Source organism: Photinus pyralis, unplaced genomic scaffold (assembly GCF_008802855.1).
Source record: "Photinus pyralis isolate 1611_PpyrPB1 unplaced genomic scaffold, Ppyr1.3 Ppyr1.4_LG2, whole genome shotgun sequence".
Lineage (NCBI taxonomy): Eukaryota > Metazoa > Arthropoda > Insecta > Coleoptera > Lampyridae > Photinus > Photinus pyralis.
In genome coordinates, this window is record NW_022170403.1 from 30,786,552 (window position 1) to 30,858,138 (window position 71,587).

The 71,587-nt window shown below is 34.7% G+C and overlaps 6 protein-coding genes and 1 long non-coding RNA gene across 12 annotated transcripts in view; 4 read left to right on the forward strand and 3 right to left on the reverse strand.

Annotated features, from left to right (window-relative positions):
- Positions 1-11,515: 11,515 nt before the first annotated feature.
- On the forward strand, positions 11,516-15,446 carry LOC116164653 (GA-binding protein subunit beta-1-like). The gene is made up of 9 exons (XM_031478854.1): positions 11,516-11,643; positions 11,893-11,994; positions 12,048-12,185; positions 12,239-12,436; positions 13,789-14,086; positions 14,137-14,196; positions 14,408-14,608; positions 14,652-14,923; positions 14,975-15,446. The coding sequence occupies exons 2-9, from the start codon at positions 11,908-11,910 to the stop codon at positions 15,149-15,151; spliced, it is 1,431 nt and encodes a 476-aa protein (XP_031334714.1). The 5' UTR covers positions 11,516-11,643; positions 11,893-11,907; the 3' UTR covers positions 15,152-15,446.
- A 1,351-nt stretch (positions 15,447-16,797) lies between these two features.
- Positions 16,798-27,022, forward strand: LOC116164652 (coronin-2B-like). Of its 5 annotated transcripts, none has more exons than XM_031478849.1 (10): positions 16,874-17,012; positions 18,940-19,022; positions 20,111-20,308; positions 20,360-20,476; positions 20,525-20,674; positions 23,889-24,053; positions 24,839-25,147; positions 25,196-25,436; positions 25,483-25,775; positions 26,133-27,022. In XM_031478849.1, the coding sequence occupies exons 2-10, from the start codon at positions 19,008-19,010 to the stop codon at positions 26,259-26,261; spliced, it is 1,617 nt and encodes a 538-aa protein (XP_031334709.1). In that variant the 5' UTR covers positions 16,874-17,012; positions 18,940-19,007; the 3' UTR covers positions 26,262-27,022. The 5 variants fall into 5 exon arrangements, with proteins under 5 accessions (XP_031334708.1, XP_031334709.1, XP_031334712.1 ...); XM_031478852.1 differs by lacking the exon at positions 16,874-17,012 and adding an exon at positions 18,419-18,584; XM_031478850.1 differs by lacking the exon at positions 16,874-17,012 and adding an exon at positions 18,673-18,883.
- LOC116164655 lies at positions 17,323-18,400 on the reverse strand. 2 transcript variants are annotated; one of them, XR_004143961.1, is made up of 3 exons: positions 18,271-18,400; positions 17,627-17,848; positions 17,323-17,477 (listed from the first exon to the last, which is right to left on the reverse strand). It is a non-coding gene; the product is annotated as an uncharacterized LOC116164655 (long non-coding RNA). The 2 variants fall into 2 exon arrangements; XR_004143962.1 differs by having other exon boundaries at positions 17,627-17,753; positions 18,271-18,396.
- A 2,464-nt stretch (positions 27,023-29,486) lies between the features above and the next one.
- LOC116164555 lies at positions 29,487-33,796 on the reverse strand. Its single transcript, XM_031478749.1, has 3 exons — positions 33,552-33,796; positions 30,862-31,017; positions 29,487-29,910 (listed from the first exon to the last, which is right to left on the reverse strand). The coding sequence occupies exons 1-3, from the start codon at positions 33,607-33,609 to the stop codon at positions 29,693-29,695; spliced, it is 432 nt and encodes a 143-aa protein (XP_031334609.1). The 5' UTR covers positions 33,610-33,796; the 3' UTR covers positions 29,487-29,692.
- Positions 33,797-34,843: 1,047 nt separating this feature from the next.
- LOC116162956 (cytosolic carboxypeptidase-like protein 5) lies at positions 34,844-47,174 on the reverse strand. Its single transcript, XM_031476750.1, has 9 exons — positions 46,993-47,174; positions 46,708-46,876; positions 46,533-46,661; positions 46,331-46,476; positions 45,938-46,270; positions 42,310-43,142; positions 42,056-42,260; positions 41,812-42,006; positions 34,844-35,893 (listed from the first exon to the last, which is right to left on the reverse strand). The coding sequence occupies exons 2-9, from the start codon at positions 46,799-46,801 to the stop codon at positions 35,141-35,143; spliced, it is 2,688 nt and encodes an 895-aa protein (XP_031332610.1). The 5' UTR covers positions 46,802-46,876; positions 46,993-47,174; the 3' UTR covers positions 34,844-35,140.
- A 575-nt stretch (positions 47,175-47,749) lies between these two features.
- Positions 47,750-49,398, forward strand: LOC116164551 (NEDD8-activating enzyme E1 catalytic subunit). The gene is made up of 3 exons (XM_031478744.1): positions 47,750-48,470; positions 48,518-48,888; positions 48,937-49,398. The coding sequence occupies exons 1-3, from the start codon at positions 47,945-47,947 to the stop codon at positions 49,366-49,368; spliced, it is 1,329 nt and encodes a 442-aa protein (XP_031334604.1). The 5' UTR covers positions 47,750-47,944; the 3' UTR covers positions 49,369-49,398.
- A 14,145-nt stretch (positions 49,399-63,543) lies between these two features.
- Positions 63,544-71,587, forward strand: part of LOC116163117 (acetylcholine receptor subunit alpha-like) — a 27,294-nt gene continuing 19,250 nt past the window's right edge. Inside the window, exon 1 of the mRNA XM_031476966.1 lies at positions 63,544-63,752. The gene's annotated coding sequence lies outside the window, so the exon portion shown is untranslated. The remainder of the gene's footprint in view (positions 63,753-71,587) is intronic.

A 71,587-nucleotide genomic window follows, 5' to 3' on the forward strand; every position in this document is an offset into this window, starting at 1 on the left:
ATGGGCTTTCTAACAAAAAACTCAGGCTCAGGCGAGACCGCATTTCCGCATTGCTCATGGGAATTGTATGGACGATTGCAAACCAAACAAACCCTTTCTGGGCTCCTCGTCCGGGGGGACCAACAGGTCAAGTCCTCAAAAGGGGTCCGATAACGGAGCAGGCTCCTCGAAAAAAGGGACGGCTCCAATGCAGGGCCGTATTTAAGGACAAGCATGGCGCTTAAGTTCCACGTTCGTGTTCTTACTACATATCTATTTTTCTTTGTGCTTTTTGTGTTTCCGTATATTATTTTCCATTTCATTAACGGAGTAGGGACAATGTGACAATGTGTGCCTAAGTGCTTCCTGGTCGGGCTCCCCTTATGGATAGACAGATACGAGCATAGACAGACAGTGGTATATTTTTGAAAATTTAATATGCTATACAGGGTAGTTATTTCATTTAAAAAAATTAGGTGCGGTCCGATAACTTTTTTACATGACCCCGTATGCTTCTTTTGAAAACGGTAGATCATTCAGCAATTACTATAAACCAATTTTGTAACAAGTAACCATTTTCTGTGTTCGTTTTAACTAATAAAATATAGGGTCATCCTGAAATTGACAATTTTGGATTTCCCCCCGTATCTCTTAAGCGAGTGAATATTTTCAAATTTCAATTGTACCACTTTCAATTGGAGGGAAGGGGTCCTAGAATCATACGGAGTCGGGTAGAAAAAGTTATCGGATCTAACTTCATTTTTAAATGGAATACCCTATAAATTTTAATCTGCAAAATAGCATACCGAATTGTCTTTTCAAAAATATAACGCAATAGAGGGATTCAAGTGGATAAAAAACTACAACACATTTCTGAATTTTCTAAATTTTTTTAAAATCTTTTTTTAATACTTTTGAACTCGATTTTTGAACCAATATTGAATTTTTTAAATATTATAAAATATACAGGGTCTTCGATAAAAAAATGTGGTTAGGACCAATAACTTTTTTACCTGACCACTTAACAGTCAATGTAAAGAAACTTTTGTAATAAACACTTTTCTGTATCTGTTTTAGCCTCGGTTTTAGCCAAGAAAATGTAGGGTCATTTTGAAATTGACAATTTCTTGATTTTCCCCCGTATCTCTTAAGCGAGCGAATACATATTTTCAAATTTAGATTTTTATTACTTATATTATTTTTTGATGACTATTACGGAGATACCCTATAAAAGTGTTGACAATGAGACACCCTGTACATTAATTTGAAGATGCTAACTTTATCATCTTCTGTTTATTTGCTATAAAAATGCAAGTTTTAACAGAAAAATTGGCCGATCGTTATGGATGCAAATTTAATCCAATACAGCAGACCAAATGCTTCAATCACCTGTTCCGAATTATTTTTTTCGTTCGTTGCAAATTTTGGATACCTTCGTTATGGACCTCACATTGACTTCTCTAGTCAACTTAATAGCTCCAATAATAAGAAAGTTGGCCGATTTTATTTGAAACCCCTGTATTGTTGGTAATGTGGTTTAGAGAAATTGAGAAAATTATCATACATTAACATAGAAAATACGTTTCAGATAAGATATAACTTGTCCTTCTTAATGTCTTTAATTATGGAAAATAAACAGGTGTTTAAATGATAACAACATGTGTTGCTTACATGGAAAATTAATGAAATTCGTAATTGTTATATTATTGATCAAATACACATTACATTGCAAATTTACGACAACAAATACTAAATCTACAATATTCTTGCCCCCTCGCTTGCCCCTAAAAAGGCGCATTTTCCTCTTGGATTAAGATAAGATATAAACAGTACATTTGTTGATTGTTTGGATAGGTACGTGAATTACGAACAGATGCCGAGTTTATTTATTTATTTAGCTTTTGAACTACCAAATTAGGTGTAACACCCTGTATATCGATACTTGCGCTTTAACATTCCGTAAGAAACAGGAATTTCTAGTCACGACAAACAAGCACGTGTTAATTTGAGTCAAAAGTAGCAATTATATTTGAAACGGAAAAAACCGGTAATTTTAACGAATCGAACATGAAACGTGGGTGATTCAAAAAGGTGAGTCACCAAACAAATGACCTATCCCAAGTTTGGGGTGCGTGCAAAGTGCACCCCCGTGCCATTACTTCCCAACGTCAATTACCTACCTACCTACGAATGGAAAAGAACGTTTTTATAATGTAAACAAAGTCAAAGACACGGTTCACGTATTTTTTTCACTTTTACTTCCCAAGAATGTCTACGGAATTGTGAATGTAGTAGCATTGAATTAGTTATAAATTCAATGGTAGTAGTTAAGTCTAGAGCTCGTTGGTGCGATTACCTACGTGGGAAGTCATTATTTTATTACACAAATAACTCAACGAAATTATCTTCCTCTCGGAAAAAGCGAAACTAGCTCTTAACGTTCGCATTCAAAATTGCACCTGAAGATGTAGGTAAGCTAAGCGCACCTGACCGAATCACCGCACCGACAGGTTTTTGTCGAAGGTACGAATCGCGAAAGCTAAAAAACGCGAATCGTACCATCACAGCCGCCTGCTTGATTAGCAATTGGAATTAAGAACAAAGATTGCACATTTCCGATTTTCAATGAAAACTCTTCAACAAGTTCAATAATATTATTTATGTAGGTTGGGTCGTGCAAAAATAAATAACTCACCCACAACTCGGTGCCCCAACTCATCGTTGTACGTAAGAAATTAATCCAAAAATCGAAATTGGTCACAGACACATTCAATTAAAGCACTAAAACGCGAATTTTATGTGTAAAACCGTTCATTATTAATACACAACATGGCTACTCCAATAACGACTTACTTTAAAGAGCTAACTGCTTCGACTGAAATGCACAGAGCAGAAACAGTGTACGAACGTCGAGAGTAGCGCCATCTGTTGACGGCTTTACGGAGATTTTTTTTCCAAACTACATCTACTACCTACATCAATTTCAAAAACCGAAAATCAAAAAGACCAAGGCGTCTGTATACACTATGATCCAAACTACCTATGATCCAAATGTACACATAATTAAATTGAAACTTTATCAATCGACTCTTCCCCGGTTGTGGTGAGGCCACTGCGATTTCCTTCTATGTATATAACGGGCAATGAAAAAAGGATTGACGTCGAGTCGCCTTTGGAAGTTTCTAATGTAAACAAAAATTTCAAAGGTGACTAGACAACAATTCTTTTTTGATCGCACAGATTACCTGAAGTGGCGACAACACACTACTGTGACCGGAATTTCGCTTTAAGACCATGATCAATCGGCTGTGTCCACAGACTGGGTAGTGGCAGCAGACTGACTAGCTGAAGGTAGGTCATTCTTGAATGACCTACTCCAAGGCGTAAATCAGGCCTGTTTCCTACTACCCATATTAAAAGCTACATATTTTTTTAGTAGCCCTGGCGTCATTCGGATTGACGTCCCCTTGTTGGCTTGGCTGCCGAGGTAGGTGGGGAGCTAGAGGGACGAATTTACACAATTGTGGAAGGCTGCACACCTTCACAGACTCCGCAAGGCGGCCATCTGGGCCCAGGAGAACGTGACGGCCTGGTTGCGGTGAAGCGGCGCTTGGATAGGTACAGAATTCCTGGGCAAAGCTAGGCAGCTGGTGTCACTTCCAGACAGCTGTGAAGGATCAACCCCAAAGGAAGCTGATGATAGTTTTCAGCATTGAGAAAAAAGATCAGACTAACCTAATCGCCAGGGGGGAAGGTGTTGAACTACGATCATAAAGTATTTTATAAATTATAAAGTGTGTAGATGTTAAAAAAAAATATACGATGAATATTGAATGACATTTTATGAACTTCTTTATTTTCCTATTTTTGAAGCTCAAGACGTTTTATTAATGTTCTAACATTAATCTTTCAACAGATATTATGAGAATTACGCGTTAGTGTTTCGAAAATTAAATCCGGAAAACAATGTTACGTAGAATCACGTGTGTGTTACTGTAACTGGATTAAAGACGTCGTACAGGTAGTTAGCAGAGTTTACGTATCCAGACATCAAGGAGGAGTGTAGCTGTCTCATCACATTTAGAAGGAGTAATAATGACGATGAACAGTTACAATGATGGTCTCGATCGAGGACTCAAACAAATAGCATGATAAGATTAACATCCATCGATGCAACCTATGTAACTTAATACTAAGTTTTATAAATTGTTTTTGTCAAAAGAAATTTGAGGACACTACTCCCGCACTAAGTTTATAGGCCACAATTTTTTGAGTCTTTTATTGATCCTTGGTTGCAGTAACTGTTCCAATAAGGGGTTTGTGTGGGTTTCTAGGACTTCATTGTGTTTGATAGCTCTCTCCTGGATTACTTCCTGAACCATTGGTATATGTAGATCTGTATGAATTGTATGATTTGTTATATACCACAGAGCATCTACAATTTGCCGGAGTATTTTTGATTGGTTTCTTTGGATTAATAGTACATTTGTTTTAGAAGCACAGCCCAATAGCTCTACTCCATATGTCCAGATAGGTCGAATGGCTGCCTTGTATATTAGAATTTTATTTTCTGTTGATAGTGAAGATTTTCTTCCTATTAGCCAATTTAGTTCTCTTGCTTTGATGTCTATTTGTTTCTTCTTTTTTTTAATATGCTCCTTCCACGTCAGCTTGTTATCTAGATGTAATCCTAAGTATTTTGTCGTTTCCATCTGTGGTATCTGCACATTATTTATCACAACTGCTGGACATAATTGTTTACGGAGGGCAAATGTTACATGTACCGATTTGTTTTCATTTACTTTAATTTTCCATTTGTTTAGCCATTGTTGTAGTTCAAACAGGTGAGTCTGGATATAATCTGATGCTATTTGAGGGTTTTCATGACTGGATAGAATTGCAGTGTCGTCTGCAAATGTTCCTGTTGTTGTATTTTGTGTCATTGGCAGGTCTGCTGTGTACAGAATGTAGAGCAAAGGCCCTAAAACACTACCTTGGGGCACTCCAGAATTGATGGGGAAGTGGTCTGATGTTTCTTCACTTACTTTGGTTTGGAATGTTCTCTCGCTCAGGTATGATTTTAGTATATTAAAATAGGCTGTAGGGAGTGTTTGTTTGATTTTATATAGTAATCCAGGATGCCATACTTTGTCAAATGCTTGACTAACGTCAAGGAAGACCGCTGAACAGTATTGCTTGTTTTCAAATGCATTGTTAATAACTTGTGCGATTCGATGGACCTGCTGTACCGTGGAGTGAGCGCGACGAAAACCAAACTGATGTTCCGGAATCCAATGTTGGGGCTCAAGGTCCTCATTAATTCTCCGAAGTAATAGTTTTTCTAAAAGTTTGGAAATAACTGGAAGCAAGCTTATAGGACGATAGGAGGCAACATCCGTTGGATCTTTTCCTGGCTTACCAATCATTATGATTTGTGCAACTTTGAGACATTTTGGCCAATATTCAAGCCTCAGTATCGCATTATAAATATAGGTTAATAATACAATGCCCTTTCTTGGGAGTTCACTCAGCATTTTAGCTGTTATTTGATCAATACCAGGGGCCTTTTTGGGATTGAGCTTTTTTATTTCAGCAGTTATTTCCTTTGGGGTAAATGGTTTAATTTTTCGATATGGCTCTAAAGGAATGGATATATTTTCTTCAATTTCATTATCTGGTTCATTGTCTAGTGGTTGAAAAACTGTGGTGAGGTGTTCTGCGAATAGGTTAGCCTTTTCTTTGTCACTCCGCCCAAGGTTCAGCATTATTTTTCCTTATTGACCGAGCACATTTCAAAAATTCTTGATCTCAACCGAAAAATCTTATACGTTGCAGTAGGTATAACGTTTGATGAACATGCTCTCTCATTGTTTATTCTGAGGGGTCTTCCAAGGGACAAATATGAAATCTTCATTAGAACATTGGAACATCAAGAAAGTTTAAGTCGTGATGACATCATAATTGTAAATTGTTGGTGGAAGAGAAACGTCAAATCAAATTAGACGGACTGTCGACAAAAACAGACGAAGTCAAAGCTATGACAGCAGTCGCAGAACTCAGAAGCACACCAAAGTATGAAATCGAAAAACCATGGAAACAATACTCAACGAGCTAAAGGAGAAAATAAAAATGACAATCAAGTCTATCATAAAAATAATACTCAACGAGTTAAAGGAGAAAGTAGAAACGAGTCTACAAGTGCTACACCTGTGGAAATTTAGGACACAAATCTTGTGACTGTCCAGAGTTGAAGGAGTTCTTGAGACAACAACGACACAAGAAGGAAGGTATGGCAAGTAGTGCTATAAGTGAAATTGTCAATTCAGTCCACAAAGCCAAAGCGTATTGTTCAGTAGGAGTTAAAGGCAATATGAAGCGGAAATGCTGGTATTTAGACTCTTGTTTTTCAGATCACATGACACCATTGAAAGAAGAATTTGTCGAACCCGATGAAGATTACTGTGGCATCATCAAGATGGGAAATGGGGACGAAGCTCAGATAGAAGGCAAAGGCATCGTCATGATTCGTACACCTGAAGAAGACGGAGGATTCAGGATCACGTTGTCTGAGACATTTTTCGTTCCAGATCTTGAATGTGATTTGATGTCTGTTTCAAGGTTGACAGATAAAGGTTTGGACGTCATGTTCACTGGTGAAAGAGGAGTAGTTTTGGATAATGATGAGCTGATCTTTAGAGTAAAGAAGGTTCGGGTATACGTTGTAAATACTGCGGATATAAGAAATAAAAATTTTAACATTGAACAGAAGAATGGATTAGCATGTAGAGCAGTCAACAACATGCAGCTATGGCATCGAAGATTTGGACATGTGAATAAAAGGGATTTGTTGAGAATTCCTTTTCTCAAAAATTTAAAAGAAGAACCAAATAAAGATGATGAGAAATGTGAAGTTTGCATTCAAGGAAAATTCAGTCGCCTAATAGGTAAAATTTCACCACCATCTATATTGGCGGATCATTATTTATTATGACTCTTATTGACGATTACTCTCATTATATCGTTGCCAAATGTTTGAAGACGAAGGATGAGGCGTTTCTTGAATTTGTTAGATTTCATTAGGAAGCGGAAAATCAACAGAAAAAGTTACTGACCATGCAAAGTGACAATGGTGGCGAGTACATATCAAATGTTTCCGAGAAGTACTTGCATGAAAATGCGGAATAAAAGATAGGAGAAGTGCACCAGGTTGTCCGCAGCAAAATGGTCTGGCAGAACGGCAGAACCGCGCGTTCTGGTAGAAATGGCAAGATGCATATGATGTTAGAATCCGGTGTACTCATGAATTTTTGGGCAGAAGCAATTATGACATCAGTTTTTATCAGAAATCGGTGCCCCTCATCTGCAATTGACCTTACGAAATCTGGCACAGTAAGAAATTAAAGTTAGATACAGCAAATTTAATTAAGATTTTTGGTTGCCAAGCATGGGCAAAGAAATCTAAATCAACGAAATTTGAATCAAAAGCTGAAACATGTGTGCTTATTGGATTCGGCGAAAATACGAAGGACGGTTATCGATTATGGAGTTTGAAGCGAAGAAAGGTAATCATCAGGAGAGATGTAATTTTTCAGGAAGAGATTTTTCCATTTAAACAACCTGTATTGAAAGTACCAAGTGAATGTCGAAACCAAACTCAGACATTTAAGATTAACAATTTTGACTGCAATTTCCTAAGCGAGTTAAACAAAAACGAAGGATTGTTTTCTGAAATCTCTACAGATAAAAATTATTCTATTGAAATTGTACCCGAAGGAGAGATGGTTGCTCAAAATCAAGACGTGTTAGATGGAGAGCTGGAAATTCAAAATCAAAAAGCTGTAATAGCAGAAATGATTCATAACCAAGGAGAAGAGCAAACTGAAATCGATAATACTGACGATAAGGACCTGTACAATTAAGAAAATCTAGTAGAGCACCAGTAACAAGAAAATGATGTAAATTGCCATGTTGTATGTTTGCTCTACGATTATGAAGAGAAGATTCCGTCCAGTTATGAGGAAGCTGTGAATGGCTCAAACGCACTTGCATGGGAGGATGCCATTATAATAACGAATTTCGGAATTTAAATTTGCAAGAAACCTGGAAAATTATAAAACGACAACCAGGTGCAAGGGTAATAGCCTGCAAGTGGGTGTTCACAATCAAAAACGGAGATGGAAACATTAAGTAAGTATAAAGCCCGACTTGTTGCACAAGGTTTTCGTCAAACTCACGGAGTAAACTATTTCGAAACTATGAGTCCTGTAGTGGAGCAGAAATCAATCAGACTTCTGACGTATCTAGCTGTACATCATGGATGGAGGTTGGATCATGTAGATATGTAGTCGGAGCGTACCTCAATAGCAGTTTGGATGAGGAAGTATTGATGGAAGTACCTGATGGATTAGAACTCGATAAAGGTACATTCGTTTGTAAACTTAAAAAAAGTCTGTACGGCCTTAAGCAATCAGGTAGAAACTGGTATAATCACGTAACATCCATTATGTTAAGTTTAGATTTTGCCAAATGTATCAGTGAACCTTGCATATTTTTTAAGAAAGACATTATAGTGGCCGTTTGTGTTGACGATTTTTTGGTTTCGGGAATTGAAGAAGAAGTTTTAAAATTTAAAGAAATTATTGGAAAAATTATCAAACTTAAAGATTTAGGTCCCGTAAGATCGTTCATATCAATACAGTTTGATCGACTTAGTGAGAATGTTATAACCATAAATCAGAGTCAGTACAAAATCCATTTTAATGAGTAGTACAATATGTCAGAATCTAAAGGCACTTCTTGTCCACTTCAAGTAGGAGCGCATTTTGAAGGAAAGGCGAAGAAGAAAATTTTGACCGTGAATTGTAGCAAAAGGCGATAGGCTCTCTTCTTTACATCAGCACTTGTACTCGGCCTGACATTGCAAATGCTGTATGTAAATTGAGCCAATGCAACCAGAGACCCACTGTAAGAAATTGGAGAGGTGTTCAAAATGTGTTAAAGTATTTAAAGAAAACAATATAGGTTATAGATTAACTTATAAGAAAAATGGTGTTTTCTCATGTGATAGTGATTCAGACTGGGCTAGTGATAAAAATGATGCAAAATCAATAACTGGTTATGTTTTTAATTTTGGGAATGGAGCAGTTATTTGGAAAAGCCGAAAACAGAAATGCGTAGCCAGTTCATCAACTCATGCAGAGTATATCGCCCTTTATGAGTCAATGTGTCAATGTACAATTTTGTGAGAGAATGTATTAGTAACAGAATGATCAAAGTAGAATATATACCTTCATCAGAAAACCTTGCTGACCTCTTCACGAAGTCCCTGTCGGGGCCCAAAACAGAAATGTTTGCTAAGGCTATAGGTCTACTCTAAGAATCAAGATTTTTTTAAATATGAAATAAGGGGAGGTAATTTGTATTTTCTATTTAAAACTGTATATTTCCTATTTATTGAACTTAGAAGTAAGTTTTGATGTAGTATTCTTTATTTGAATTTATAAATATTTTTAATCGAGGGGAGGTGTTGAAATACGATCATAAAATATTTTATAAATTATAAAGTGTGTAGATGTTAAAAAAAATATATGATGAATATTGAATGACATTTTATGAACTTCTTTATTTTTCTATTTTTGAAGCTCAAGACGTTTTATTAATGTTCTAACATTACCTAATCTTTCAACAGAAGGCTCATCAGTTATGACTTTTCCTCCTCTCTAAAGGTGAGGGTTATCAGAGCTGGGAAAGTTACTTTGATAAAGTAACTAAGTTACTTTCCATAGTTACTTTCCAAAAAGTAACTTAAGTTACTTGAGTAACTAGATACTTCGAAACAAAAGTAACTTAGTTACAGTTACTAGTAACTAAGTTACTTTTAAAAAAGTTCTTTTAAAAAGATACTTTCGAGTTGCTTGCTTCGAATTTCAACAAATAATATTAAAAAACTGAATACTGAATAACCAAAAGTTTTATTTTCATATTATTTCGTTCACAAGCACAACAGTCTCACGTTTACAACTAACAAGGTAAATGGCGAGTTGCAATTTTTTTATAATAAGTATCAGATCACATGAACAAATATCTGCCGATGCGTCGCCGGGCGTCGTGCAGTTGCCGAGTCGCGAATTCGAAAAGTGTACAGATGAGAAATTTTGAGTATATAATTGTACAACGGCGATGGTAGGGTGCATAAATAATTTTATAATAAATAAAAAGTAATTTTTCGGTAGGTAACTAAGTTCTTTTTAGGTAACATAGTTACCAGAAAGTAACTTAGTTACTTTATAAGTAACTAAGTTCCTCTGAATATGGAATAGTTATAAGTTACTTTTAGAAAGTAACTAAGTTACAAGTTACTTTTAGTGTTATTTCAAAAGTAACTAAGTTACAGTAACTTAGTTACTGCAGGTAACTTAGTTACTTGAAAGTAACTTAAATTTTAGTTACTTCCCAGCTCTGCGGGTTAGTAATCGTGCCAAACCTGAGGTGGGGAGTACGTCAGTACAACCACAATATCACCAGCAACTATGCTACAGCATCATCCCCCATGCTACCAAGGTAACCTAGTGGTCAGTGCTTGCTCTAACTCCAGCGTTATAGTAGATCACTCAGGGCGATCTCACCATACCTACTACATGGGGGAGCAGTAACGTCAACCCTAGAGGTAAATCATTATTGACATCTGAAAAGTACTACCTAATCTATAGAGATTCCCAAGAGATCTAGGGACCCGAAGCCAGATTGTGATTGACCTCAGTCTGGCATAATCGAGTACCTCTGACTTATGTACATGAGAACTGCCACGACGCCCTATTAACCATCCCTGGTGGTGGATGGCGCTCGAAAAGCAGAATACTCAGTTGAGTAAACTGTTCAATAAGATAAAGAAGAGCTATAGCCGATTGGGAGGCCTATAAGATAAATCTAAGGCTATATATTGGAGGTATCTACTTTAAGTTTACTTGGAGAGACCCATCAGTTCTTATACTTGGGGATAGCCCGGATTGTGGCCTCTACTGTGCAGCTCTGGAGCATTGCTTGGAACGGGGAGCATCTCGAATTGCAGAGCCTTGGAGAAGGAGACCTGTCAAATTCTGGAGGATTGCTTGGAACAAGGGATATTACGTAGGTATAAAGAACTTTATTGACAACTGTTTGATAATACAATTGAAAAAATTTAAATAAACTCTCAACTTGTCTTCATTATCTAATATACCTATTTAACTCATTTTTGCTAGTGGGTATACTATCGTGTCATAAATCTTGTCTTTCGTTTAGTTTTTATTCATATAATTCTCGAGATAATATTCCTGGGCTTGTACTTCCAAAAATGTTCACAAGATTCTTATTTGGGCACTGATTAACTTTGCTCGTAATTTCTTTAATTTTGGTCCCTAACTCCATAGGCATATAAAATGGCCCATTTCTATATAGTTTTTAAATTCTTTACTTCGGATACGGAAAAAGTATCTACAATTGTAAAATAATGGTCGTAAAACAAAATTTAAATACTTGGACTTTCCCGCCATTTTTTGCCAACGAAAACAACCTATAAAAATAAATACGTCACCAAGAAAACACTTCAAAATGCTACTACTGTGACATGTGTCTTCGACAAATAGATTGTTTATGGTCGATTTAATAAATGTCTGTACGAGAAAAGTACGTATTAACATGATTTTACAGTACGAACTAAAAAATATCGATCTAAATGGCTACTAAAGGCTCTCACTTCCGCCGTTTACAGGAACAGGAAACGAGATACAAAACAGTCATTTTCCTGTTCATTACAGTTCAAAAACAGTTTTTCAAATATTTTATTCTGTTTTTGTTTTGTAACCTCAAACTGTTGACTCTGCTTGGCTACAGTAATGATTGAACCTATTTTAATCATAGTTATCCTTCTTTCAGAAGGTTTAACATAAAATGGATGGCGATGTTAAAAAAACGAAGCTTATACATATTCCAAAGTTTCTATTACCGGAGACTTTAACAACAACAGAAGCCATACCGGTAAGTTACAAAACAACCTACGATCTATTTTGATTTCTTTCTCGCGTGTACAGTTGGACTGCTGTCGACTGAATGTTTCGTCGGTGTCTATTAACGAACTCGGTAAACAGCTGTTACAGGCTTCAATATGTGGTGACGTCGAGGAAATTAAGTTGCTTATGAGTAAAGGGGCGCCTTTCACTGCTGATTGGGTAGTTACAATTTACAGTAAACATAAAAGGAGTTATCCGCCGTCTTATTTTAGTTAGGTACGAGCCCTTTACATTTTGCTGCGCAGAAAAATCACTTGGAAGTTTGTGAGATCTTACTACGAGCTGGGATTTCGAAAGATGCCAGAACTAAAGTTGATAGGACTCCTTTGCATATAGCGGTTTTTGAAGGAAACGTCGAAATTGTTAAATGCCTTCTAAATAGCAAAGCTGATGTTAATTGTAAAGATTTGGTAGGTATTTTTCGAGGGGTTATCCACTATTTTCAGTGTATTTTAAATACAACGGGTACTATTTGACTCGCTGTATTGTCAATAATGTTAATTATCAGTATAGCTATGCTACAGGTACAGTGTACAGCTGGCACTGTTGCCAACTTTATTATTGTTGAAGCTACAAGTTGGTTAAATTAGCATTTCGTCAGTCTCAATGACATCAGAAGAAATTCAAGGATCTTTGGTATCAGGGGATCAGGGGAAAATGAAAACAGTATAACCTTTCTTTTTTAACAAAACCTTTCCTTTTTTACCCAAAATTCAAAGGGCTGTAACTTTTGAACTAGTACCCCAATCTTGGAACTGTTTGAAATTATGGATTCTACAGGCCACATTCTATAAGAAAATTTTTTTTCCGGGTCGATCTGAGACAATTTTTTTTTCGGGGCTCAAAAAAAAGGCAGTGTATAACCTTCCTTTTTTACCAAAAATCGACTACACCAAAATGTCTCGGGAAAACACTTTTTCTTATTAATTTGGGTGCGTAGAATCCAAATCAATTCGTACTTTTTCGATCAGACTTCTCAATCAAAAGTTATAGACTAGAAACCAATTTCGAAAAAAATTCAAAAGGCTTGTAACTTTTGAACTAGTAGCCCAATCTTGGAACTGTTTGAAATTATGGATTCTACAGGCCACAGTCTATAAGAAAATTTGTTTTCCGGGTCGATGTGAGACAATTTTTTTTTCGGGGCTCAAAAAAAGGCAGTGTATAACCTTCCTTTTTTTTACCAAAAATCGACTACACCAAAATTTCTCGGGAAAACACTTTTTACTACACTTTAATGGCCCGTACCCTACGCAATTCCACCTGGCCTGTAAGTACCCAGTCCGCCCCTGATGAAAATAACTCAGTTTTTGAAAAATTGTTTCCAATATGGAAAAACAATGGAAATAGATTTAGGTTTTCATATTAAATACATATTCTTCTTGTATTTTATCCAGGTGTCCCAAGTATATAACATAAAAATTTATTCATTTTAAATGGTTGCTACATATTATTTTTAACATTTACATTCTGGATTACAATAGGGGGGTGGACAGAACTTTTAAGACGTCGCTGATTGGCTATGAGCTCACTACCTTGTCTCTGATTGGTGTGACGTCACTTCCTGGTCCAGATTGATCATCATTGATCAAAAAATTTTATTTATTTAAATATTTGATTGTGAAAGGTGCACATGTACCTATATGCCAGTAATTGCACAAGTGTAGTCTGTTAATGCCTGTAAAATGTACACCAAATGCTACAGTGGATAACCCCTTTGCATTTGCAATAAGTAAATTGCATCTACTTACAAATAATGTAGCTTAATATGACTCCGCTACACTGGGCAGCCCAAAAGTGCCATGCGGAAATAACCGAAATGTTAATTCGTCATGGTGCACAAACTGATGTCTTAAACAAGTTTGATTTAACTCCACTGGACATAGCCTTGCAATGCGATAGGCACGACATTGCGGAAATTATTAATATGACAGTGTACGATCCTGAAGTTGCCGCTCAAAATTTGACCATCGAAATGAGAGAAATGGATAATGCAGACTCGGATGCAGTTTCATTTCAAACAAATTCATTAGACTTGGATAGCGAAACTATACCATTAGGTAGGTAACTATTTTATCCACTATTTAATATCTAATATTATGCTTTTCAGAAACGGTTTTGTTAGAAGGCGATTGTGAAAATTCAACAGAACATGATGAATTACCTGATGGTAGGTTAGTTATTGTTGTCGAGCATTCTTTGAAACCGTTTATTTTTTTTTTAATAAGCATCAAACGCTAGATTCTGATCAGTGCGCTTATCTTTTTAAGGTAGACCCTTTATTGCAACTGTATATCTGCAATTATTGTCGGGAGATAACTTTGATTTTGAGAATTAAAAAAGATTTTCAACTGCAATACTGATGATCTTTTGTGTTTCAGTACCTGACTCAGCTGTATTAGATGACTACACAGAGGAATACACAAATGAAATTCCAGAAAAACAAACTGAAACAACTGAAAATACCTTTTCAGAATCGATTAAACTACTGCAACAACACGGAATTACAATGCTTCCAGCAGACGATGACTCGAACATCCTATCTTCGATATTGGAGACAGGTCATTCAGTTGTGCTGACAGGTATTACGATTCGTCCTAATCTACTTTACTTATATTTATTTAGAGGTGGGGAAAGAGGTACTAAATTCGACAAAACCCCTGACGACTGCAGGGACCGTTAATACTGGAAGTCGATTGGCACCAAAAATTAGAACAATTCCGATCAAACCAAAAAAAGTTATAACCGTAACTCCTCAGGAATTTTTAGCAATGACTTTAAACCACGGCGGTGTAATCAAGCAAGTGAACCGAAAATTGCTTACAAACAACAAAAGCAACACCAAAAGAATAGTCATGCAAAAAAGTAAAGTGGGTCCTATATTAACTAACGTGAATGTATAATTGCCACTTTTTTGATGTTTTTTTTATTTCACTGGATATTTTTAGAAATTCAAATTACAAGATGAAAATTTGTCGGACACCGAACTTTTAATGAGGCAATTAATCGACGCAAGGAAACTCGTGGAAGAATATAAACAAAAATTTCTGAAGAAGGAGGCAGAGGCTGAAAAGTACAAGCAACAGTTGCTTCTTATTGCGCAATCAAAAAGTGAATATTGTTGACTCGATGGCGTTCATTATTTTAGCTGGTTCAGATATGCAATTGACTGTGTATATAGGTTAAAATAAGCCGGTAATTGTATTAAGTCTGTAATTTTGTTTCTTTTATTTATTTTTTATAAGGACGAGTATAATATTGTGATATGGATAAGCGTAATAAATTTTAAGTTTATGCATGTGGTGGTAATGGTATGTGCAGTAGGTGAAAGAAGTTTTGCCCGTTGTGTATTAATGCTTACAACGTTGAGATAATTAATTTTTATATTTAATAAAATATAAAATTTTTTGCTGTTGGCAATTCTCTGGATTTTTAAATCTCCTATGGTAATTTTTAACTAAATGAATATTGTAGCCAATATTCTAGAAATCCAGAGGGACATCTGGTAGGCACCTGGCGCAATCAAGTCTATTGAGCTTTGATTATAAAATACATCAATATTCAAACCTATCGAGATTAGTGGATGTGACGTGTTCTTTTCGGGAAATGTGATCTGCTTATTCGGAAACTCGTCATTTTTTCTAGTACCATTCCGTTTGCTATATAAAGCAAATTGAAGTGTGTTTAATAGCAGTTCCAACATCGAAGCCTAAATGATTATTAGTGAAGTTCGCGCTAGTATGTGATAAATTTACATGATATAAATTTGTGTAAAAGACTACTTATAAATTCCGTAATAATTAATTGTAAATAAATAATCGCATAATTATATTTACGTTACGATATATTTTTTTATTATATTTCACCAGTTCCATGGAATTCGCTAATGTTGAAATCGATTTACCGACTCAACCATCTGCCAGAATACAGCCAATCACATCCCGGTATTCTCAGACTTCGTCAGCATGTGAGTACCCTTAAGAGTCTACTCGGGCGTCCAGCCGACATCAGGGCCTAATTCAAGCATATATATGATCACAATTGAGCAGCATAATCATTTTCTCGTAATAAATTTCTATTGACTTCCAAACTATGTTTATATAGAACCGAGCCACAGTATAATACATTTTACATTAAGCAGTACCTATCTTCTCAGAATTTCGCAAGAACACACAGAAAAGTGTATACGTACTCCTATACCAAAGTAGGTATATCATTTTAGCCCCAATATGGTGACCGGAACCAACGACCAATCAAACGAAATGCCCCGTTGTTGCCACTGTTTTAAATTGAGTCACTGTGGATAAATCTAGAAGGAGAAATTGCTAACTCTAAATAAGTTAAAGCATAAAAAAGAATCTACTATAGCCTTTTGTTTAGTCATTCCATTAATTAATAAACAATGCTATAGATTTCTCACACAGAATGTTACGGGGAGGGGGACTATTCTGCTCGAACCATTCAAACTAATAAGGTCCTGTGGGACTGATGGCCGTTGGCACCGACAAATTTAAGATGAACTTAGCTTAAAATCCATGACGACCGTTGTCTCAATAATCGTTGTCATAGATTTTAAGCGACGCTTGCAAACGGCCATTAATTGTGTTTTAGGAATTGAAACACGAAACACGTTTAAAAATGACATTAATTCTTAGTGCTACATTCTGTGTAGAGGTATCAATCACATGCAGCTCTTAAATTATTATCAATGCAGCGTTGCCAAAGCCTCAGAACTGAGCCTCTATGGTTTTCAGTTGTCAAACATATGTCAATCATCATATCAAATGTCAAATAACTGTGTTTATTTAACAGCCTAGAGCCAAAAAACTGTTTGTAAACTGAATAGTATTTAGGAGATCTCCTGGATTAGTTGATATGATTTGGGAGAAAGAGTTATTGCCTTCAATGACTAATAATTCTAGTTTAATTGGTGATAAAAATATTAATAGTGTTGACGCTCGTTCATGCAATAAACCCACCAGTAGGGTAAGAGCAATAATTATTTCAATTTACTTATCTATGGTTATGCTTTTGAAATGCTTTTTGTACTTCCCGTGTGAAGTGGTTGCGTCATATACTACTTTCGGGATGTGAAAACATGTATCTTCGCATAGCTACATTAATATTCCATTCACTTTATCCATTTGTCGGATTATGCGTATGGAATCGTGCTTGTATGTTTTATATATATAAATAATTATTGGTTTGTTCTTTACTTTTCTTAAATGTAGCAGTACAGCGGAAAAAAAAATGCTACTCACTACAGTATATACCTACTTTTACGGGCCACTTACCATTTTCTAGGAAATTTGTCCGATCGGTATTCTCACACGTTGTGTGCAGGTACACCATCCTGTTGAAACAGTACTGACTTAATTTGAAACAGACCTTCAAACATTGATCTTTGAAAGCTGAACATTTTTAATAAATCACACCTTTGTCTCTTCTTTTCTACAAGACAACAACAGAAAATAAATTTCCCAATTTATAAAAATAAGTAACAGTTGTAACCCTACATTGTCATCCCCTCAAAATGTGTTTATATTTACTTTTGAGTAGTCATACTGAATGCTAGAACAAGTTACGAAAGACTTTCATACCTATAGTTCAGCCAGTTTTTTATTTGTCATCGCCCAGAATACCATTTTTGCTTTGATCCACCGCGTATCACTTTTCACTTGTGAGTACTCTGGTCCGATTCTCCCTCCTTCTGCACTTCCCCCAATTCTGCAATATTTTTAAATTTTTCCAAAACGTTTCAAAAAACAGTTTTCAAATTGCTACACATTTTCGCTACAATGCCCTACATATTTCCATCATTTCTGAAAATATTCCTTCATTAAATGTTCATTAAATAATCTACCTCAAGTAAAAAAGTTATCTGACGTAACGTCTTTTTTGAATGGAACACTGTATATTTTATTCTAAAAAGATAGCATATTAAATTTCCTTTTTAAAAATATAACATAAAAAATCAATATTGGTTCAAAATATTTAAAAAAGATTTTTAATCATTTAATTAAAACATTTTAAAAATTAAAAATGTAGTTTTTGAATCATTTGAACCTTTTTTAATTTTTTTAAAATCTTTTTGAATCTTAAACTTTTTTGAATCACTTGAATCTTTTTTTAATATCATCTTTATCTCTATTGTGTTTGAAAAGAGAATTAATATGCTATTTTTTAGATTAAAATATACAGGATATTCCATTTAAAAAATGAAATGATTCGATAACTTTTTTACCTGAGTCGTATGCTTCTTTTGAAAACGGCAAATTATTCACAATCCTCATCACAATCATTATCATTATGTTGTGTTGTGCGTATAATGGAGGTTATTCAACATATATGACCAATAAAACATGTAATCTTGAATGTATATTAGTATGATTTAATGGCAATCGCATTTTTAGTAAATCATTAAATGCATGCTATTACTTACTGGGCCAAATTTGACCCTGGATTTAACTTGAGCCTCGAATAGGGGAAACATTTAATAGGCTATACAGACAGGCATTACGATCTCATAAAGTATAATCAAGCTAAACCTTTTGTAAGGTAATTTCATAAAAAATTTTTAAAATCGTATATCTAAACGTTTTTCTCGTAATAAAAACATTTTCAACTCATTTGTAGCAGATAGTGTATAAATTACTATTAATTACTTAGTCTTACTCTAGCATTCTCATAATTTCTATTGGAAAGTAAACATACATAATTATCAAGATAATTATCTCATAGAGAAAGGGAAATTCTTGCACTCTATTACTCGAAATGGATAACGTTATTTAGATTGCGTCGTCACTCATTAGTAAATCGACTTGAAAAGTTTGTGCTTATTTGTCTTATACAAATGTGTATTATGTTTTATTTATCGCACCTTTCATTTCTTTTCATTTTTGGTGTTTTGCAGTTGTAAATGTCTTCTCTGTATTGCATGAGGCTGAAGTGGTGCTTGTATAGGCAGTAATTTGGATTAAGATGAAAAATACGCAGGTAAGACATTTTTTTAAATTTTACTTTGCATATCTGGTAGTGTCTGTACATACAGGGTGTTACAAATTCGATGCATTAGGGAGTTCGTTAAATGGTTTTTTATGTAAGAAATTTAATACAAAAGTCTTTGCTAGTTTAAAGTTTTAAGTTACAAAACTAGGCATTTTTTAATTAATCACAAGAGAATTTTTTTGCTTTTTTCTTCTTTTTCGGGTATCTCCGGTAGTAACTTTTATAATTTCTTGTTCACAAATTAGTCAGCAATTCGTATACTTCGAATTTGTAACACCCTGTATATTAGTATTTTACGTTTAATTTTTTCTATTTTTTTGTTTCACTTTTATTAGTTAAGTAGGTAGTTTTGCACCCTTTGTGAGAGTAGTGCAAGGTTCATTTTCACTCTTGCGTTTACTACTTAAGTTTTTGGGAGTGATTTATACAACAACAATAATTTATCAATACTCGAGTGTAGCTATTATCCATATTTTTCAATTTTGATCTTATAATTAAAAGATCAAGAACAGTTGGGACCATTTACAATAACGAAGTGGGTGTCACCTACTGATTAAACTATACAGGGTCCTGCAACAGTGCGTCAATCTTTCCTAGCTTGGTAAAAATTATCAGAAAACCATTTGTGCAAATGTCAACCATAGATGGTTGCCCATGTATAGAAATTATTTTTGAATGTACAGGGTGTCCCATTTTTATGGTGTCAATAGACAACTGATTTTTTTAATGGAACACCCTGTATATTTGTAGTAGTTTTGATGTTATTTTTTAACTTCTGCATGGAAACCTGTTCAGTTTTTGGTTTTTTGTCAATGTTACCAAATTATTAATTTTTTCTGAATAATTGCCCATAAACAAGCCCTACTTTCATAAATCGTAGCGACCTTGATTTTAAAATTAAGAAATACAGTTGATCAATAATGAATAAAAAGGAAACAGTTTGATAATGAGAAAATTGGATTTAGTGATACAGGGCGTTCACAAAAAATAGTAAAGTTTTCAAAGTGTCAACTATTTTTTTCAAATGGAACGGAAAAAATTGAATATGATAATTGTTAAGTGTTATAATGTTTTAGTTATGGTTTCGTGGTGTACGTACATCAAAGTTTCGACATGTATATGGAGAGCCAGCAAAACGCGAAAAATGTTACGACAACATCACAATTACAAAAAACGCGCATGATTCTCAATTTTGTGCGGTAAATCCCAAATTTCTTGCTGTCGTCACAGAAGTAGCAGGCGGGGGTGCATTTGTTGTTCTTCCGATAGACAACGTACGTATCAAATTTACCGCTTAATTTATTTACTTATGTTAAACGTAACAGACGGGAAGGTTGGATTTTAATTCCTTTCGAGTAACCGGCCATCGCGGACCGGTGTTGGATATAAAATGGGACCCCTTTAATGACAACATTATTGCATCCTGTTCGGATGATGGCACTGTAAGTTTCTATTTTAGTTACATGCAACAATTTCATTTGATAAAGTAGGTGAAACTTTGGCACATTCCTGATGGAGGATTAGGGACGCATCTTACGGATTGGCTCCTGGAATTGGTTGGCCATAAACGCAGAGTTGCGTATATTGAATGGCATCCAACTGCTGAAAATATCCTTTTTAGTGTTGGCTTTGACCACTTGGTAAGCATATCAACTTTCAATTGTCACTTATCTAAAAAAAAGAAAATTTCTTGACTAAAAATTTACTAAGTACACAAAGATATGTTAATTATTAGTCCAGTCAATGAGTGCTCAAGAGAGAGGAGAATAAACCACACATCCTCAAGATAACTCTTTTTAGACTTACCATTGACAATTATTTCAATGTTGACAATGCCCTTGGTCCTTTCCGACTTGAACATACTTTTCTGGCAAAAACACCTTAGAAGGTAACCAATTACAGTTCATGGTTATGCCTTATGCGCTGCATCTGCAATCCAAACATTGAAGGAAATCGACAGATTCTCAGACTTCTACTTCTTACAGTTCCGCTTATAATGGCCTATCTGGTCACATTTGTAACATGTTGAGACAGAATTCTTTGTCTTGTCGCCACTCCCGCCTCCCTTACCGTGACCATTCCCCTACTTGGATATGTTGGACTTATTTTTACTGACAAAATTGACAGCATCCTCAGTAAAACTCATTGACTGGACTATACAGGGTGTTTTTTTGGGAGCTTTAGTTGAACGTATCTGGGAAAGTAAAATAGGTAGGTTTTTGAAAATTTGAACTTAGGAGTTAGTCTGAAGGCCGAATCGATGTAAAATATTTTCAAAATGGCCGCACTTCCGGAAACACCGGAAGTAGATAGTAACTTCGTTATTTTAAATGGCAACCCCTATTTGTTATTGCATTTTTGGATTCTACGTGAAATTTCAATTCTTTTGATACCCATATGTCGATATCTGCCATTTATGGTTTTTAAGTTATTTTGACTTTAAGAAAAAAAATGGTGGATGCAGACGGTACCTTGATAATTGATTACTTGAAAACGGTTGTAGTCATGGCAACCCATTTTTATCAGTGCATAGAGAATGAATAGGGCTTTCTTTTAGTGTACTTAAAAAAAAGTTAAGTTGCGTACAACCGCACCTATGGAGATCCAAATTTAAGAAACTTTAAAGTCTATAAACTCAATTTTTTTAAATGGAATGACCCTGTTCTTATTATTGCATGAGATAGAAAATCGAAATTGGCATATTTTGATATTACATATTCCTATAGCTATCTTTAACAGTTTCTGATTTATTCCCATTTCATTGAATTGATCTAGGAATTGATGCGATTTTTTCGCATTTTCTTTTTAGTAGTTGGCCATGATTTTATAACAATCGAATTTTAAACAAATCAAGGAATGGATTCGTTAATATCATTGATTCTAGTCTAAATAATTCATTAATAAATAAGTTTTTTGTTAAGGATATAGGACGGAAAATTTTTGAAAAATCTAGACAAGAGTCGTTCAACTGAATTTCTTAAACAACGTATAAGTCTGGAAATTAAGAGAGATAATGCGATATCTGTTCTAACAACAATTCCATACCAAAAATGTTTCAACGAAGTTTTTTATATATTTTTTTATTTTTTATTTTTATATTTTGCAATTTATTTTGTTAATCTTGCATTTGCAATTCAATTCATTTTCTTAAATATTCTCTTGTAGAGCTTTGTATCACTTGTGCTTCAACGGTTTGTAGTGCATTTGGGGGTACAGCATTTCCAAAATTCATACAATTTCGTTTCAGTGTTCGAATGAATGTACGGCAAGCACGTGCCGCGATTCTGTTCATTTCACCATAAATAACAATTATTTTCCAAAATAGGTGAAACCACTCCGAGTCATTTGCGATTTTTGAAAAACTTATGTTCACCTATAACAGTAGGTGACGGATTGGTGTCACTAGATTTGTTTAAAATTCGATTGTTATAAAATCATGGCCGACTACTAAAAACAAAATCCGAAAAAAATAGTGTCAATTCAATAAAATGGGAATAAGTCAGAAACTGTTAAAGATAGCTATAGGAACATGTAATATCAAAATATGCCAATTTCGATTCTCTATCTCATGCAATAGTAAGAACAGGGTCATTCCATTAAAAAAAACTGAGTTTATCTAAATCTTTGTTGTCCTGCTAAATCTTTGTTGTCCTTTTCTATTGCCGTATTTCACTTACCTAATGAACAGTTGCTTAAGATCCGATGCATTTCCAGTTGACTGGAAATTAGCAAATATTACACCTCTCCCTAAAAACAAGAAACCAACTACCTTCAATGATTTGAGACCAATAAGTATCCTACCTGTCTTATCGAAAGTCTTAGAAAAACTCATGAGTATGCAGATAAACGAATACTTAGTTGAAGAATCTCTTTTATCGGATACTCAGTCTGCTTTTAAAGCTGGTTACAGCTGTACTACTGCACTGTTAAATGTTACCGATGAATATTCACTAGTGTAGATCGTGGAAATCTTTTAGCGCTAGTGCTTCTTGACTTCTTTGTCTGTTTTGTTCAACCGTCATTTCCATATATATGTTAATCATACGCTTCACATCATCATTATATAGTTAGTTTCATTCCACTTTGTTGTTGAGTTAATTAAATTGGAGGGGTTAAGTGGAAGAGCAGATGTGTGGTCATGTACCCCATCTGAACTGCGCCCCATTGGATTGTGTCAAAATTATGTCTTTTCTTTTCCTTTTATTATGTTTTATATATATTTTATACACTATCCAATAAAAGACAATTTATTATTATTATTATTATAGACTTTAACGTTTCTTAAATTTGGATCTCCATAGGTGCGGTTGTACGCAACTTAACTTCTTGTTAAGTACACTAAAAGAAAGCCCTATTCATTCTCTATGCACTGATAAAAATGGGTTGCCATGACTACAACCGTTTTCAAGTAATCAATTACCAAGGCACCGTCTGCATCCGCCATTTTTTTTCTTAAAGTCAAAATAAATTAAAAACCATAAATGGCAGATATCGACATATGGGTATCAAAAGGATTGAAATTTCACGTAGAATCCAAAAATGCAATAACAAATAGGGGTTGCCATTTAAAATAATTTAAGTTACTATCTACTTCCGGTGTTTCCGGAAGTGCGGCCATTTTGAAAATATTTACATCGATTCGGCCTTCAGAGTAACTCCTAAGTTCAAATTTTCAAAAACCTACCTATTTTACTTTCCCAGAAACGTTTAACCAAAGCTCCCAAAAAACACCCTGTATGTAATCATAGAGAAAATGCCTGAACTTTAAATGATCTTATATAAAAAATGCTTTATTTGAACAAATTTTAAAAATCATTTCTGTTTAATTCTTTAATAGTTTTTTTTGTGTTTTAGATCATCGTCTGGGATATTGAAAAGGGCGAAGCTATCAACGTTTTAGATTTACATTCCGATGTAATTTATTCCATGTCAATAAACAGAGATGGCAGTTTATTAGCAACCACGTGTAAAGATAAGAAATTGCGTATTATTGAACCACGAAGTGGAATTGTAAAATTGGTTAGTATGTGCACCAGAGAGTGTCATTGTATAAGAAAAAAATATTAAGCAATTAATTCGTTTCCCTAAAACTAGCTTTCAAAAATAAAAAATTTTTTGGTTTTTGAAAAATGTTGAGAAATCGGATTTTTCGATTTTACTTACTATTTTTGTCTGGTATCAATAGTTGACCTAAAGCAAAACCAATGACACAAATATTAACACCAGAAACAATAGTTCGAAAAATCCGATTTTTTCCAAATATTTCAAAAACCAAGACATATTTCAGGGATATCTTCGTAGACCGAGGGGGAAACCACTTCCTTAAAATTTGTACACCAGATTGAAAATGGAAATAATGAGAGGATTGAAGTGTGTAATGAAAGATTGAAATAATAATGAAAGAATGAAATCGTAAGAATTGAAAATGAACTATTCGTTTTTGTAAATAATGAAACCGTTAATGAAAAATATTTATAACCGTAATAAGAAAAATGAGGAAATGAAAAATAAATGAAGAGAATTAATAGAATGAAAAAGAATTAATCTTAGAATTAATAGAATGAAAAGAGAATGAACAGATTGAAAGTAATGAAACTGATAATGATAATATTGAAAGATTGAAAATGGAATGAAACTGGAATGAAAAATTCATGTACACCAAATTGAAAGAGTGGTTTCCCCCTCGTCGTAGACCTTTCTCCCATTTAACCAAACTCTTTCTAGAATACCCATTGTGGCAATTGATTTGACAGTAAAGTACCACAGTTTTGTATATCATATTTTAATTTTTTATTTTATTGTAGGAAGGTGTATGTCATGCAGGTTCAAAAGCAAGCAAAGTCGCCTTTTTAAACGGCGGAAAACTAATAACAACTGGATTTTCCAGACATTCTGATAGACAGTACTCTATTTGGGACGAAAATGATCTATCACAACCTTTAGTAACGGATACAATTGACAGTTCATCCGGTGTAGTATTTCCATTTTATGATCCCGATACAAATATTGTTTTTCTTGCTGGAAAAGGTGACGGTAATATTAGATATTACGAGATTGTCGACGAGCATCCTTACGTGCATTTTCTAAGTCAATTTTTGTCGGGAAATCCACAAGTAACATATTACTATTCGTTAAACTGGTTGTTATAGAATATTTTCCAGAGAGGATTGGGTGTTATGCCGAAAAGGGGTTTGAATACAAGTGTTTGTGAAATTTATAAGTTTTACAAACTGCACACGAGTAGAAACATATGTGAACCTATCAGTATGATAGTTCCAAGAAAAAGCGACCACTTCCACGAAGATCTGTACCCAGACACTGCAGCTGCTAAACCAGCCTTGACCGCTCAGGAGTGGATAAACGGTCGGAACTCCATGCCCATTCTAATGTCGTTAAGATCAGGTAAGTCCGTCACAAATAGTACACTTCTTCATATCGTTGATTTTAGGTGCAAATATCGATCTTCCAACTAAACCTGTAGCACTTACGTTAAAGACAACGCCACTTCTCTCCCAGGAAAATAATAAGAAGAAGTTCGCGTTTTTATCGACAACTACCACACCAGACTATAGATCCAAAGATGAGATTTTATCTTATTTGGAAAAAAGTCAAAAAACCACCAATAACCAACATACGAGAATTCAGCAACTGCAACAGAAGATTAATAACTGTACAATTGCAAGAGACGATGACCTAATTTTAAAGCAATTAACGAATTATAACAATATTAATATAGATGAGGTAAAGTTTGTTAACATTACATTTATTGCATTGACCTGTTGCAAAAGTGGGATGTTTTTTGACAAGCTTTAGGATCCGATTCTGACTATTTTGCATAACATAGCATTGCGCTATTGCACTAGGTTAATTACTAACGTATCAAGTTGCCTTATCCTTTATGTGTTTCAATTAAATTGCTACATGCTTATCGCTTTGGACAGATAAGCCTTTTCAAATTTAATTGTCATTACCATTCAATCGAGGGTTCAGTGTAACTGCTTAGGTGAAAATTTACCTAGGGTGCCTCTTGCCATCTTAATAAGACTCCGCTATTCATTTGTCAAAAAATGCTAATTGCGCATTTTTCTTATGTTACAGTTAAGGAAAGCGTTCCTAAGACAATCGGAAGAGTTGCGTATGGTTCGTATGCAACTACTCAACAGTGAAAGTAAAGTAAAAGAATTAGAGGACCATGTGCGACGACTAGAAAGACAGATAAGTTTGTAATACACTCTGCATATAAAAAAACAAGTACGGAAAATACTGTTCCTTAATTTTACAATGTTAATAGTATTATTGTTTAACAAGGCATAAATAATTGTACGTTTAGTAAGGATGGATGAGGGGTACATGCTTTGCAACCCAAGTCGCCCAGGTGACCCTTACTTAACAAAAGAAATTTTAATTATGCTTTGGTAGTATTATGCAGCCAACCAGGATGTTTTTTGCACCTGGATGGTTATATCATGCTTTATGGCTGAAAATGCGGGCTACGAATACTGTCGAACAATTAGAAAATATTCAAGCTTCAATGAAGTGAAATGTTTGTTTTGCTTGCTTCTGAAATCGTAACAATGTGCAAATTTGTTTATTTTTATGTACAATCACATTCCTCACCAATTTTTGGTTGTGGTATTTACATGACCTAGTTGACAGCTTTCTAGCTTCTTGGATACCTATAAATGCTGTGAACCAAAGTATAATCAAACATTGGAAAAACGCAGGGAGAAATGTAAGGACCAAATTGACAAAGATGTGCACTAGTCTACACAGTAATGTGTACCTATCAATAAGTGAGATCACTATCAAAACATGTCATTTGCTTTGACTACAATACGTGGCAGGATGATTCCACACCCACCCACTGGGACACAGCTATTAAAAATCTAATTGTTACAAGTTGTGTAATTGTTTTGTACTAATTCGATATTATTAAACAGAGTGTAACACATAAGTAAATATATAAATAAATCAAGGGTACAAAAGTATACTACATTTTATTGCAACAGGAACCTTTAATTTTATTTCACTACAGAACAAAATGATTTAGGTACTTTCCACTTATATCGCTCGATATTTGGGAAAAGTGCTACACAAAAAAATAACAGAACTGTGCTTTCAGTGATCCTTTACCATAATCACTATGACAATTGTGTCAAAGCAGTGTTTGTGTAACTTTTAGTTTCAGAAGGAAATTTTGATCGGTCACAAAATCGGCACCTGCAGCAAAAAAATTAGTAATTATGTATGTGGCGACGTGCCGCATGCATATCGGGCAACTAAAACCTGCTGCACCCTCATTGGTCAAAACGACCAACCGATGGAGCTCCAAACTCTGCAAAGGAAATTCCTGCTTTGACGGCGCTTCAAGAAACAACCACCTCTCCACCTGCAGAGCCAAGTTCACTTTACCAGCTCGACCTCGCGCCACGCTCCATCAGTCAGAAGACTCGCATCCGCGCTCAACGCGTGCACTTCGGCTACCATTTCGTATGTATTGTAAATAGTTACAATATTCCATAAACCTCAACAGCATTTTATTTAGCGTCGTCCACTAAAAAAATAAATAGCGGGTTATATACGATACTTTTGAAGTTAGCATTTTTGCCTAGAAAAGATATCAGTTTCAGTGGATAATTTATTGGATATTAAAAAAATGATTTATTCTTCGTATAGAGGGAACCATTTAATGATGCTATTCACACCTTCCTATAACTGAGCTTAAAGGTTAAGTGTAGGACAACTAATTTTTTCAAATAGAAACATACTTTTTATTGAGTATTCTTCAGTTCGGAAAATAATAAACATTTGTGGATTAGGAAGCTGTTCTGTCAAGGTTTTTGGCACATTTTATTAATAAAAGGCTCTAGTTAGTAAGAAACTTCACTTTCACCTGATTTTCCCAACGATCATACATATTTTTACTTTCAAGAATAGGGAATATGCATGTGGTTTAAATTTACTTGATTCTTTCTCCAGCATATATTTATTGTCCTAACATTATACTTAAACCATTAGTTTCTTATTTAGTTTGTTTTTAATTGCTAAAAATGTTAATTCAAAAGTGCAAAATAAGCGAACGAAATTCAAATTTGCGAAACGCTTCACTATTGGACGAATGAAAGTAACGCCAAATGCCACGCGATCGCATTTGTTGTGGAACTGTTTGAAATTATGGATTCTACCGGCCACATTCTATAAGAAATTTTTTTTTCCGGGTCGGTTTGAGACAATTTTTTTTTCGTGCCTCAAAAAAAGGCAGTGTTTACCTTCCTTTTTTACCAAAAATCGACTGCACCAAAATTTCTCGGGAAAACACTTTTTCTTATTAATTTTGTTGCGTAGAATCCAAAACAATTCGTACTTTTTCGATTAGACTTCTCAATCAAAAGTTATAGACTAGAAACCAGAAACATTACAGTTTTAAACGATACATGTTTATACTGCTCCACAATAGAGGGCGCCTTTAAGTATACCCTAAATTTGTTTCCCAAAAAATGCATAAGGTTAGCAATCTGTGTATGCTTAGATCTGTGCTAAAAGTAAACAAATACTGGTCGTGACTTGTGACGTCATCTAAGGCCCGCTGAAAATGTGGCGGCCTTTAAACACATCGAATAAAGGCAACGTTTTAAATATTATTTTACAAGTTAAATTGAATTGTTCTAACAGTGTTTACTCTTTTTACTATGTTAGAACGATGTAAAAAAGCGATTAAAAAATTAAAAAAATTACATGCATATTCCCTATTATTATAATTGTTTGCTAGCTAATTAATTTCAATTTAATATTAAAGTAAATCCACGACAATTAACTGTAGGCTCGGAAACCCCAGATGACGGACGAGTTACCTATATCGGGGGCGAGATTCTGTTAATAAAAACTCTTCGGTTTATGTGTGATATATGAGTTGCGGTTTACCGATTACCACATTTTTTGTCGTACCATTGCATTTCTCCTACAAGGTCATGTAATTTTCCACCAAAAATGAGTCACATCCTATCCTAAACTTGTTTTTAACTTTGACAGCAACCAACTTGGATTTATTAATCAAAAGGTCAATATTGTTGAATATTTGCACTGGAATATGTCACCTACATGTATACATATTTTGTTAATATTGTTATAATTTTATGTTACACATTCATATTATTACAAAATGAATTTCGGTACACAGTTTAACATTATTTTGTCGGCTGGTTTTTTTCTTGGTAGGTTCTTTTTTTTCCAGCCTATTGCTGGTTTTACACAATCACATAACAGACTCGCTCTTGGCATAATTTCAATCTTCGACAGCCACCCAGTGAACGGTTTAACTTTACAAATGCATACCGGCGCTCTGCGAAAACGACCAGCGCAGGTTTTAACTTGAAAACTGAAAATTATTAGGAGTACAATAAAAATTTCCTCTCAATATAAATTTACAGAATACAGAATTAAGACATACTCAAATTAAAAATATACAATACACTTTATTTTAAAAAAATGCTGTTACATTACATTTATTAAGTATTTAAAATTAGTTTTTAATACTTTTCTGCCGGGCTTGTCAAAATTAAACTAATTTATAATACCTACTGTCACATACTTAAATAATAAAAGGTTTGTCAAAAAATGTACTGTTCATTCGTTGCTCTCTCACCAGTCGAATAAGATAATCATTCACTGTAAATTGGAAACCACTTGAATGATCCAATAAGAAGTACACTTAAGATTAGAAATACACCCGGAAGATTTTGGCCACTCGAGTTACAACCATGTCCTGAGCACGTATGAATGCAAGTCCGATATGTTAAAATGTCACCAGGCTGATTGATATAATCACAGTAATTCCCCAGATCCAGAGACGAACAAAATCTTTTTGTACCAATTCCTCCTAAAAGAAAAGTTGGTTCAGTTAATTTAATTAGTACAATAAGAAAATTTAGTACAATCGCCTTGCATCACTATAGTTTGTAAACCAATTTCAACCGAGTTTCTTTATCTTAGCAAGAAAGAGGGTAATAATTAGAAATGGGTACACAAACTAGTGACATTGGAAACGATTGTAGTAGGCTTATTATTTTAGTAAGGGAGCTGGCGATGTAATTACCATCTATTGATTGTTCAATTTTGTTGAAATAAATAATTACAAAAGTGCTCTGCCTTAGTTGCATAGTAGCATGAAGAAGTTATATCGTCAGTTCCCTTACCGGTAACCAGGTAGATATAGGAAAGTCCCAGCAAAAGAGTAGATATTAAGAATTATTCCAAAGTAAAGCATTGGTATTATTTATAGACGTCTGTATTTGTTGCTCTCAAATTAGTTATATGGATTAGGTATTACAGTAATTGATTTTTGATGAATAACGAATACAGACATCATAAAAGGTTAACTACTGTTAATAAATATGCAATGCTATATACATTTATAAAGCTATGAAATAACAGTGTCTATAATAGAAATGCATTGTGATTATTTATCGGAAAATTAAGTTAGTTGCACTTCTTTTAACAATATGTTGTTATTTCACAGTTCAAAAAGTCACCACAACTAATGAAGAAAAGCAAATGATACCTTACCACCATAGCTGATTGATTTAATGCAATATTGTGCTTCAAACACATGACTGCAATTTTGTGGTACCATTCCACCGAAATGTATCATCCCATCAGCGCATTCTAACTGTTCAGCACTGGTACACTGATAACAATCAATGCTCAATGCTTATAGTTATTCCAAAGCAGCACAAAGAAGAAGTGAAATATTACTACCTGTTTAACCAACATTTTTTTTGGATTAGTGTGATTAGTTACATATAAACTTTATTTTGTGTACAGAAAATACCTTCAAATCTTCCAGTATGTTTAATACAATACTTGGCTCCGTATACTGCGTCACATGGTTCTGCAGATAATTGATGATCTTTGCCGAAGGCTTCGTTGCATTGAAACGAATGTTTGTTACTTGTACTTGAGCATTGATAACAGTCTATGGCTACAGCTAGTAACGGACCAAATAAATTAGAAATAAAAAAAATAAAATTATATTGAATCAAAATCAAATAAATATTTGTATGATTTTTGATGTTTTGGAAATTAAGGTACAATCAAAATATGATAAAATCTTTAAAGTTCGGAGAAATTTACATAAAGGAAATAAAAGGAATTTTAGTTAACGGTAGCTTACAGATGTGACCAAGTAGCGATTTTGAATAATACACGCACACGCATATGGAAATCCGGCTCGAAGGACCAAAATTATGTGTGGTAATTGCCTTTGTAGTGGCAACTTACTGAAGGCGTGGGGTCCACAATCGCACTATGATGATTCGCGATATTATAAAACTTTGTGTTGTCTTAACCAAATAAAAGAAATAAAAGGTTTTGTTACACCCTGTACATGCCTAATTTGAGATGGGCATACCCATTCCGTTCTAGCTCAGAATAGAATGGCACTGTCTCGGGTATTGAACTTGGTTCTTTCAACAAAATTCCATGGGATTATTAAAAATTGATATTCACCCTGGTAACTCCTTTGAGTCTTGTTAAAAATGTAATGTGAAAATGTCATGAAGTCTTTGATGGAATTCATACACTATGAATCTATTCGAAACGCAAATTGGTGCTGGTGCTGTCTGTGAAAGAATAATTTCGAGCAATATTATTTGATGCTAGGTAGTATACAAAAGTCAAATTATAAAAGAAGAGGGTATAGGCTAATATAGCGTAACGAAAATGCGCCAATAAAGATAGAACTAAACAAACAATTTCTGAAATTAAATACGTACAGAAAAGGATGATCCCTACGCGCCCCTGTATTGAATAATTCATTGAAACTCTAAATTACCTCTACAAAGTGATTGTCTCTACACGCTGCAATATCCTCCCTTTTTGGTATGGAGAAAATTAATGCTTCCGTCCGTTATTTCAATTAATTATTGGTATAAATAGATATATGTACTTCGCCCATCATTTAATAATTAATTAAGAAAGTAATGGAATGTGAATGCCCCCTAATTATTTACTTTAATTTGATGTTTTTTTTTCCCAAACTAAATTTACTAATTGACTGTGGCGTAGCGTGTTTGGGGCAATTAAATTACGAACCAATTCGGGAGGATTTCACCAGGTACGCTCTGAGAATTATAATTACATAAAAGTTCTACGAAAGCACGAATTTTTTGCTCAATTAAAAAATTAGTATTTATCGGCGCTTTATAGATTAATTTATAAAGGAAGTGATGGACAATAAAATCGCTCACTCTACTATCTTCAAGTACGTATTGAAACTCTAAATGGGATTAGGGGATGGTTAAAGCTTCAAGGGCTCTTTGAATTACCAAATGCCAATATGTTAAAGCTGATGGACGAACGCACCTTGTTTATCAAGACGAATATGTGAGTGACCGTAGTAAAAAGGAAATGGAAAAAGGAAATTTCAACTCAATAGCGCTTTCCAGTCAAAGGTAATCGAACAAATGGACGAAGAGAAAGCCTCTAAAATAATGGCGTAGCCATAATTATTAAGAACGGTCCAGTAGAAAAGTAGAGTGAAGAAAAAAAGACTTTAAAAAGATATTAACGCGAAACAAATGAGACAATTTTACTGCTCCTTTCGTAAACTTTTAACAAAATTAGCCTTGGCAACAATTCTCAGGGATCAAAGGTCATTTTGACCAGGCTGGATAAAAATTAATACAAAACCACAATTCTTGAAGGAGACGAACCATCGGCCTTCTTTACTCTTATTGCAGTCCGAAAGAGAGTTCAGCGCCAGCAATTCTAAAAATGCCACTATAACGATTTACAGGGTGTCGCAAATTCGAGAGTGACCATTGAGATATCAGAAAGCGTAAGAGATGCGAAGTTGCGCATTTTGGGACCGAATCTAAGGCCATTTGGAAAGTGAACGAAAGGATTTGCTAATTTTCTTTTTTCTTTATTTGAAGAGATTTTGGAACTTCTTTCTTCACCACATCTCCGAAAGTGTTCAGAATCTCTTCAGTTTCGAAGTAGCGTTAGGTTCGGCCCCAAAATGCGCAACTTAGGGGGTTCCAATAATTTAGTGCTAATCTAAGATTATCCCCCCCCCCCCCTTTCCCAACGCTAAAACAATTTTTCATATGTGTCGAGCAGGAACAGTACAGGTCATGGAGCCCACGACGTGATTTTTTGACTTGGTATGCTAAACTAAAAATTAAAATAGTGATATGGCCGGCACTTGTTACGCCACTGGTTACTGGAATGATTATTTATTAATAATCGTTTGTTTGGCAAGAAATCTTTGTTTATGACTATTTACATGCCCCCCTTTTACCTGGTACATCTAGCCATCAAGTAGTTTTTACCTGGACAGCCGTCTATTAAAAAAAATTCAAAAAATTTTGATTTAATATTTAAGCGATTTTTGAATCTTTCTACTTATTCAGTTTTTTTTTCAAAAAAGTTAAAAACTCATAAGGTAGTAGTGGTCACCTACTTGACTAAGACCTAACCTGAGGCAATATATTCAAATGAAATACAAAGAATACTTACAAACATCAACAAATAAAGTAAATCCAATTAAACACCCCAAAAATTGCAGTCGAACCATTTTCAGAGGAGGCTGTGTTAACTTGCGTTTTGTTTATTTACAGATGAAGAAATTTAATGAACCACGCCTACTTTGGAAAATGAAAAACAATTACTTTTGTAACACGTTCCGAACATCGCGTGAGCTAAAGTATGAATAAGCAAACGCGGAATGTTGTTAACGGTACAGGTAAATATGTTGCGCACCTTTAGGCGCGCAATGGACACCGTCACCAAGGAAACGAGTGTGATATAAACAAACAATTCCAATTTTTTTTGCATCATTCATGCTAGTTGTGAGATTCGTTCCAGCGCAAATCCTGCCGGAAGCACTTCAGGATTAACATTTGCCCTTTTGATACCTACTCGAAATCTACATTTTCGTGCCGGACGCTCAAAAAATTCAAAAAACCTGCATGAATACATGTAGAAAGTCACGGGGCCGGGTGGCATGATGGCGCAACCCTTGGCTCATATGGAAAATCAAGGAGTTTCTTAGTATATTGTCAATTTTTCAAGAATATTTTTTTCATTACTTTTTTTAATGTAACGGTTATCTAAATACACGAAATAATAAATAAATAAACGAAAACAGAGATGTAAAAAGGTATTTCATAAGAAGTTCACACGAACGTACGCTTTTTTGACATTTTTGATCGTCTGGCAAAAAAGGTAGATCTAGAGTATCTAAAAGAGAAATTTTGTTAATGTTTAAATGCCTTCAACAGAATTTGCGCTGGCACCATTGTCTTTGTAGAGACATCAATTGATACGAATTCCTTCAAATGAGAGCTGGGTACTACTCGCGAGCGTTTCTCTTGAAAAAGCGCTTGCGAGCACTTTTCGTAGCAGCCGCTAGAGCGCTTTTTTCCCGCTCGCAAGCCCTTCTTCCGCTCCTGAGCGCTGAAAGATAAAGTATTAACTTTTAGCGTTTTTTCCGCTCACGAGCACTTTCCCGAGCGCTCGTGATAAACCACTCGAGCACTTTTAGGGGTGCTCGTAACTCTCAAGCGATTTTGCTTTGCAAAACAGCCTGATGCTCGCAAGCACTTTTGAGACAGTTAGAACGCTCGTCGCTCGAGCTGTTTTTTAGAACACTCGACCCAGCTCTGCTTCAAATTAAGTTACAATCGTCCGGACGTTCAGGTAGGTTTACGTCCTGGGCTCTCATGATTTGACTCCCTATATACCAACGGCACAACGTGTGAAATTGCTGGAGTAGGCACAAAAAAAAATAGGTAATTAAAAATCCAAGATTGGAGTTAAAATAATAGTTATATTTCAAAAATAAATACACAGGTTCATAATTTTTATAACAAAAACTCGAAAAAGACTAATTTGTATATGAAAGCATGTCACCAATGCTAAAAACATTACAGGTACAAATAGATTCTTTACAGACTATTGAAACCAGTTGTTATTCGGCGTTACCTTACAATTTTTATATATTTCTAAATTTCATGTAAAAAACATCAATTATTCTTTGTACATCACAACTAAAACATTAGTGTTGAACACTACTTAAGAATTTTAACAATAGAAAAACAGCCATCTTAAGATGTTTGACCCTTTAACGTTCTGCGCTTCTTGTGTTTATCAATTTTAGTGGGTACGTCATTCGAACTTGCCAATCTTCTTAACGGGCGCTTGCTTTTCTTACTTTTAGAAAAATTGTACACGCGAAATAGGCCTTTGGTGGGTCCGGGATCACCGCCAAGGGAAGGTAACGCTTTTATTCCATAACCTTTCACTTTATGAGAGAACACTTGGGCAGCATTGTGACTGTCCCATTGAACGATCAAATCGGAATCGCTCCCCTTCCGACCGTCACATTTTCCCTTATATTTGGCAATCATTCTCTTGCCCTCCGTGCCTTTAAGAAAACAAATTTCGTGAAGTTTTAAACGACTCGGGTTTTCGGTATTGGTACCTTTCTGCTCTTTCTCTTTAATTGCGTCTAGCTTTACGGATTTCAACTTGGTGGCGTTATGGCGACTTTGCGAATGTTTGACGTTACTCGCGGATTTCGATTTTTCGACCGTCGTGTTGCCTTTTAATTTTAACGTACTCTCTTTGCGAGATTTACTCCTAGTACTGTCGAACAGTACCTTAGGTCTCGGTCGTGGTACGGTTACAATGTTGGAGCAACTGGGTTGCGAGGAATTTCTGGGACTCGAAGCGCATATGTTTTCCTTGCGTTCCACCGGGACCACGCTCGTAGAATGTACGGCTTTAACCATGATTCTCTTAGCGTCTCTAATTGATGGTGAACGTGTTTTTAACACAGCTCCCCGCAGTGACTTACCCTGCAGGAAAAACAGCTTACCAGACTGATTATGCAAAGCTTATAACTATAAGTAAAAGTTGCAAATTTTCTTCTGTAAAATAAGAAACTTACAAACAGTATACAACATTTTTAATTACGCATTCAATTTACAATCACTATAGGTACATATTACTCTTACAACAACAGTAGATAATTTTCTTTAGCATGATATTTGCCACTTTCACAATTTTTGCCTAATAAACAAAACTCCAATCCTTTCATTATTAAAGACATACAAACAAGCAATATAAAAATACACTTACGTTCTCCATTTAACTATAAATTTTATCTGAAGTTTCACATCAAAAGTGAAATATCTACAACTTTTATTTCACAGCCATCTTACAGTACCTACACCACTTAAATTTTGAATTGTTGCATAAGTCACCTTTTCAATAGCATAATGCGCGTTCTTTTACTACCTAATTAATTAGCTCATTGCAAATTGACTTATACGTATTAATGAAGCTAATTGATTAGTTGATACATGAACCTTTTTTTTAATTGTTTTATTACTCTTTGCAATGAATCGGTGCATTTGTCAGACAAAAGAACTTGGCAATAAGACGTTAGTTTTCCTTCGTATTATTTTTTTCTTCAAAACAGCAGAACACTCAATTTCATTAAAAAACAAGTGATGTTCTGGTTGTCAGGACAACATGGTTTCGTACGCTACTGCCTAGTGCAACTTCTAAAGTTATTAGGTGTAAAATTGTACCGTTTGAAGAAACAAGTAATAAGTATACACGTTTATTCTCCAGTGTATTAAGTTTAAAAATGCATGTAACCGTTGTTGAGCTTTGATGACACGTAACAGAATTTCATTTCGAGCGGGAGGTGTGTGGTTTACACAGTTGACTTAAGAGTAACATAATTTTAAATTTTTTGACCTCCTAGGCTAACAGTGACATGGTTAAGAACTTTTAGGCGTAACTTTCTTTAAAAACCATCCAACAATAAAGGGGGGTACAATGCTAACAATCAAATCACCTTACCTTACCAGATAATAATAATAATAATTTTTATTTTTTTAAATTTTTTTTAAAATTTTTATTTTATTTATTTATTTATTTTTATTTTTTTAGGACCCTACATAACTTCACCAGACACAGACACTAATCGTTACTTGATTTTAATCCGTGCGATTAGTTAACCAGGCTAGACCTGAGTTCTCACAAGATACACCGACAATCTAGCTCAAGGCTATTCTATTTAACCAGAAAGCATGGAAATAAATACACAAATTAAATATGCACAACACAAGATAATCAAATGATAATAGAATACAAAAAAAAAAACCACAGCATTATACATCTGCAAGAACTATCCCAAATTATGATTATGATTGAGAAGATATGCCTTTAAATGTTTTTAGATGACCGATAAACTTAAAAAAATTGATCCATTACTCGATAATTTATCTATATTAATTGTGCATATAAAAGCAAACATGGATAAATCGATAATCACCGATAATGTAAGGTTAATCCCACATCATTTATCGAGTTATCGATAATTATCAATTGCTCAACAACTATGGATAAAGATTTTTTAGATTTATCAATAGTATTGAATTAATAATGAAATGAAATAAAGTAAAGCAACAATTTATCATTTTTAAATAAAACTTAGGATCATGTTTTCTTATACAGGATCGCTATTAAAAACTGAACCAAAGGTCGCTCACCCTCAAACCGTTTGAGATATGACATGAAAATTAGTAGAAACGAAAAGAAATTGTGTAGATAGTAGGCAGGAAAACAAGTTAACAATCTGTCAGTAAAAAATACAATAGTTTTTTCTTAGAGCTGGGCAAGCTTTCAGCGACTCAACAATTATAACATTTCCATTTGAAATAAGTTCATATATTTTAAGGTTAAAAAATTTTTTTGCCACATGGTTTTTGAGTGAGACCGCCATTTTGAATTTTTTAAAATGACAACATAGGTAATGTGACACGCAGGGTTGCCAGATTGCGTATGGCCGTCTGCCGGACATAGGCTGCATGAGAAACATAAATCTACATTGCGAACAAACCCCCCCCCTCAAATTTAAGAATTTTTTTATTTCAAATTGGTATAAGTAAACAAATAAAACAAACTATACATTCTTGCAATATAAGTAATATAAGGGTAAATACAGTGCACTTAAGTTAATAAATTAAACATAAACATCAACATCGCTGTTTACACACAAATAGTCAAAACAAGAAAGTTAAACATATTTTTCTGATTTTCTGGCAAGTGTTAGTAGTTTTTTGTTTTTTAATACAAAATCATAGAAATCCTATTTGTGATTTTGTTACATTTAAAAATTAAGGTGTTATTAGGTGCTTAGAAAGGAATCGTTTGATCTATTTGAAAAGTATTAAATTGAAATGTATTGTTCTGCTGGAGTTATAGTCGCGCCTGCCGGGGGCCGGAGAGCACGATGTAAAACCTGAGACTCCGGCTGAATGCCTGACATCTGGCAACCCTGGTGACACGTCATTAAAAAGCTTATTTTTTCTCTCTCTTACTACCTTAAACATGTATGGCTTAAATAAAAAAATAATGCTGGAAAATTAGAAAAACCTTGGCACTTTAAATTTAAATTAACAGAACATCAAAAATTAACAAAAAAGCAATCACCAGGTGTTAGTGACAAAAACAGTACATACCTATGGTTTGTTTCCTTAGTCTTACAACTGTATTATGTGAGAAATACGGATTTTTCTCCATTATTTTCTAATTTAACACCATTCATGATGAAGGTAGTAAAAAAGAGAAAAAAATAAGCTTTTTAATGACGTATTACATGACCTACTTATGTTGCTATTTAAACAAATTCAAGATGGCGGCCGCACTCAAAAAACAAATGTAAAAAAGTTGTTTTAGCCTCAAAATATTTGATAATTTCAAATTTGTAATACCAACCCTGTATGTTTAAACGCATAGGGTGAGCCAAAATAAATAATTTTGTCAAATAGATCATTGTGGCGTTAGCATGACACTTTCAAAATAGGATCACAAGTCACAACCTACTTGAGCATGACCTGAATTATATATTTTTATGCTTGATTACTTTTTCTATACTAATAAAACGTACCAAGACTATTATCTAACTGATCGATTTTGATTTCAGAAAACTACATAATAATTTTTTTAATAACAATAATAATTTATTGTCCAAACAGACTATCCAGTGTAGGACAAACTTAAATATTGTTCAATAAAAGCCGCGCAGAAATATAGAAAAATTGAACAAAAATAATTATAACTAAAGCGATAAAGTCATAAATAAAAATTTGTACTAAAACCGTAAGTTGTATGAGTTATGGAGAAGTTATTAATAATTCTCGAAGATAAGACCATTATCAAAAATTACGATTATTATTCCAGTGGCGTAGTGGGTACATAAAAATTATAATAAATTTAGGGGAAGCTCAGAGGAATTTAGTAATTAACTAATCTTACTTAGTAAATGTACAGGGTGGCCAAATAAGAATGCGAGGTACTGTATTGGGAACCTGTCCATCGTAGAAGCTTGCGGTAAAAAAATTTATTACTAAAACGGCCACAAGAAAAACCTGGAAACTATTTTTAAGTTTCTGAAATGGCCGCTAGGGGGCGTAACTGCAATCTGGAATCTAATAAAGTGATTTTTCTGTGAATTCCGCTATATTAACCTAACAAAAAAATGTCCGGTCTTTGAAGACGACGATAATCTGAATTATTTTGTTTGACAATTTTTCCTGTATCTCTAAAAATGAAGTGGTGGGGGGTATTCAAAGGTTTCCGTAAAGAACACTCTGTATCTTCGAAACGGCTGAGCCGCTTTTAACACACTCGGGTTAATTAAAAAGAGTTATCTTTCAGCTACAAATATTATATTTGAAGTTTTGTTAGTTTCACATATCGCCGCTTGAGGGCGTTTTTCGACATTCCGACAGAAATGGTTAATTTTCTCAAAAAAATTAAATGCGTTGGTTTGATTTTTTTCATGAAAAAGTAGCTAAATGATGCCTAAACAACCTCGCGAAAACCGCATCTCGATATTGTAACGGAAACGCTCCAGACGTGACGTCGCCTTTGGCGCTCTGGAATTTTCTAGGCGCGCGATAGTGGGAATGTTTGCGACGTATCTGGTAATTACGCGAGTGTTCTGGACTTACGTTGCTTGCGTGTATAAATGGTTGCGGACCGAACATCGCAGGCAGTTTTACTACCGAACGAGATCGAGTACGGATGAAACATCGAGCGCGGAAATATAAATTGCGAAGTGTGTGATATAAATAGTCGATATAAATTGTACAGTTTTTATAGTGTTTTAGATTTGTTTAATAAATATTGATATAAATCGAACCCGAATTTATAAATCACGTTACAATATCTTGATCCTAGCTTAAAATTCAGGTCAAAGAAAATTTTATACCCTCAAAATTTCATTTTTTTAAGCTAATTTTTCCGGAATTATTTTTATTATATCATTTGTGGTCCTACGGTGGATCGATTTAAAAAAGGAAGCTTTTAATGCCGCCGTAAATGCTCAAAATGACGGCCATTACCATATAAAAAAAAATATATATATATATATCTCAAGATATCGAGATGCTGTTTTCGTGAGCTTGTTTAGGCATCATTTAGCTACTTTTTCATGAAAAAAATCGAACCAATGCATTTTTTTAAGAAAATTAACCATTTCTGTCGGAATGTCGAAAAAAGCCCTCAAGCGGTGATATGTGAAACTAACAAAACTTCAAATAGTATAATATTTGTAGCTGAAGAATAGCTCCTTTGAACTAACCCGAGTGTGTGTAAATCGACTCAGCCGTTTCGAAGACACAGGGTGTTCTTTACGGAAACCTTTGAACACCACTTCATTTTTAGAGATACAGGAAAAATTGTCAAACAAAAATTGTTCAGATTATCGTCGTCTTCAAAGACCGGACATTTTTTTGTTAGGTTAATATAGCGGAATTCGCAGAAACATCACTTTTTTAGATTCCAGATTGCAGTTACGCCCCCTAGCGGTCATTTCAGAAACTTAAAAATATTTTCCAGGTTTTGCTCGTGGCCGTTTTAGTAATAAATTTTTTTACCGCAAGCCTCTACGATGGATAGATTCTCAGATACAGTACCGCGCATTCTTAGTTGGCCACCCTGTACATCTTAGAAATGTAAAAACGTGTATTATATTAATAAAAATAACATAAGTACAAATACCTACGTTTTTTTTTAAAATTTACGCCTCCGTTTGTAAGTAATCTGAAGTTATTAAAGTATACGATCATTGCCGACCGCGTGACGTCACCTGCGCAACCCGAAACGTTCTTTCTGTATATCTAGGGGGTGTTGCCGCAAGTAGATAACCAATGTATATTCTGGAGCAGGAAATGACGTCACACCAATGGCAAGCTTGGAATGGAGTGACGTCATTTCCTGGTTTAGAACATACATTTGTTATCTACTGCCGCGCAACACAACTGTAAATCATGGGTAACTGGCAAATATACACTATAGCACCTATCACATGTAATCAAAGCTCATGTGAATAAGGCATCATGCATCTAATTATTATGAAAAGGTATTATTTGAGAACAAAAGGAGATTTTGAAGTTTCCTAATCTACCCTACATTAAAATCCTTTTTTAAAAAATTAGTATTTGTACTATAAGTTCGGCACCCTAATATGCCGACCAAAATTGACGTTTAGTTCTCATGAAAATTAAAAGTCAAATTTTATTTAAAAAAAAGTGTCTCGCTCACGAATAACCTATATAAAAAGAAGGCAAGTTCAATGGTACTATTAACAAATTTAATTTAGTTATACAAGTGAACATATGTTAATACTGATATCGTGTCTATCAATATCGTTTTCAGCACCGTCTGTTTTAGTGGCAATATCATTTTGGCCTACCTGGGCGCGCAGGCTTGAAGATTTTCTCAATTTGAACCTTGCAGGTACGCATCTTGTCTCTCCCAATTCGTTGACACAATGCATTTTTAACCAATCTCGAACACCATTTAAAGAATGAAACTGGGAGTTTGGTAACCGCGTAATAGGATTATCACCGGTAAGATCAAGAATTGACGCACCTAATGTCTTCCCGACCTACAGTGAAAATTTTAATCTCTCTCTCATACGGGTCGAGTACGAGCACCTCTTCAAATATATGGGGATTATATTTTGGAGGAATCGGAATAGTGTGAACGCCTCGTCCAGACTCCTTAATCGTGCTAGGAAGCACATTTACAAGACTTCCGGTGTTGTAATTACATTCCAAAGTGTAACTTCGCACTAAACCGGTCAGCTTCAATACCGCTACTCGGCCGGATCCTTCGCGACTCATTCCATCTCGCCTGTCCCTTTAAAAGAGGGCACTAAAATACTGAAATTAATCCATCAAGCGCTTACTTTAAGTACATATTTCGCTCCGTAAAATTACAAGCGGTAAAATGAAAATTGAAATTATTTATACTCATTATTTTGGGTAAAAGCATGCAGTCAATGTTTCTTTCAAAATCTTCGAAATGATTTCCATACATAAATATACCCTTTTTAGAGGCATGTCCGTGCATGTCAAGATACATAAATAAACCGGATTCGTTCGAATTCAAATCACCATATTCCGTATTTTCATCATCGTCTGCAACTTTGCTAATTTTATTCTCGTGATTTTCAGTTAAACCCTTCTCCGCTGAAAATGATACACCGTTATTGATATTCGTAATTTCATTCGACACTTCTGGCTCAGACTTTTCAACTTCAGTAACATTAGCTTCGTATTTACAGTAACAGTTAGTAATAGAATCTGTATTTTTATTTTCTTCCAGTGTCATATGAGAAACTCTCTTACTAAGTTTATGGTCGTTACCTCCATGATTATCCTCCATAGAAGATATGTCATCGTTATCATTGGGTAAGTCAATCGTTTCGCAGAAGTGGTCTTCTTTTTCATATCCAAAATGATGGTACCTTATCAAAGCTCTAGCTGCAAATATTGATGGGTGCAAAGTTAAGGACGGATTGAGATACATTCGATTAAGATTCACTCCTCTTGTGTCGGTTCGATAGTGGCCTCTAGCAACACCATCCGGATTTAGCATCGGTATCAGTTTGAATACGTATAATCTTCGCAAAACGATAGCTACAGGGTTATCTACACTTAATAAGAGGTTCAAAATTCCGTTAAATACAAAACTAGATGGAGTTTCTCCTGGGTGAACACGAGCAGATATAAATATTACCTAAAATATCAATAACAGAAAAACACAGGTTATTACGTGGGCGTAGAAGGGCCACATGTAGATTTTTGCAAGAAAACTAATACTTAACAGCTGCGTAAATTACATCCGTCCGTCCGAGAACTTCTCAGCACTTAAATCTCATACATGGTGACCCCCGGGAACCTTTCCACTAATACAAACGTATATTGAAATCAATTTTTTTAAAAACAAATTTATTTAATTAATATACAGCGTGGTTCAAATTGGACACTTTCTTATAGAAACCCCATTTATTTTAAGAGATAGAAAAAAATGGATCAAGGTCTCTGGAGCCCAACTTTAAAATCACATATTATATTTAGTCGTTTCAGGGTGGTCCAAATTTGACACTTTCTTATGGAAACATCCTTTATTTAATATTGCATTTTATACATCAAAATATTTTTATTGTACCCATCTAGGTTTCCATGGCGAACAAAAGATGGTAGGATTGTGTAAAAAGACAATTTTTTGGTTATTTGGAAATGTTTATTAGCTTCCAAATATTCTTAATTTCAAACACACAAAAAACAAAGAATGTGAATAAAACAAATAAGTCCTATAAGTAAATAATACAGTTAACCAAGAAATTAGCGTTTTATAAACAATCCTGCCATCTTTTGTTTGTCATGGAAACGTAGATGTCTGCAATAACAACATTTTAATGCACAAAATGCAATATTGCAAATAATATTTAATATAAATATAAGTGCGTTTGTAAAATAAAATTTGTCGGTGTAATTTCATGCAAGTTGTGTGTTAATTCGGACCCTTTGTTAACGACGAACAGAAAAGTTTCATGTTCAATTACAGTTAATTTTATTGATTCTCGCCCAAAGCTTATTTTAAGTTTAAATTTAGTCACATGACCGTTTGGAATTTAAGGATTTTTCCTTTATGTGCGACGTCTCCTATTTTGATTAAGACTGCAGTGGATCTCAGCTGTTTTTAAAGATAGAAACATGCGGTTTTCGCGACCCTGTTCCCCGTTTTTGTGAAACTTTCAATACCACAAACAGCGTCCATTTACGTTTGTTTCTGAGATACAGGGTGAAAGCGAATACTTTGACTTTGAGATATTATCAAATGTTATTACCCATGTAAGATAGATAAAGGTAAAAACTGCTTATTTTAGATACTGTACCGTAGTAAAAAAATGTTGGACCATCGTTTCTGAGATTAATTACCATGGATACAATAATGAACAAAACAAAATCTCCATGAATCCATGACCTACTATTTAAAAACAGTAAAAAAGTAAGATTTCCATGGTTAAAATTAAAAAAAAATGAAGGTTGTGGTACATCAACGTAATCAGGAAAACAAGTGACGTTAAGATATACCGGGTGTCGCATTGAAAAAATACCAACATTTAGTCAAATCTCATGTCACTGCTATCGTATTAACAGTTTTACAAAAAAGTGACTGTACAAGTGTACAGGGTGGTTAAAATTCGTGCCTCACTATTGGGATCTTCGTAACGGTGAATGATACAGTGTAGGTTGAATGTGTGAAAAAATGCATTTGAAATTTTTGAAAATAACATGAGATATCATCGAAAAACTGAAAATTTCAAATTTCGTTTTCATTTGGACCATTCTTGACATTTTCTATGGATACCTTTTTTTCGGAGAATCTGAGTCAGTTATCAGAATTTCCATAGCATGCCAGATGTAGAAGGTACATGCTACTACTTACTTATTTCTTATGGGTGTGGCAAAAATTTCAAAAGCATTTTTTTAGTCATACAAAGAGGCCTCTCTTTAACCTACACTGTACACTGCCAAAATTTGTAAATTGTAAATATCTCGTTTTAAACGTTAAAACAAAACAAAATATATTTTAATTTAATATTGCAAATAATATTTAATATAAAGTGATACATGAAAAACTCAAAAATATATGGGGTGTGGTCCATATGAAAAAATTTAATTTGGGGTTGTATAAAAAACCAAACACCCTGTATAAAAATTGCGTATTGCGATAGATGCTACATAAAAAAGTGCTCTAAGAAAGATTTTGCCAAAATCAAGTATATTTAATAGTAAGAAAGTTATGGGGCATTAAAGAAATGAACTGAATTCGAGAAACGCCCCCTAGCGGCTAAATGATTACACATACACTTGGTCCTTAAAAAATCCTGAAAAGAAAAAATCACAAGCTTTCAAATCGGGGGAACGAACGGACGAATCTGGAAATTAAGCGACCCAGAAACAGGTTTCCGAGCAGTGTGGATGGTGGGCCCGTCTTGCTTAAACGTCCTGCTGTAAGGTTTGGCAATAAAAGTTTGTGATTTTGTCTGTGCAGTATCATTAAGAGGCTATTGAAGGGCTCAATGACACTTTTCCTATTCTTTTGCCCTTATCTTACCTTAGTGGGCGGGATTTCAGCCAAGGAGGCTCTACTACCCTGACCCACTATACATTTATTTATTTATTTTGCCTTTATTTTTGGAGTGAGGCTGCTCTACCAACCCAACCCACTATACATTTACAATTATCCATGCCCTTTGTGGAGATCCTAGTAGCTTTTTATTCTACATGTACATTCTCTGTTCTTAATTTCTGAACCCATTTAAGAATACTAGGTCGCTAGTAACAGCTTCATGCCGGCCGACATTGGGATGACAATGACAATAAGTACTCTCTTGAGTCACCCTGTAGAAGGCTGGCTTTATTTTGTGCACAAAAGGGACATCCAAATTCAGACTCTGTCTGTACAAAAAATCTAAATGTGGCCCCTAACACCTTTGCGCATTATAAATACTGGTACAATACCTTCTTTCCAATAAATCTAAAAGGCCTAAGAACGTGCTTTTCCGGAAATAAATCCTTTAGTCTGGCTTCTCTCTCGTTGCTGATGTTATGATAAGACGATATTGTAAGAAGCTCTACTCTTCTTCCTTCCAATGAAAAACAAATCGCTTCCCGGACATAATAAATATCATCTCGCGATAGCACGGCTTTATCTAGAAACCTTTCATCATTGGTGTTGAGGGTATTGGTAAGTTCCGCGTACGAATACGGATACGTGAACGCAAAATAAACGATGCTTTGAACATTTTCTGGTGTTTTGTATTTAAAGCTTAATGTAAAAATGTTATCATTCATCTAAAAAAAATGGGTTTCATTGGATAGACGTTTTCCGACTGAAATATGAAGAAAACTCACACTATATGATGGTTTGTCCCTCACCCTTTCCCATTGTAATTTTCCTGGTACAATACGATAAACAGGTGCCATACCTTGACTGTACATTTTGCCTTGACGATTTAGGTCTACAAGATTCAACTTGACAACTAGCTCGGGTGCATTTGCTGGGAAAAGTGTTGTTTAAGTTTAGTTATTTATATCTAATAGCAAAAATACCTACCACGTATTCCAAAGTAAAACCATGTTCGATTAGCGTTTTCAAATTCGGTACCAAAGCAATCGGGTTTCGTCCATATATTAAATTCTACGTCATGAACATCCTGTAGAGTGGACCGTGATGATTGTGTAGCTAAAAGGTTGACCTTTAGATATAAATTAATGTTTCAAGCGTATACCTGATTCAAAACAAGGTACATATTCGACTCTTGATAAATTGGCAGAATCAAAATTTGAAAAGAATTCAAACCCTGCGCATTCCAAATCGTCCATTACTTTTCAAAGATATAAATGTAATTTATAATTTCCCATTTCTATTGTGTTTCTATGAAAGAGCCCGTCTCAAATCTGTAAAACAAGTTTCGCAATTACTCAGAGTTTTGAAATGAATAATGGATCAAAATCTATCTATAGGCTTTAGCAAGGAACAAGGCTACATACAAACACCTACAAATGTTATGTACCTTATGTAATAAATGGATGCAAATGATAAACGTACATGGTCAAACAAGAAAATGTTTCTGTATAATAAGTTGCAGTGATTCAAGAAATGGGGAACATATAAATATTGTTAAATTAACCACCGTTTGTGTCAATAAAACAACAACTTTCCTCAGCTGGTTTTTGTTTTCGATGGTATGTCAAAGTAAACTGTCATGCCAAAAAAACATGGTGGGTAATAGCATAAACCAAATATAACTAAACTAAGAATTATGTCATGATGATGTAAAATTGGCAACATTGCAAATGAATTATTCAAATTTATAAAGGAATGTTTTTGGAATCATCTGTATATTTGTATTTATACAAAAGGCAATGTCTGTCTATCTGTCCGGCGTCCACATTTCAGAATCAATCATCACCAAATTTAGTTCAAGAGGTTAGTCTATTATGGGATGGATCAATATTGTAGATTTTACGGCTGTAAAAGTAAATACACTTTCAAAAATTTCATTTGCAATCAATGTAACTACACCTTAAAAAGCAAAAGGATATTTTAAGACGTCACATTATATCACGTTACTTCAAGAATTTTAAATATGATCAGTGCAATTTTGTAACCAACAATAACATAACTTAAAAGTGGCATATTCACATTCACGTCTTGACCTTGAAAAGTATGCCCATAAAATCTTGGTACTAAATTTTGGCACACCCTGTATGTATAATCATAGACGATTTAGATCAATGACTGTCTTATTCTTATATCTATGGTAATGAATGACGGCTGTCACCTTTAAACATAACCTCAAAATTACATTAGAAATTAGATAATTTTTTAGGGTTGAATTTAAACCAAAGACAGCTTTAAGGGTATTGTTTCTTTCAAGCAAATTTTGCTTTGATCGAACAGCAAGATTTCAATAACGTACACCCTAAAATAAAAAGGGAGCACACTGCAAATTATCACAGGAAATGTCTGAACATCAAGGCGTTTCACAAAAACGATGGGGTCACTTAAGAAAAGTGCTGGAACGCCCCGGTCCCTTCAGTCACCCAGATTTTGAACCGTCATCCGAAATTCTCGATTTTATTATGACAACGTGCAAGTTATTGGTTATCGGAGCGGGAGGTTTAGGATGCGAATTACTAAAGGATTTGGCATTAATGGGCTTTAAACAAATTCACGTTATCGATATGGACACGATCGAACTATCGAATTTAAACAGACAGTTTTTATTCCGTCAAGAAGATATTGGTTCTTCTAAAGCCGAGGTTGCGGCATCTTTTATTAATAGAAAAGTAAAAGGGTGTCAAGTGACCCCTCATTTTTGTAAAATTCAGGATTACGATGAAACGTTTTACAGGCAATTTCACTTGGTAGTTTGTGGGTTAGATTCAATAGTGGCACGACGTTGGATTAATGGAATGTTGATTTCACTATTAAATTATGAAGACGGGACATTAGATCAAACGAGTATTATACCTATGATTGATGGAGGTTTGTTCATTAGTATTTATGTACCAGTTTTAGCATTTACGTTACAGGAACGGAGGGCTTTAAAGGTCATGCTAGAGTAATTTTACCTGGAGTTAGTGCTTGTATAGATTGCACCTTGGACTTGTATCCTCCACAAATTACTTATCCTCTATGCACAATTGCCAATACTCCTCGCTTGCCAGAGCATTGTATTGAATATGTGAAAATAATTCAGTGGCCTAAAGAAAATCCTTGGGGATCTCTAATTGATGGGGACGATCCCCAACATATATTATGGATTTATGAAAAATCGTTGGAGAGATCTACTCAATTTAATATAGTAGGGGTTACTTATAGGCTCGTGCAAGGAGTTGTAAAAAATATTATCCCCGCTGTGGCTTCAACAAATGCGGTTATAGCTGCAATGTGTGCAACTGAGGTGAGTTACCTACACGATTTACGATAAGGTGTCTCATTCTGTTTTTAGGTTTTTAAATTAGCAACAAGCTGTTGCGTACCTCTCAATAATTACCTAGTTTTTAACGATGTGGACGGCATTTACACGTACACATTTGAGGCAGAGAAAAAAGAAAACTGTTTGGCATGCTCCCAGATACCTCAAACATTATTGATACAAGACCCGGAACAAATGAAGCTTAAAAATCTGCTCGATGTATTTTGCGAAAGCGCAGCTTATCAAATGAAAAATCCAGGACTCACGACGTATATTAACGGAAAAAATAAAACTTTATACATTTCTACAATTAAAAACATTGAAGAAAAGACTCGGGAAAATTTAACTAAAACCTTGTTAGAATTAGGATTACAAGATGGATCTGAAATAATGGTCGCGGATCTAACTTCTCCCAATGTTCTCTCTGTCCGTTTGAAATTTGCTAGCAAAAATGTTGATACTTGAAAATATTTTCAAATAAAATGTTAAATGAAACCAGGGTTTAATATAATAATAGTAATAGTGCAAATATGTATAGTGTACTCGTTGTTTAGTATTAAAATGGAAAGGATTTGAAAAAGAGTACCCTTCTCTCTATTTAATCCTGTAGTACCTACCCTACATCCATGGTACAATAAGACCATGACTAAATCCTTGATACGTTGGGTATGGGTTCTATAAGAAATCTATTGTGAGATAGGCAACACACAATACAGATAGTGCTTGCTGAAGGCTGGACTACAGAACGGAGTATGTAAAGTTGCCTATTGCCAGTCGCCAAATTAACCATTTTCAATATTAATTTGTGTCCGATGGCAAAATCATAAACTTAGGTCAATTATTATTTATTAATGCACATTTTCTATCTGTATAAAATAAGCTGCGCGAGCTATCTTTTCGCGTTCTCGAGGTAAACTATTAAATCGACTTTCCAAGATATTTATAGATAAAGTTGGAACAATTTCCAAAATTGGTACCTACAAAAGCTGTAAGTTATTCATAATTTTATGATTTCAAGTGAACAATAGGATTCCCACCCACGCCATATTAGCTTCATGCCCGATTCAACCACCCACTCCCTTACCCTTACGTCATGTCCATGTGCATATACCTACAATTTATGCATCAGGTCCTGGTTTTTGTGCCATTTTACTAAATCTAATTATCAATTTTTTAGTAAGCACAGTTTTTAATAACAAAATCGCATCTTTATTGGAAGAAGTAAAAGTGATATCATGCTCTTCATGCACCCCATCCACTCCCCATGTCCCCTAAATGTTACGTCATTAATTATGATCCAGAGGTTTAATTATTATAGCACAAATGCGGTCTCGTTCTTCCATATTATGTTTGAGGTTGATGAGACATAAAAGTAAATTCAATTATACCTCAGTGTAAGAAATATGAATGTATATTTGTAAAATTAGTTAAAGATTAAGGGATGAGGGGTAGTATAGACCCCTTTATACAATTTAAATGGGCGGTTATTGAATAGTAACAATGGCTCTGATTCTCGACCGTCTTTCTTGGATGTGTGGGTCTTGCACCACCGCGTACCCCTGGTATAGATAATAAAGCTGCCTTAGCGAGCCATAATAAAACGTGATGTTTTTTCATGTTTAACGAAGCTCCGATTACAGGGTGAGCTTTTTCGATTTTAACCATGAGAATCTCTTAAGCTATCAGGGTCGGTCTGGAGAGAAAAATTTACGCGCTGTTGTTTTCTTCGCAACCCACCCCAAATGTTCCTCTTATAATTATTTAATTACATTAAACACTAAACCGTATACTAATAAAATCAAGTGAAAGCATTGTAGCAACAGCATCGTTTTAATTTATATCACATACACCACCTCTACTACTCGTGGGAATTGTATGGACGAAAATTGAAAAAAACTCTTTTTGGGCTCCTCGTCAGAGGGAATCTACAAGCCAGGCCCTCAAAAGGGGTCCGGTAACGAGCCAGGCTCCTCGAAAGAGGTGACGCAGGGCCTCAGAGATTGAAAAGGATTTCGACGAACTTTTGCCTCGTGTGGCGGTTTTTGGCTCCGATCGGAACCGTCGACATTGCTAGGGGAGGGGAGAACCTAGTACAGTATCAGTAAAGTAACATTCTTACAGCACAGTAAAAGGGGGCGAACGTGTACTGGAAAGTTTCCAAACACCGTGAAAGAGCTCATCCAGGAGGTGGGTAGGTGGTGCAGTAGCCATGGCCTCTCCGTTAATCCGGAAAAGACCGAGGTTGTTCCATTTACGAAAAGCAGGAGCTTCTGGGACGTTAACTGATGTGATCCGAGCTGACTTACTAAGACCGAAGAGTTATAAGGTCACCCTCTCGGACAGGAGCAGTGGTTAGATTCAGATTGCCTATTTCTAAAATATTCGCTATTTTTAAAACAAATGGAGAGAAATTCTTGTACTCACACTTTAGACAGTATAATATACTGTGCGTCCCAGGTTGAACGCACCATTGGGAAACAGAGTTAATGTATTTTTTCCCGAAGGATCCACGAAGCCTTTGATATGTATTTGAAGTTAGCGTTCAACGGGCGTTAATGCGCTTGTCATGCTAAAAAGAGATTGGAGTAGTACCTTGAATGCTAATTTCAAAGGCCTCATGGTCATGGATCCTTCGCGAAAAAATACATTGACGTTTTCCTATGGTACGTTCTATCTGGGACACACTGTATATAAGTAGGTACTTACAGTAGTTATACAGGGTTTCCGGGACGGAGCTATAAGAAAAAATCTGAAAATTTCGGAATCAAAAAAGGGGGAGATAACGAGTCTTAAAAATTGCATTTTAGATGGTTTAGAACTTCCATACACTAGGGAGTTTTGTTGGAGGGTAATAACCCCAACATTTTTAAATTGCAGCCCTAGTCCAGTTTCACCACAAACGCATTTCCGATCCCCCCACTCGATTTTTTTCTTTTGGGGGTTTGCAAAAATGAGAGTGTATGAAAGTAGGTATTAAATGATTCGAAGAAACCACCAATATCACTAGGGATCTGCTTCAAAGGGTTCAAACCTACAATTATGTTTTAAGAATGTGTTTCTTTTTTAATTACCTTCAAAATAAGGTGAAAATCGACCTCCTACAAAAACTGTAGTTGTGTTATATGTACAGCGTGGTTCAGAGGTTTCAATTATCGGAGTGGTACTGGGGAATATCCGGATTCCTTGGATGCGGGGATGCTGTCTCCGTCTATGAGCGTGCTACGTGTCTTGTCTCGCGCCCTTGTCTTACGATACGTGGATCTTTTATGAGCATTTTCGATTTTTCAAATAATGTTTTGTTCAATTCTTTTTTGCGCCCGTAAAATTCCTGCGCCCTAAAGCCCGGGCTTTGCCTGCCTATATGTTAATACGCCACTGAATACAAGAGAAATACGCGAATCAAACATCTCAAATCGTACAATAAAAACCAGGAATAGAGTCAAATGCAATTAAACAAAATAATAAAATGTGGCATAATAAATACAAAGGGTAAACAGATCAATTTTATAAAGGTCAATTTAGACACCACAACTCGTACCTAAATGATAAAACTGCACATACATAAAAAGACATCAAAAGCGAATGGCTCTACTTCAGCAGCGACTACCATTGATTGAACACGAAACACTCCAGACCCTCATACTAAACTGAAAAAAAGTTAATTAGAGGGTCCCTCCTTCTCATATTGCTAAGACACAAGGAGATGCGGAAACAACATGATACAGCGAAGATTCGGAACGTATGAGGTACTTTTTCCACGGAATAAACCGTTAGTTGACTAACATCACACTGACTATACAGGGTGGCCATTTGAAAACGAAACAGACCTCAGAACATTTACGAAAAAATCCTCGGACTCGTCAATTTTTTATTTAAGGGGGAACCATTTTTTTGCTAGGTTCTCCTCCCTGAGGGCAAAGTCATAGCGGGGGTGACAAGGGCCCCCAAATTTTAAATCGAATGGGTGGTCGAGTGATATCTTATTTTGAAGGTATTTTTATGTGGATTATAACCTTTAGGTTTTAAATCAATTTTACTTTATGTTGTTAAAGCTAAAATCAATGAAGTACTTGAATGTTGGCCTTCGACTTCCATACAATAATACAGGTTTTGTTCGAACCTTTCCTGTACATTTTAAAAAACTTCCGGAGAACGGAGGAAGCCATTCAATACCTCCTCTTCTTCCAATCCATTGTCCTGGAAACGTTTGGTCCAAATATTGACGAACCCTTGCAGCATAGTGGGGTGGCGCACCATCTTGCTGAAATACTAGACGATTTTCCAAGTACTCGTTGTTATTTTCTAATATCTTCATTGATGCTGGATGAATCGTATTTTCAAAAATTCCAGGTACATTTCTCCTGTTAAAAAGAAAGGGCCTACGATATGGTTACCAAAAATGCCAGCTCAAACATTCAATTTTTCGGGATGTTGTGTATGCACCTCACGAAATATTCTGGGATTTTAATCAGCCCAATGGCGACAGTTTTTTGTACGGATGAAACTTGTGTTTTTTAATATCTTCTGAATGCCGCTTCTAGTAATACCAGATACGGTTGCCAATTTCCCTGTGCTCAGTGTGGGATTTTGCACAATATGACCTGCAATAGCCACTTCTGAAGCTTCATTTAGGTACTACTGAGTTATCCATTTCACGTTTTCTATTAGCAGTTCTCCTTAATTTTTGAACCAATTCCAAAATATTACGATGGACCTGTCGATTTTGGTGTAAATAACTTTAAATCGCTATTTGTCACTACTATGATCTGACAACAGTAATTGACAATCACCATTGAACTTCAAAATGATGCTATAGTAATGCTCTCAGTCATATCCAAGAGTTCCGTTACAGAATTGGGATAGGTACCTAAGTATTAAATAGAAAAAAAACAACAACAAAAAATACGGTTCAGAATGTAAGAAAACAACATTTTTTGTATTTATTTTTTTTATTTAACTAATTCATTTACAAGCATTATTTTTCATAAGAAAATGTTGACACGTTTTTGTAACTTTTATTAGCCCCTGTATCGGCTAGGCAACTTAGTAGCGATTTAAAACTTAAGGGTTATAATCCACATAATCAAAATAAGGTATCACTCGACCCCCCATTCAATTTAAAAGTTTGGGGGCGCTAGTCACCCCCTCAAGGGGACGAAACTAGCAAAAAAATGGTCCCCCCTTGAATAAAAATTGACGGGTCCGAAGATTTTGTCGTAGATGTTTTGAGGTCCCCAAAATAGACTCTGTTTCGTTTTCAATTGGCTACCTTGTAATACTTCCATGAAAATACGTAAATAAAGACTTAATAAAACAATATAAAAGCATAACCGTGTGCACAAACAAACATGATCCAGGTAACGGTACTCAAAACAAAAGCTTGGAGCACCCCATGCTTTTATTGTAACGAAAGTGGTAAAGAAAGTGTATGCTGTGTTGCCTACAGTTAGGTATCAAATCTTTAAAATTTGTGTCAAACCATTGACTACAAAAATTAAGACTGTTCTCAAGTGATTAATTTTTTTGAAAAAAAGAAACACGCGCCAACCAGTTTCCGTTTCAAATAGCAAATTTACCCCCCTAACCACTTTAAGGGACGTTATGTAAGTAGATAATAGAAGGTAGGAGTCCACTTGCAGGGTAATTAGTATTCTGGAACCTTTACATGTGGTACCTACTGCAACCTGTTTCCATTCGTCGTCTTGTAGGACGGGATGCTCAGGAGCCCCAGATCCAGACAACTGGAATTTGAGGATGGATCAAATTTACGAATGGGGAAAGAATACTGCCCCAGCTTTCACTTTCACCACATTATGCGAAGCTATGTATATGCCTCAGGAAAATCACCCAGACGCCACAAATCGATTCCACAATCTCCCTAATAACAGTCAAAAACGACTTCAGAATGCTACGGCCCTCGGCATGAATGTCAGTCACCCTTTTTTTATACAGCATAACGCAAATTTCCAATAAATACCTACGCAAATTATAAAGTTCGCTTAAGCAATGTTTTTAAAGCAATAATTTGATTTGTTTGCTGTGGTAGTGCAGACTCAAGTTGGAAAATACTGTCTATAGATATCCGATCAGATTCGGAAAATATGGTACGAGAAGAAATGGTAAAACAAAAGGAACATGTTAAACGAGACATAAATATATATTACACGCCACTCAAAAAGAAGTCCATAAAACTGTTATAGTCTAATGGAAGTTTTATCGCACTTCTGCGCACTGCCGGCCGAGTTAAAACGCCTTTAGTTAAAAACAATATAAATTGCTTCGGCTCCATTTGTAAAAGTTGATTTAGCGTTTTCAACTGAACTCTGTATTTCGCCTCGAGGTATTTCAAAATTTTTGTACTTCCAATTTCATACTTTTCTTCTATCGTTTGGAAGACGTGTTTTTGGGGTATTTTACCATTAATTATGTACTGATCGGCGTTTCCATTACAACACTGTCTCTGTTTTGAGTTTTTGATTTCTACCACGTATAGAACTTTATTTGTAGGCATCGTTAACAGTTTCGGTACTATAGCTTCCCATTGCACTTTTGCCAAGTCCGGCTGGGAGGGAGACGGAAGAAGAACTACGGAGCTGGTAGAAGGAATATCTGGTTCCGACCGTTCCTTTTGCAGATCATAGTGAATATCGCACATGATTGATTTTTCATCCAGCATTCCGGTTGCACGTTTTAAGGCTTGGATCATCAATCTACTTTTGTTACAGCCGTGTATTGAACTGTAGCAATTACACTGGTTCTGGTCACGTACAGTTGAAACTGAAGATATTCGGTCTTTTAGCAGGTCCTTACTCTGAATGGGGGTTGCAGAATTATATTCGCGCTTTTTTGGTCTAAATGAACTAATTTTCTTGAATTCTGGACAAGTCCGTGGTGTTAAAGTATGTACCGTAAATATGTTCTCCACGTTTGTTTGCTTCTCAGGGTGTGTGTGTACGTTTAGTTCGGTATTTTTGACAGGTTGTAGCGATTCATTTAGAAACGTTTGTATCGAAAGCCTATAACTTTGCTTTGGAGGGTCTCGCGCTCTGATTTTGGCAGAAGTCGAAGCCGCTCTCACTAAATCGTACCTGTAGGTATGCCCTTTAAATGAATCGCACTGCGTTACATTCACACCTGCGGGTAGTTTGTCCTTCTGCGTGTTATTTGAATCGGCTAAAGATAGTTCATTTTCTTCAGCATTCTTGTCAGTGTTAGAATATATTTCTAGCACTTGATTCTCAGAAGCATCTTCGCCTACCTTTTTTTTCAATTTGTGGTTTCTTGGGTGTTTTCTTTTAGTGGAAGATGCTTGGCCCATGAGTATTAAATTTTCAATCAGTACTTTAGCTACTAGAAATTTTGGACCGTCATCTTGACATTGTAATCGCGTAAACACAACTAAATAAAATGGGCGCATTCATCCATTTGGAACGTAAGTTTTGGGCGCGGTCACCAGAATTAAATTATAAGATCAGGTACCTGGTCGCCCAGTATAATGAGATGGGAAATACTGAAATGTCACGCAAAACTGATGCAGTGCAGATAAACCACACTATTCGTCCTTGAAAGTGACTTCAAAAAGCCGCAAACTCTAGATTTACAAACAAAATTTATATACGTTAATTTTGACAAGCAATTTTTAAATCACACACCCCACGCTTGTCGAAATTATATAGACACCGCCGCCATCCCAAACACGACAAATCTGCAAAAGAAACACAATGAGAAGGCACGGGGCCCCGGGAGACTCGCCTCGGTAAATTCGCCCCCGAAAATTCGCCCCCGTAATATTCGCCCCCAAGTAAATTCGCCCCCGGAATATTCGCCCCGACTAATTCGCCCCCGTAGCATTCGCCCCATAACATTTATTAACCCTCGGAAGTAATAAGTTGGTTTAAATTAATTAAATAAATATTTGCAAAAATTACGATATTTGGAACTGAATACGGCGAGACTCGAAATTGTTCATATTCAATCGTGTCTCACCTGTAAAAGGCTGATTGAAGGGTTCAACGTCAACCGTATGTTTACAATACATTTTACAACAAATTGCGTCAAATTACTCAGCCATTTATGGATATATTGAAATGTTTTTGACATCAATGCGTATAAACAAAGGATGATTCTTTCTTTAGACTTACATATGAAAATTGGTCCAGATTTGATGTAAATTTGTGTTGAAAAACACCAACATTGATGAAGTTTCCTGAAGTATCAAATCGTAATTAAAATAATCTAAAAAAATCTAACTCGAAACATCCCATTTCTTTAAAATATATAAGAACATTTTTTTCCGGGTCGATCTGAGACAATTTTTTTTGCGGTCCTCAAAAAAAGGCAGTGTATAACCTTCCTTTTTTACCAAAAATCGACTTCACCAAAATTTCTCGGGAAAACACTTTTTCTTATTAATTTTGGTGCGTAGAATCCAAAACAATTCGTACTTTTTTCGATCAGACTTCTCAATCAAAAGTTATAGACTAGAAATCAATTTCGAAAGAAAATTCAAAGGGCTGTAACTTTTGAACTAGTAGCCCAATCTTGGAACTGTTTGAAATTATGGATTCTACAGGCCACATTCTATAAGAAAATTTTTTTTCCGGGTCGATCTGAGACAATTTTTTTTCGGGGCTCAAAAAAAAGCAGTGTATAACCTTCCTTTTTTACCAAAAATCGACTACACCAAAATTTCTCGGGAAAACACTTTTTCTTATTAATTTTGGTGCGTAGAATCAAAACAATTCGTACTTTTTCGATTAGACTTCTCAATCAAAAGTTATGGACTAGAAACCAATTTCGAAAGAAAATTCAAAGGGCTGTAACTTTTGATCTAGTAGCCCAATCTTGGAACTGTTTGAAATTATGGATTCTACGGGCCAAATTCTATAAGAAAATTTTTTTTCCGGCCTCAAAAAAAGGCAGTACTTTTAAGTTATTCAAATATTTGAGAACAATTTAGAAATGTTTAGGGAAAGTTTCCATTGTCACAAAATCAAATATAAAAATCCGATACATCTGAATACCGAACTCGATAGTCTACGTAACTTAAAAACAATAGGGACCTTTCTTATATCCTTAAGACCATGTGTACCAATTTTCAAAGCGATCGCACGTTTCTAAACAAGTTATCATGCACACGGACAAACGGATGGTTAAAAATGGATCTGTTCCAAAATCGCTAGGATTAATTTCAGAAAGGCGTACGTATCATGTGCACGATGTACGATCGCTTTGAAAACTGGTACACGTATTCTTAAGGATATAACTGGTATAAGAAAGGTCCTGGTAGGTACCTCCTATATAATGATATAATAATAATAATAATAATAATAATAGTACGCTTTTACTCCCCTTAAATTTGTATATAACAATAGAAATATAAAAAAAGCTAACCCCATACAAAGTATAACTTGATTTTTTAAGTAGTATTAAGCCTTTTATCTATAATAATAATAATAATAATAATAAAGTTTATTTGAGCTTTAAAAATAAAACAAAACAAAAATATAACAACAAAAAAGAAAAAGTAGCTCAAAAAAGGAATGAATTCGGCAATGCCGTTTTTCAATTCACCCTTTAAAAACCAAAAAGAGAAAAAAATCGCCTCACAAAACTAAAAATTATTGCTTAGATATAGTTCTTTAGTCGATTTTGCGAACTGTATATAATTCTTGTTAAGTTTATCCAATCTACAATTTAACAGGGACGGTGCCATATAAGCGAAACAGCCTTGAAATTTTTTAGTATTGTGCCTTGGTATTGTGAAGGAATTAACCCTTAAATTTAAGTTATGCACGACAGACCTTCTAATTAGCAGTTGACATAAATACAGCTAGTGGTACTTTGCATTGTAACAATTTATATAAAAATAACGTGTATAGATATCTGACCCGACAATTAATTTTCAACTCGTTCAGTTTCTGGTAATAGGGCGTAACATGCTCTCTAAACGGTACATTACAAATAAATCTTATGCACGAATTTTGAATTTTTTGCAATTTAGCTTGATCACTCTTTGTAAGAAAAAAATAGTACACCATACAGCAATAGTCAATATGAGGATAAATTATGGATTTAACTATCTTGTTTTTAACGGCTTCACTGAGCAGAAACTTCAAGTGATAAATAGACTTGAGCTTAAGAAACGACAGTCTGACTACGTTATTTACATGTTGACTAAAACTTAACCTAGTATCTAATGTAAGACCCAAATTTTTAACACTATTAGACCATGTAATGGAATCGTTCATAAGAGTTAATTGGAAACTACACACAATGTCTGACTTTCGTTCGGGACCGACACAAATGGCTGTAGATTTCATGGGATTTAATTTTAAGCCGTTCTTTTCACACCACGTTTGCATGTTGAGAAGATCTTCCACATTCGATTCATTACATTCCATGTATAGCTGTAGATCATCAGCATAAAGATGATATTGAAGGTGTTGAAGACATGTAGGTGAGTCGTAGGTAAACACTGAAAAAAGTAAGGGACCGAGCACGCTTCCTTGCGGAACACCCCTATCAATCTTCATATAACTTGACGATGCACTTGAAAGACTAACTCTTTGAAAACGATCGTTCAGATAAGCTTGAAACCATGTTAAACTGCTATTGTCGAATCCTAGATGCCGCAATTTGGCTACAAGCAACTGATGGTTTACCAAATCGAATGCTCTGCTTTGGTCGAGTAGAATTAAAATGGTAGGTACATAGCGACTTATCATAACTATATGAGATGTCAGTCATGACTTTCAAGAGGGCAGTATTGGTAGGTACCGTATTTTTTTCTATAAGCAGATTGGTTTGCAGGTATGATGCTGTAATGTTCCAAATACTTTGTAATTTGTGCAGCAAGTATTTTTTCAAAGATTTTCGCAAATGGCGACAGTAAAGATATAGGCCGTAGGTCGTTGTAAGTTGTGGGATTTGCGACTTTAGCTAGAGGTAAGATATCAGCGATCTTCCAAATTTGTGGAAAAATGCCATCACGTAAGCAATTATTAAACAACTTTAGAACCGAATCCAAACAGTGCGGAATGATTAGAATTATCATGGTTATGTTGAGATTATCTGGCCCAAAGGCTTTCGACGAAATGTTTTTTAACGCGCTATATATATCTTGCTCGGTAATCGAATTAAAAGTGAAAGATGCATTTTTACACCTCACCGTGCTATTGAAAAACTGAATCAAATTCAAATCGATTGTTGAATCACCAGCAATATTTAAAAAGTACTCATTCATGGTCGCGGGGTCTTGTAAAGATGCAGGTATCTCGTTTGTAGCACTCTTCTTTGTACGTACACCCAACTGTTGCAAGTGATACCACACTTTTCTCGAATTACTTTTGTTGGAATTCAACATGTATTGCACAAATGCCTTCTTTTCACGAGTTATCGCTGACTTAACATAATTTCTTATCTCGCAGTAATATTGCCGACTTGCTTCAGTTCTTTTCTTTAAAAAAATCCTGTGTGCCTTGTTTCTTAATCGAATCATTTCAATAATGTTATGGGTGATGTAGGGCTTATAATTTTTCCTTGGCGTAATTTTGATAAAAGGAGCGTGTAGATCGAACAACTCAAGAATAAAATCATTAAGCATTTTAGCACCTTTATTGAGGTCCTCGCACTGATCAATCAGTTGCCAGTTAATGCGTTCAGCATCAAGAACAAAAGAGTCAATATCAATCTTCTTAAAATTTCTGAAGGTGAAGTTGTGTGATTGTTTTACCTTGGAAGAAACACCAATGTTACAAAAAGTTAGCAAATGGTCTGTATTGTTAAGTAAATCGAATGTTCCACTTGAATTTATAGTAAAACTATTAGTTACACAAATAACATCAAGCAATGAAGCAGTTTTAGGAGTAATTCTTGTCGGTTCATTGATTAATTGCACTAAATCGAAATTGGAAAACAGTGACAATAGTCTTTTACTTTCACTAGCATGTTTGCACAACAGATTAACATTTAGATCCCCCATTAAGATTATCAATTGTGATCTAAGATAGATCTGTTCGATAATAAGTGTTAGATCGTTAAAAAATTGAATATTTGCACTCGGCTGTACGTAAATGACTCCAATGACCACTTTCAATTTATTAATTGTAACCATCAACCATAAATGATCAATCGATTCATAATTGTCGTCAAATGGAATTACTTGAAAGGTATAAGACGACTTTAAATAAATAGCAACCCCTCCACCAAAAGTTAAGCGATCCGATCTGACTAAATTGTAATTGTTTATATTTAAATATTTATCAACGTAACTTGCGTCAAGAAAAGTTTCAGAAACACCAATAATATCCGAATCATTGTCTATTATATAATCCTTTAAACTTAAAAAATTCTTCCTGATTGATCTTATGTTAACATGGCCTATTTTTAATTCACGTTTTTTGAAACGGCAATGGTAGGTGTTCCATAAACGTATTTTATGAACAAATTACGCTCACCCTTCATTTTCCTTTGCTCAAGTTCGGCGCGCACTCTTCTAAAATGTTCCTGCTGGACTTTCGTATTGTCTGTAGAAATTGCGATATTTGAATGCGTGGTTTTTAAATTCCTCTTATTCCTCAACACGACAAGCACATCGTCCTTTTTATGCAATACAACCTTGACAGGTGGAGGTCTGTTACGACCGGATTTTCCCAACCTGATGATACCGATGTCATCCGTACATATACTGGGAGCAACTACCTTAAGTATCTCTTTAACCTGTGGACTATCATTAGATGATTCCTCAAGCCCATAAATAATGATATTATTTTCACGCCTTTTCCTATCATTAATTTCGTTGACTACATCATCAATAAGGAGAGATTTTTCTTCTTTGGCCTGCTTCAGGTGGTGCAATCCCGCTTGTAGATCCGAAATAGTTTTTAGTAAGTCGGACATCTGCGCTTTTTCAGAGATGCATTTGTTGCAATGAAAAGCTGGGCGCTGCTTTGAACTGGTTAACAACAGCTGAATATCAGAGCGGGAAAGCCCTGAACATTGCGAGTGATATAACAGACAGCATTTGTCACAAATGCAGACTTCGTCCTTATCGAAATTGATACACAAATCACATGTCACGCAATTTTTGAAAAGAGGCATGGTATCTAGTAGGTATACTATTTTAAATTTTTAATGTATTTGAGTGACAAGTATTGAATACTTTTGATAGTATTAGAATACTTTTGAAAGTATTCGAATACATTGTAAAGTATTTGAATACTTATTTTTTTAAGTATTTGAATACTTTTCAATGTATCTGTATCTAGTATTCGCTTGTGCTGGACGTAAAAGTATTTAGTATTCAAATACCTTTGATTTGTGTAAAGTATTTACTATTTAGTATTCAAATACTATTTGAGTATTCTGCCCAGCTCTGACTAACATCAATGCGGAGAAATTAGAATTGTAATCCTCGCATTGCCGCACGTCCTCCCTTATATTGAATCCATCAAATCAGTAAGGGAACGCTTATATGTATAGTTTCCCAGTCATGACACACACACAGTGTACAACTACTATTTAAAAATTGAGCTTTACTTTCACATCTCCCGATTACTCTCAGAAATTATAATGAAATGTATGTAAATTAAATCTGACACCGTTCACTAGAACACAACTGTAATTATAGCGTATACTCTCGCTTATTACACCCCCAGTGTCTTTGCTGTATAAGTACTCGTTTTCACTTAACATTGTGGACAAAATGTATATTGTTAACTACTAAATGGAACTAAAATTGTAAAACCTCTCATCTGGAAAAAAAAGATAATTTAGATAGTCGCACAAAAACTATTCGAAAATCGTAAAAGAAACTCATATACCTACAAATGTCTATTTTCCCTAAGGACTTGTCCAACGACCGGACCTATCATCTCTTAAATCAACGGCAAAGCTGGAAACACATAAATATGACTTTCGATTAAGTTTATTGTATGTCATATACAGGATGTTTCTGAACTACAAAAGTTTACATTTGTAATCCCTAATAACTTATTCATCGTTTTTATGAACACCCTAAGATTCAGTTCTTCTGTCTACTTCTTTTTTGCAAATTTCATTTCCTGAAGGGACTTGTAAAAAAAAGAACGCGCCAGTCTTGTCAATCATTGAATGATTATAAGTACAAAGTAGTGTTGCGTTTCTATTAAAAATTACATATAACCACCACGAAACGGAGATATCTAGTGGGTTGAGTTGAAAATGTTCTTTAAATTGTGTGGCCTAGATTTTATAATGGAAGGTTGAAAGCGATTTCATGAAAGAACCCTTCCCTAAGATGTTAGATGAATTCCCTTTCGTATAATTATCTCATTTATAAGGGAAAAGAGATGCCGAGTTCGAATATTCCTTTGCGTTTTAGGAATTCTCGTGGAGTAGATATTTCGAAGGCCTTTCGAGAATGCATTTCGATCGCACGAATTTTCTAAATACAAATCGAGAATTGAAATCGATCGTCCGGGATTAATTTTGCACATGCTAGACGGTGGAGGCGATGGAGGTTCAATGCAAAAATGTTTGCGATATTGGATATAGCATCGTTTACGACTGATGGTCATCCTTTAAACAAGGGTTTCCGTTTTTATTGTGTGCAGGGAGGTTTGCGAATATACGCGTGCGTATATGGGGCGGTGTCGTTACTAGCGGGCGTCGCGGTGCTCAAGATGTGTTCAGATGCATAGGTAGTATTTTTCATTCACGTGTTATGGAAGCTATCGCTTTTTTATCGTGCAACTAATTTTCGCTGGCGGCATTACTTTTTTTTTAAAATATTCTGGTGTACACCCATTTGACATGATTAATGAACGTCTACTTATGAGAAACTTATACCATTAGATACACAACGCGTGGTAAGTTGAAGTGAACGATTTGTTTAAATGCTGCACTAAAAAGTAGATAAATTATATTGTCACAAAATGTAGAGAATGAAATTAGGTGCTAAATGCAAAATGATTGTTTTGACGTTTTGTAATACGTTGTAATGAGTTGTTTACAAGTGAAAATCATAACATTTACAGAAGAATACGTTTATTTAAATTATTTCCAAAATACATTTAACTCGGTAGTAGGTAGTATCATGCGAACATTAAATTAAACGAAAATGGAACATAAACATTACTTTTATGGTCTATATTACATAACACAGGTAGCATAAAAGGGTTTAAATTCATTGTTCACGCTCCAGGTCAATAGACATTTCGCATTTCAAGAAAATACACTTATTCACGCAATAATTTTAATGAATTTTTAGTAACCTATATCAAATAATTTTAAAACAGTGATCAGAAATGAATTCCAGCTTCAATCTTTGGATATGTACATATTTTATTATTATTTATTTTTAAGTGGGCGCGGTTTTATTCGGCAAGGTTCCTTTACCAACTCAATCCATTACGAACTTGAAAATATTTCCAGGCACGAATCTGGAATTCAACCCGCTACCAGCTGGACCCTTGTCTATTCCACAAAGCTAGGGTGGCCGGTAGAAAATGTCAAACACTTATTTCATTGAAGAAACATATAATCCGTTTGGGCTAACAAAAACCTAACTTTCGTTAGGAAAAGCACTCAGCAAAACCAATTTTATTGGTACAAAAGCCCACCACGATTACTGAATGGAGATGAAGCTACAGCCAATAGGGTAGGTACACTGAAAGAGATGTAACTGACACGACGTAACATTTCTGTAATCTTGCAACAATTTGTAGGTTACTCTAACTGCAATCAGCGCAGGATAAATGAATAAATGATAAATTTTCAGTATGAATAGACGATAAATACTAAAGTTTATTAACATTTGTAAGAGAGTTAATTGAAAATAAACCGTGTGTAATAATAATAATAATAATAATAATAATAATATGATTTATTGCCCAACAGAATCAAATTCCAATTATAGGACAATGGATGTAAAAATCTTTAAATCGTCAGCGAATAATAAGGTGTTACAGGAAAGTAGAGAAGGCAAATCATTTAAAATAAAGTACTGGGTGATTCAAAATGACTGCAGACAGTTAGTTTTTGAAAAAAGTAGCGTTTATAGACAGTCTCCATTTTTCGAGTGCCACTATGGGAATCTTGCTTACCTTAAGAGATAGAGAGTTGGTTCAAAGAATTTTCGTGTTGAGTAATAATATGAAAAGAAACTTAAAATATCTTTAGTAGTTTTAAAAATATGGCAAAAAAACGAAAATTTCTAATTTTAATTTAATTTTTTTATAGTAAAGTAATCGTACTAAACATTTCTAATTAACACATTATTCAGACACTTTTTAATGGAGATTTCGAATATGGCATCCCATTTTTAATAACTTTTAAGATGACGGAGAAATACGTAGCAACTTTAGTTTTTCTTATGGGCGTCTTTTTAAATTTCGACATTTTGAGATTACGTCTTTTTTTCTCTTTACAACGATATATCACACATGATGGTTCAGTATCACATTTTTCCTAAAAATTCAATTTTTAATGTTTTGGGAAGAGTGCTTTGAAAAAACAAAACGTTCTTTCATTGTGAATAAAAGTTTGACAGTTTGATCCATCTGTCTGGTTGCAGCGTTGGAACTAGTGTTGAGAAAATTCGATTTTCATCTGAACAGAATTGAACCTTCGTTTTGCAAGAAAAAAAATTGTGGTTCAAATTAGAACAAAATACATAAGAATGAATAATATTTTCGCAATAAAACCAGCACAAACGTAAATGAAACTAAGTACTTGAAATAAGTCAACCTTTTGTTCACAACAAAAGAACGTTTTGTTTTTGCAAAGCACTCTTAGCAGAAAATGAAAATTGCAATTTTAGGAAAAATGTGATACTGAATCACCACGTGTGATATATATCGTTGTAAAGAAAAAAAAGTTAAAAAGTAATCGTAAACGATTTACATAAAGCGCATTTCCACTTGCATTCATTTCCCATTTGTAAGATGCAACTTCTGTTAAAATCGTAAAAATTCGGCCACAAATATGAAAGATAGCGTTGCACATGAGCAATCCATTTTTGACATGCTATTTCAATTTCAGTTTATAAGAAGAATTTCATTTCAATGCTTTTCTAAATAAAAAAGTTGGAACTGCGCATGCGCAAACCTAAATTTTGAAACTAATGTTAGATTTTTCTTTGTTCCAAGCGCCAAGGTATCAAATTTCACTTAAATGGCTCCATAGATAAAAAAAGTTGGCACTGCGCATGGGCAAAATTTTTAAACTGGCGCTAGATTTTCCTTTATTCCAAGTGCCTATGTATCAAATTTCATTCAAATACTTTTATAAGAAAAAAAGTTTGCAATTCGGTTTATAAATGGTCGAGATGCGAAAAGGGCACTGTGAATTTTGAATCGATTCGACTCAACTTTTGGCATTGCGTATTATATGGCTAAGGCTATGCCCATATTGAATTTCATGCAATTAAGTTCATAACTAACGGAGATGTAAAAGCGACCGGACATTTCTAAACAAAATTATCGTTCACACGGACAGATAGAGGGACAGACAGGCAAAGGAACAGACGGACAGACTAACAGACAGACTACAGACAACAATACAAAATTATAAATGATCTCTAGGATGGTTAATAAACGGCAAAAGTGTAAAATTATGGAACATGTAAAAAACGGTTTGTTGGTTTTTTTTACAATAACTTTTTTAGCAATAAACGCAGAAAAATTCCTTCCTTGGTGCAAGCCTCGACACCATAACGAACCAAATAGCGAAAAAAGTAGAACAATAGTTCTTAAGATAAAGAACTAGTAGCGTCGCAAAACGACCGGCGTACGGACGGACGGACAAAGTGGCCACAATAGCGCATTTTTTTAATTTTTGTGGAAATGCGCTAAAAAGACGTAATCTCAAAATGTCAAAATCTAAAATGGCGCCCATAAGAAAAATTAAAGTTTTCACGTGTCTCTCCGTCATCTTAAAATTTATTAAAACGGGATTCCATATTCGAAATCTCCATTAAGAAGTGTTAAATAGCGAAAATCTTTTTTTTGCGATTTTTCAAAACTTTGAAGATATTTAAAATTTAAATAATCAACAATTAAACTTCATATACCAGAACACGTCAAGAAAATAAAATTTCTTACAAAACCCACTACAACCGAGATCAGAATCCCCTACAATTCTTACCACTCTCCACATATTAATACCACAGCCATTAATTTTTACATTAACTGACTTATTAACACACCGCTAGATACTTATCACTGCAATCTTGAACTAAACATCATAAAACAAATAACCGAAAACAATAATTACCCCAACAACTATATTGAGAAAATTATCCGGAAGATTGGACAAAATCCTATGTACATTTACTTAAAAAACCTGATGGCAAAAACGTCACACTTCTTTCACCTGCAAGATTTTTGAAACCATGCTTAAAAATACAATGGTGAGTCGACTGAAAACTTTCAACCTGAGAGCTAGCCCGGATGTCGCAAAGGACGATCTACCATCGATAATTTGATAAATTGTTGAAAATAGAAGAGTCTTTTAGTAAGAAATAAGAACTCCTTGCTATTTTTATAGACGTCGAAGAAGGCTTCGACAATGTCAACAGCGACCTACTTATAGCCAAACTAGCGAGCCTTAAAGTGGTACAAACCAATAGTATTTACTGACTTTTTGAAAGATGAAATTAGAACATACAAAGGCGTTCCACAGGGTGGCGTGTTGAGTCCCTTACTCTACACTTTATATGTATCCTCTATTTGCAAAAACTTGCCTAAAAGTGTATAATTTCCCGATGACATAGCTCTTTAAAAAACTCATCGAATAATCTATTTCAATAATTGTTCACTGTAATCTATTGGAAATTGGCCTAAATGTTGCCCCTCATAAGACTGAATAGCAAAAATTAACATCCGAAAAGATTGAATTAAAAGTTATTAATACAACAATCTTTTCAAATGATGAATATAGATTTTTAGGCTACATTTTCAACCCCGAATATACTTTTAAACATCATGTCAAATATGTGCAAAAAAGATGCTTACAATAGTTACAAAACACAATACAAATACACTCGAGGTACCTGGTGACTGACCCAAAAGCGACTTTTTATAAATGTGTCATATGAGCGAGGATTGAATACGGAAGATTCAGGATGTCTTAAATTGAGTAGGATAATATGCCTATCTTTGTTACTGTTATACTTATTGATTCGGTTAATTGGCAAAGTTGCGTAGTTTTTGATGCTGCTGGATACTCCGATGCGATATTTTGAAAAAATAATTCGTTTCGTTGTTGGAAAAAAGTGAAAATCGTCATTTTTAAAATGTGGAAAATGGAAAATGTGGAAAATGGACGCCATATTAGATTTTTGGCTAGTTTAGTGGCCGACTTGTCTGTCTGGACTGTTAAGTTTCAGTGTAGTTGGGGGTGGCCGGTATTTTTCTAGGGGAGGGGGGGCTTAAGAAGTTTTTGATAAAGACTGCCCTTGTAATTTTTCTAACGGAACCATCAACCGTAACTTCCAGGGGGGGGGCAAACCATGTTCTAGGTGTAAGGTGGGGATTAGTCCCCCTTGGCCACCACCTAGCTACGGGCCTGGTTTTTGCGTCTAATAATGTGGGAAAGTTAGTTAAAATTTTTCCGGAACAATTAAGTGGAACAGTGACCAAATAATAAAGTTTTTAAATGTGTATGAGAAATATGAGGTACTATTAAGAGAAATGACAGAAACAGAAAACATTCCGTGTACTGATACTAGTCCAGCAAATTAAACTTTTTATAAAAGAAAATTGTGGATGGAACTTTGCCAAATGGATATGTTAAACATATAACAAAAACAAAAAGTATGTGAGCAAGAGGGTGAAAAGGGGTGAAAATTTAGTGTAAACGGTCATTCCGTTTTCAAAAATTCCCGTATAGTATAGTTCAGCATACACAATTATTTCATTTGAATGTTTCAATAATACTATCAAGGAACAAAGTCTCTGTTCAAACAATGAAATGCAGTTTCTTTTGTAAACCAAGAAAATGGCACCAAATAGAAGTCCTTACGAAAAATCGCTGAAGGACAATTATTTTTATTTGAAGAAAAAAGTTCTTTGCCGAAAAAAACGAATACTTTGGAATCCTCTTCATTTGTAGTTATTTGAATCATAAAATAGTATATTTTAACCAAGTCTCGATAAAAGAAAATCATTTTTGCGGAAATGAATAATAAAAAACAAAAAACCCGGTTGAAAATGGGTGAAAATCGTATGACTGCAATTTCCGGCAAAAGTTGAGATTAGACACAAAAGTGTTCAATGGAAATGTTGTAGATCGTGAAAAACTGACATAACCTCAAAATAACCGAAAAAACCGCGGAAACCTTGTTTTTTATTGTTCATTTCCGCAAAAATGATTTTCTTTTAACGAGACTTGGTTGAAATATAGGTACTATTTTATGATTCAAATAACTACAAATTTTTTCAATATAAAAATTTAGAGGTTTCCGAAATAATTGTTTTTTTCGGCAAAAAACCTTTTTTCTTCAAATAAAAATTGTCCTTTAGAGATTTATCGTAGAAAGTTCGATTTGTTCTTTTCTCTTCGTTTGTATCTATACTTTTTGATGAAATACAAAAATTATAGTCTATTAAAGAAGCTCAAGAAACGAAAAGACTCCAAAAACCACTCCAGCAACATTGAATATTCTAGTAATGTTGATAATTTGTTTAAATTTTGGAAATTGGTCAAAAACTGATTTCAGCATTTGATTCTACGGGAAAAAATACAAAAGAAACTACATTTCATTGTTTGAACAGAGACTTCGTTTCTTGATAGTATTATTGTCGAATTTCTTATGTCCCAAAGTACCTCATATTATAATATTTTTTTTTATTTTTGACAATTCAGCTGACACTGCTTATCGTCTGGATATTTAACATGTAAAATAAGTAGGTATATAACAATCAAAACATATGAATAAAATATAAAACAAACACATCAATAAATATAAAACAAACAGTATTAACATAAATGAAGGGTTATGGGGCAAGCATAAACTCTTCGGCACTGTAATAGCAATTTGATATAATATATTTTTTTAATGTTCGGTTAAATTCCCGTAATGGCAACTTTTTTATTTCTTTATTTAATTTATTATAGAGCGAGAGATCAAGTGAGTTACTTTTTGACAAACATAACCTGTACACGAGTGGTAAAAGTTGTTCCTTATATCTTGTATTTTGCTCGTGATGCCGCTTATCCGAGATTGGTTTACTGTGAATTACTCGTGCATGTATTTTAAGTAGTACTTGATATACAGGGTGGTGACTTGCGTAACGCATCATAGGGATTTCAATGTAAAATTCATAACATGCAATTATTGGCTCCCCAAATTATTTTAGAGCAAAAATGTATTAAGGTTTTTTGTAGAAAAAAATTTTTTACGTCAATCAACCGTATTAGTTTTCAATTTTTTGCATAATAAAGACGGAAAATTGGAAAAATAAAACTCCCATCTTTTTCAATAATCTTTGATGCCATGGAATTTTATAATACAAAAACTACGCCAATATCCGTCATGCCATGGAATGTCTGCTATAAAACAAATCAAATTCTATCAAAAAGTATTATATTTAAAACAGCGAATTCAACATAAAGAAAGACCAACTTACTAAAAATATAACAATTTACAATAAATATTCGAATAAGTCACCATTCGCTGCAAGACAGTAACCAAGGCGATCATAAAATCCATTTCGAACTGGTGCTAATTGATAACTGAATATCTTTTTGTTTTAGAAAATTCCATGGCATCGCAGATTATTGAAAAGATGCGGGTTTTATTTTTCCAATTTTCCGTCTTTATTATGCAAAAAATTGAAAACTAATACGGTTGATTGACGTAAAAAATTTTTTCCTACAAAAAACCTTAATACATTTTTGCTCTAAAATAATTTGGGGAGCCAATAATCGCATGTTATGAATTTTACATTGAAATCCCTATGATGCGTTACGCAAGTCACCACCCTGTATATACATACATGGTATTGGCATAACTTTTAATTCTTTAAAATAGTCACGACAATGGTCTCTAGTCCCAAGTCTAGCTATGATGCGTATTGCTTTTTTCTGCAACCTAAATACTCGTAATGCACACGCAGTTCCGCCCCACAAAATAATACTATAGTTTATTATGGAGTAGAATACTGCAAAATAGCAGCTCAATAATGTAGCGCCATCTAATGATTTTCGCAATTGTCTTAAAAGGTAAATATTTCCTGACAGCTTCATACAAAGTTTATCGATGTGAGCCTCCCAGTTCAGTTCATTATCAATAAGTATCCCCAATAACTTTACATTTGATCTGTTATTTTTATTTTTTGTTGTAGTAAAAGTTATTTTTTGCATTTTATTTGGATTGTTTTTTAATTTGTTTGTAGTCAACCATTCCTGTGCTCTCTCTTCAATTAGACTTACGCTGGATGTTAATTGTTCTTTATCCATAGCGGAACATCATCAGCATATTGAATGCATTTGTGAGGATGAATTATATTTGATAGATCGTTTATATACAATAAGAACAATACCGGTCCTAGTATCGACCCTTGCGGTACTCCATACAGAATGGGTTCAGTGCTAGATGCGAAATTATTATAAGAGACACATTGCTTTCTATTTGTCATATAAGATTGGAATAGTTGCAATGGTTTACCACGTATCCCATAGTGATTTAATTTTTGTATTA

What these genes read in the sequence shown, in the direction of transcription:
- LOC116164653 (XM_031478854.1), top strand. Translation starts at nt 11,908, where the DNA reads ATGGATGGCGATGTTAAAAAAACGAAGCTTATACATATTCCAAAGTTT. An exon ending in CAACAACAGAAGCCATACCG is followed by an intron (nt 11,995 to 12,047) that starts GTAAGTTACAAA and finishes TCGCGTGTACAG; the next exon opens with TTGGACTGCTGTCGACTGAA. An exon ending in CTATATTAACTAACGTGAAT is followed by an intron (nt 14,924 to 14,974) that starts GTATAATTGCCA and finishes GGATATTTTTAG; the next exon opens with AAATTCAAATTACAAGATGA.
- LOC116164652 (XM_031478848.1), top strand. Translation starts at nt 16,902, where the DNA reads ATGATTTGGGAGAAAGAGTTATTGCCTTCAATGACTAATAATTCTAGT. An exon ending in GTGTTGGCTTTGACCACTTG is followed by an intron (nt 20,675 to 23,888) that starts GTAAGCATATCA and finishes TTTGTGTTTTAG; the next exon opens with ATCATCGTCTGGGATATTGA. An exon ending in GAAGTGGAATTGTAAAATTG is followed by an intron (nt 24,054 to 24,838) that starts GTTAGTATGTGC and finishes ATTTTATTGTAG; the next exon opens with GAAGGTGTATGTCATGCAGG.
- LOC116164555 (XM_031478749.1), bottom strand. Translation starts at nt 33,609, where the DNA reads ATGGTTCGACTGCAATTTTTGGGGTGTTTAATTGGATTTACTTTATTT. An exon ending in TACTTTATTTGTTGATGTTT is followed by an intron (nt 31,018 to 33,551) that starts GTAAGTATTCTT and finishes GTCCGTTACTAG; the next exon opens with CTGTAGCCATAGACTGTTAT. An exon ending in ACATACTGGAAGATTTGAAG is followed by an intron (nt 29,911 to 30,861) that starts GTATTTTCTGTA and finishes CTTTTCTTTTAG; the next exon opens with GAGGAATTGGTACAAAAAGA.
- LOC116162956 (XM_031476750.1), bottom strand. Translation starts at nt 46,801, where the DNA reads ATGGACGATTTGGAATGCGCAGGGTTTGAATTCTTTTCAAATTTTGAT. An exon ending in GGGACAAACCATCATATAGT is followed by an intron (nt 46,271 to 46,330) that starts GTGAGTTTTCTT and finishes CATTTTTTTTAG; the next exon opens with ATGAATGATAACATTTTTAC. An exon ending in ATCCCCATATATTTGAAGAG is followed by an intron (nt 42,007 to 42,055) that starts GTGCTCGTACTC and finishes TTTTCACTGTAG; the next exon opens with GTCGGGAAGACATTAGGTGC.
- LOC116164551 (XM_031478744.1), top strand. Translation starts at nt 47,945, where the DNA reads ATGTCTGAACATCAAGGCGTTTCACAAAAACGATGGGGTCACTTAAGA. An exon ending in TATACCTATGATTGATGGAG is followed by an intron (nt 48,471 to 48,517) that starts GTTTGTTCATTA and finishes TTTACGTTACAG; the next exon opens with GAACGGAGGGCTTTAAAGGT. An exon ending in CTGCAATGTGTGCAACTGAG is followed by an intron (nt 48,889 to 48,936) that starts GTGAGTTACCTA and finishes TTCTGTTTTTAG; the next exon opens with GTTTTTAAATTAGCAACAAG.